Source organism: Loxodonta africana, chromosome 1, assembly GCF_030014295.1.
Source record: "Loxodonta africana isolate mLoxAfr1 chromosome 1, mLoxAfr1.hap2, whole genome shotgun sequence".
NCBI classification, from domain to species: Eukaryota; Metazoa; Chordata; class Mammalia; order Proboscidea; family Elephantidae; genus Loxodonta; species Loxodonta africana.
The window spans coordinates 178,447,305-178,519,393 of record NC_087342.1 but is presented as its reverse complement, the minus strand read 5'-3'; the positions used below and the strand labels follow the sequence as shown (position 1 = coordinate 178,519,393).

Genomic DNA, 72,089 nt, shown 5'->3' with positions numbered 1-72,089 from the left:
ACATCACACACAGCTAGATGGGTGGGAGATAAGAAAGAAAGGAAAGGGGAGAGAGATAAGAAACTAGATTTAAAAAAAAAAGGAGAGAGAAAGGCACACACACCTAGGTGGTTGAAGAAAAGGAATGTAGAGAGAGACGAGAAAGCCCCCATAGGTTTTCAATGACACGTTGGTGAATTCAAACTGCCGACATTTTGGTTAGCAACCAAAGTCTTAAACACTGATGGGAAGTTCTGTGTGCACAGGGCATGTCAGTGACCACCTCCCCATCATTAGAGTTTCAGAAATTCATCAAGACCACCCCCGGTATAAAGTTTTAGGGAAGCAAATTAGCAATTACTCTGGTTATTGTTATATTATTATTTTATTATGTTATTATTTTTAGAGTTTATTTTCTTGCCACACATACAAAAAAACCCAAAAGTTTTGTGCTTTTAAAGAAAATATTCTGAAGAATAAGAAATTAGTAGGTTGAGACTAAGATCGTGAGATTGACCAATGGCTTCTCTCTATTCAGTGGTCACAAATTATACCCTTTGCCCAAGCAATAATGAATGTGTTCTTATTCACAAGAAATATTGGGATATAATAGAGGAAGTAATTAAAATATTTGAAAATAATATAAAAGATGCAGACCACTCTCACACTTCTTAGCTGTAGGATGTTTGGACAGTTTAAGTTAACTTCTCTGAGTCTTTGATTCCACATTTCAAATTGGGGGTGCTAATAATACCTAATAAATTTGCTTTGAGAATTTTATGGATGATGTATGTGTGAGAAGTCCTTTGTAAAGTATCAAGCAGTAAGTAAATGATGAAAGGGATTAGACAAGAAAGAAAGGGAGAATGAAAACCTGTCACATACCTCTGCTATACAGGAGGGGGTCATCTGAGCAGGAGGAAAAGATGTAATTCACTACTGTAAATCCACATATGCCTAGATGCCACTGCCAGAAAAACAGTAAGTGGCTGACTAATAAGAATTTTTTAAATAGAGTTCCAAATTGCATCCCAGCTTTTCTTTTCCACTCTATATGGCAGAGTGAAAATCTCACTATTCTGCAAATCAGGAGGTGTGTAGTCTAGTTCCAGTTGGCTAGGTGTGCTGACTTTGCATTGTTCTTTATTCATTTGAGCAATGTTTACTGGCCTCCTGAGGGTCAGGCCCAGTATGGAACACAAGAGGCACAGCAGTATGCCTCTCACATCACTCACCATCTAGCAGGGATCACTAATTCCTCCAGCCTCAGCTTCTTCATCTGTCAGAAGAGGAGGATGATTATGATTGACTCTACAATCTCTTGCAGCTCTCATGTTCTCAGTCTTTTTTTCTCTCTGCAGATTTTCATTCTTTATTCTTCTGCATAGACTGTTCATACTGATCTCTCCCTCTTCATTAAATTATGAATTAATATTTGTGTATATACATATGTGTTGTGTGTGTATGTATTTACAATACAGATGTATATGTACATTTATATATAACCTTTAACCTATTTCCTAAATTGAATTTAGTGAAGAGACAGTTAGGTTTTGAGGTGGAGACTGGCTCAGTAAGAGCAATTTTTAGGCAGCTGAATGAGGCTTTTGTATGTAGAGGTGTATCAGATTGTAGGGACGGTATAGACACAAGGAAGGCAGATGATCCTGTTGAAATAATCTGGGTCTGAGGTGACTGGGGATGGACCGTGGTGGACTGATTAATGGATTGTAGGAATTTGGGAAAAAGTGTCAGGTCTACACAATCAAGTTGAAGGAGAAAGTAATAAACAATGTGCCAGTTTACATACTTAAAGAAAAAGTAGAGCACTTTTTTTTTTTCATATAGTTATCTTGTTTATCTCTCTGGCCTAAGCCTCACTAGGTTCCCTCAGTTCTACAAATACGGATCAAATATCTACTAATGAACTGTGCCAGGCTTTGGTAGTCAACTTACAAATGAACATTTCTTCTTAACATCAGTAACTTAATGTTGTGGAGAAAGCAGGCATTTATGCAACAGAGGGGAACACTGTTTTTAAATGCTTTATGAACAGGAAAAAGGAAGTATCCAATTCTGCCTGGCAGAATCTAGAGAGGATTTTTGCAGGAAGTGATATCTGAGCTGAATCTCGAAGGATAAGTACAATTTCTACAGAAATAGAAAAGCATTATAAGTGGAAGGAAAAGCATGGGGGAAATTAGGAAAGCATCCAATATGTCAGGAAAACAATGAATATTTGCCAAATTTAGGGCCTTTGTCGATGAATTAGGAGATGTGGTGGTACAGTGGTTAAAGCACTCAGCCACTAACTAGAAAGTTAGCAGCTTGAACCTACCAGCCACTCCACAGGAGAAAGAGGTGGCAGTCTGCTTCTGTAAAGATTTACAGCCTTGGAAACCCTATGGGGCAGTCCTACTCTGTCCTATAGGGTTGCTGTGAGTTGGAATCAACTTGATGGCAAGGGGGTTTTGGTGCACATAAGAAATGAAGCTGGAAAGACGATAAGGACAACTTTGCGGGGTAGGGAAGGGGCTTCAACACCTAGCTAAATGCATACCTCTCTTTGCCGCAGAGACCAGGAGTAAAACCACGTTCAGAGCCCACAGGTGGTCCTTGGGGAGCATGGCTTTGTCATGAGGAAACAGAGACAGAGGGGTCAGCTTCTGTGAGAGTAATATAAAGACAGTGGATTACACATTAAGTACTGACTTGGTGTCAGATATAATGATCTGCCTTTTCACTGAAAAGTATTCAACATTTCACTAAATTGACCTTTTCTTGCCAAGAGCAAACTCGATTACTTTATCTTTTCTGTTCAAGGTTCGAGCATAGGAGCTAGTATTGTTATGGGTACAATGTATCTCTTGAAGGTTAGCTTTTGCTGTTTAGCATTCAGTATTCTGAGAGAAGAAAAACTTCAGGAGGAAATCATTACTTTTTTTTTTTTCTTAAAGCTACAGATGATGGATAAATACATGCAGAAATATACTAGTATTACATTTCCACTGCTGAATAACAAATTACTACAAATTTAGCAACTTAAAACAACACTCATTTATTAGCTCACTGTTCTGTAGGTTAGAAGGCTGGATGGTCTTGACTGGATTCTCTGTTTAGAGCTCAAGAAGCTGAAATCAAGTATCAACTGAACTGGACTCTTATCTAGAGACTCTGGGGAGAATCCACTTCCAAGTTTATTCTTGTGGTTGGCAGAATCCAGTTCCTTGTGGTTGTAGGGAAAGAGGTTCCCATTTTCTTGCTGGGTGTCAGCCAGGGGTCACTCTCAACTCCTGGAGTCTGCTTTCCAGTCCTGGCATTTGGCCTTATTGCCGGGTGTGTAACCCAGGTTCTGCTTGGCACAACTCATTACAGCCACTAAACAAGAGTCCAAGGCGGGGGATCAGAAAGGGACCTTTATTTCATTGGTCAAGGAAAGGAAACAGTCAGGCTGCTGCCTCCAAGACTGCTCAAAGGCAGTTTACGGAGGCAGGCTTTTACAGAGAGCAAACAAGGAAATGTAAATTCATCATTTACAAAAATTTAAGATTGACCTTCACACAGGGGCTCAGTGCTTGGGGATGACTGTGCGTTTTCTCTAGACAAGGGTTCAGTCCCCCAGGTTACAGGAAGAGGTCAATTTTCCTTCATTAGCATGTTAAGGCTCCACCTAGAGGCAGGGGTGCTTGTATGTAATTTGCACTTAATGAGCTAATACGTCATTTGAAGTGTTAAAACAGTGTATGAAACCTGCTAAAACCGGTTGAGGCCCGCTATGGTTATTCTGTGGTTACCTTGTCAAGGACAATTTCTGGCCCATTGTACAGTTGTGTTGTCAAGGATAATTTCAGAGGAATGTGCAGCCTGTTCTACTCAGTGTAGAAGGATAAGCCAGAGCACGTGTCTCTTAGAAGTCCTGAGCTCTGAGGCTGCCTGTCTCAGCCTCTTCCATCTTCAGACTAGCAGTGGCACTTGGGATCCTCTTCAAACTTCAAATCCTTCTGGTCACTCCTTCTGCTACCTACCAAGCCAGAGAAAACTCCCTGCTCTTAAAGGGCTCACATGACTAGGTTAGGCCTACCTGGATAATCTCCCTATCAAAAGGCCAACTGACTAGTAACCTTAATTACAATCTGCAAAATCCTTTGCCTTGTAATTTTAACATAATGGTCTAATTCCTAAGGAGCCCTGGTGGAGGAGTGATTAAAGCGGTGGGCAGCTAACCAAGAAAGGTTGGTGACTCGAAATTAGCTGCCACTCTGCAGGAGAAGGATGTAACAGTCTGTTTCTGTAAAGATTCACAGCCTTGGAAAACCTATGGAGCAGTTTTACTCTGTCCTATAGGGTTTCTGTGAATCAGGATTGACTCGAGAGCAGTGAGTTTTTTTGGTGTTGTTCTAATTCTTCGCTTAAAATGTTTACGCTTAAAATCAGAATGAATCCTCAGTCATTATGAAAGAAATATATGTCTTAGTGTAATGGAGACTAAAAGGGAGAAAAAGTCACTGCAGAGAAAAGATAATGAGAACTATAATCAAAGCATGATGATAAAAATACCACAATAATTTTAATCTATTTATGACACCAAAATGCATTTTTATATATGTTATCACTTTGATCATTACTAAAAAACAAACAAATTTGTGAGATAGGAAATAAGGTTTTAAAAAGTTAACTTTCTGGTAGTGAATACTACACTTGATTTTAAAGTAAATACTGCACATTTAACTCTTACTGAGTGTGACAAGTACAACTAGTATTACTGTACAACCAAGTTTAGCTATACAAGGCAGAGGGAGGAATTTGACCGCTTACCTATATGAGCCAAATTCATTTGAATGATCTGTTTTGACTATGTATATTAACTTAATTACCTCTCCAACTCACACTTTTCTATGTAAACGTAAGATTAGGGAAGGAAAGATTTTACTTCTGAGGTCACCAGCATGATAAGTATACTAATCTTCAGAAACTATTTAACGAAGTAAAAAGAATTTTTTTTGGCGGGGACGGGGGGAACAGCCTTCTTATATAAACATTAGTTACATATAGCAATGAGATACTAAGATTAAGAGTAATTGGGATTCCAGGCTAAAACGAAATTCAGTTCCCATCTCTTTCCTTAAGACATCGTTCTGCTAAATGAGCTCCCTGAACAGAAGCACAATTAACTGACTCCTTTTAAGTTTGGTAATTACAAATGCAAAATGAGTATCCTCCTGCAGACAGAGAGCCAGAGGACGACTCAAGCTAATGCAATAACGCTAGCTAGATAAATAATGTATGCACAATATCAAAAGCTGAATGGAGGAAAGACATAGAGCACCCATTAGAAAATTTGGAATTTGCTCAAAGCTGGCCCTGCAGTAACTCCCAAAAGGAGAAGCATAAAGCAGTAATAAACTCTGCAGTTCTCTGTAATTTATTGAATTTCTTTCTTTCATTTCTAATGTTGACCCTTCATGGTTAGCTGAAGAAACAAAAGAGCTAAATAGCTTCCTTAGCCATTTGATAGAGCAATTATGAGCATACTGACTAATACATTTTCTGCTTAATCTACTAAAAAATGGTATTCATTTTCCTCTTAATCTATACCCCCACCTCCACATTCCTCTTGACACATGCAGAACATGGCTTTCCATGCCCTTGTTCTTGTTGCCCTCTTCATTTGTTTCTTTCTCACTATAGCTCTTACATGATCATTGTAATAGGGGAAAAAGTGAATTTTTTATGACAATTTTCCTCAGCTGCCCTTGGTTAATTTTTTTTTTTTCCAAAATCAAAATCCTTTGGGCTCCCAGGCAGCAGGGCAAATTGAAAACTAATAAGTAGCATCTTTCTCAAGTGTCAGTATCTTTCCAAAGAAATTTCATGTCTTAAAACAAGAGGATTCTTTTTCATAGTAATGTGGTACAGCCATCTTTAAAGAGGCTAGGACTGTTTAAAACTGGGGTATAATAAGAAACTAAAATTTGGAGGCAGGGCCAAGATGATGGAGTAGTGAGATGCTTCCTGTGGTCTCTCTTACAACAAATACTTGAAAAAAACAAGTGAACCAATTATACATGACAATCTAGGAACCCTAAACATCAAAGACAAAGTTGATGAGTCAGACTGAGTGGCAGGGGGAGGGAGAGACAGTTCAGAAGTAGCGAGGATTTGCCAGACCTGACCTGGCTGGCACCCTGCAGGCTGGATTGGCCAGTGCATGCAGGCTAAAGCAAGCACTAGCGCTCAGGATGCATTTACACACCAGGAGAAACCGAACTGCAGAGAGTCTGCTCAAGCCTCTGGAACCAGAGAGAAGCAGTGCTGAATCTGCAAAAGTTAAGCGTAAGCCTCTAACCTACCTTGCGGAATCAAAAAACCCTTCCCCCCTCTGGGAAGTACCAGTGTCCCATTTACCTACCTCTTTCTCACTCTATTCCAGTCCCAGTCCACCTTCAGCAACTGCCGTGCTCCCTGGGCCAGAAGCGGGACCCGTTGCATGTCCCATTCTCACAGCTTTGGAGAGGGAACAAATTATCAAATAGGAAAGAACAACCTGCCAGCTCCCCTAAGCCAGGAACTCAGGGCAGGCAGAGCCCCTTTGCCTAGGCACAGGCACAAGGGGTCCACAAACTCTGAATGCCTTTCACCCCTACCTAGACCTCTGTGGGCCCATTTCAACAACATAGGCCCTCGTTAGCACAGTACAACAGGGTATATACCTGTAGCCTATTTTTAACCTCAACAGCTAAGGGGGAGTAGCAGATTCATGATATTAAGCACTGCCCTGCCCATTAAGCAGGGTCTTCACCTACCCACATCACGGGCCTGGGAACTGGTGACTACTCCACCCACTCCACCTAGCCACCCACGACAAGGATCTGAGAATAAGTGGTGCCTCCCAGTCCTTATAGCCAACAGTATTGGGTGCCCAAAGTCTGGCTGCAAAACCCACGCACCTATGCACTCTAGGGAACAGGGATATGCCTTCTACCCAGGCACTCAGAGGCAGCCTTCAGCCCCCTACATTGCTCAGCACGTAACCCCCTATGGCAGGCAGATACCTGTGCCTACTCCAATCATCCCTGCATAGCCCCACCCATCTAGGACTGTAGGTGAGAGCCTGCACCACACACTTGGTGACCAAAGACCTGGACACCTGAGCTGAATCCACACAAGAGAAGTAAGTGGACTTCTGGGCTCACATACCTAGTAACAGTTTTTACTACCTGGGGACAGGATGTGAGAATTTGAAAGATCCCAATAATCAAAATAGCTCACAACCAACCTATTTGGGCATATCAAAACAAAACAAAACAAGAAGCTAGGAAACAGTAAGCAAACATAAAATAAATATAATAACTTATTGATGGCTTGGAGGTAATAGTATCAAACCATATAATGAGGAAGACCATGATGTCTTCAGCAAGCAACCAAAACAAAGAACCAAGAAACCTTCCGGAGGAAGATAAAGTCTTGGAGTTACCAGAGGTAGAATTCAAAAAGATTAAAATATAGAGCTCTTCAGGAGATCAGGCAAACTGCAGACCAAGTCAAGGAACATACAGACAAAGCAACAGAGTAACTTAAGAAGTTTATGTAAGACATAATGACAAATTTAACAGGTTGCAAGAATCCGTAGAGAGACAAAAAACAGAAATCCAAAAGATTAACAATAAAATTTCAGAATTAGATGACTTAATAGGAAGTCATAGTAGCAGGATCGAGGCAATGAAAGTCAGAGTTAAATTGAAAATAAAGAACTTGACACCAATTTATTTGAGGAAAAATCAGATAAAGGAATTAAAGAAAGAAACCCTAAGAATTATGTGGGACTCTATCAAGAGGAATAACCTACAAGTGATTGGAGTGCCAGAATTGGGGGGGGGGGGGTTAACAGAAAATACAGAGAGAATTGTTGAAGATTTGCTGGCAGAAAACTTCCCTGATATCATGAAAGATGAGAAGATATTTATCCAAGAAGTTCATCGAACCCCACAAAGAGTAGATGCCAAAAGAAAGTCACCAAGATATGATCAAACTTGCCAAAACCAAAGATAAAAAGAGAATTTTAAGAGCAGCTAGGGATAAACAAAAAATCATCTACAAAGGAGAATCAATAAGACTAAGCTCTGACTACTCAGCAGAAACCAGGCGGGCAAGAAGGTAATAAGATGCCATATATAAAGCCTTGAAGGGAAAAAATTGCCAGCCAAGAATTACATATCCAGCAAAACTGTCTCTCAAACATGATGCAAAATTAGGGCATTTCTAGATAAACAGAAGTTAAAGGAATTTATAAAAGCCAAACCAAAATTGCAAGAAATACTAAAGGGAGTCCTCCAGTAAGAAAATCAATAACCACGTCAAATAACAACCCAAACTAGAACACAGGACAGAACAACCAAATATCAACACAGATAGGGAAGTCACAAAAATAAATCAAAGCTAACACACTGAAATAGGGAGACAGAGACATCAATATGTAAAAGATGACATTAAAACAAAAAAGGACTAAATAATGTAGTCACAGAACTTTCATATGGAGAGGAAGTCAAGGTGCTATCAAGAAATAAAAGATTGGTTTAAACTTAGAGAAATAGATGTAAATATTAAGGTAACCACAAAGGAAGCTAACAATCCTACACATCAAAAGAAAAAAAAATAAAGACTCAGCAAACACAAAATCAACAACAATGAAAAAGATAAAAAAAATACATAAAGGAAAACAACTCAGCACAGAAAATTAAGTGGCACAAAGAAACTGTCAGCAACACACACAAAAAAAAAACAAATGCATCAAAATGACAGCAAAAACTCATACCTATCAATAATTACACTGAATGTAAATGGACTAAATACACGAATAAAGAGACAGAGGGTGGCAGAATAGATTTTAAAAAACATGTTCCGTCTATATGCTGCCTACAAGAGACACAACTTAGACTACAAGACACAAACAAGTGGAAACTCAAAGGATGGAAAAAATATATATCAAGCAAACAACAATCAAAAGACATTGAAGATGTAATTTAAAAACTCCCAACAAAAAAAAAGTCGTGACCCTAAGGGCTTCACTGGAGAATTCTACCAAACTTTCAGAGAAGAGTTAACACCACTGCTACTAAAGATATTTCGTCACGTAGAAAAGGATGGAATACTCCTAAACTCATTCTATGAAGCCAGCATAACCCTGATAGCTAAACCAGGTAAAGATGAAAAAAAACAGAAAATTGCAGACCAATATCCCTCATGACCATAGAAGCAAATGCCCTTAACAAAATTCTAGCCAACAGACTTCAACAACAGATCAAAAAAAATAATTCACCATGAACAAGTGGGATTCATACCAGGTATCAGGGATGGTTCAGCATTAGAAAAAGAAAAATTTTTTTTTCCCAGCCTGTAGGTTCTCTTTTTACTCTTTTGGTGAAGTCTTTTGATGAGCATAAGTATTTAATTTTTAGAATATCTCAGTTATTCTGTATTGTTAGTTATGGTTTATACGCTATTTATACTGTGTATTAGGGCCTCTAGTGTTGACCCTATTTTTTCTTTTATGATCTTTATAGGTTTTGGTTTTATGTTTAGGTCTCTGATCCATTTTCAATTAGTTTTTATGTATGGTGTGAGGTATGAGTCCTGTTTCATTTTTTTTACAGATGGACATCCAGTTTTGCCAGCACCATTTATTAAAAAGACTATTTTTTTCCCCAAAGAATAAGAGAATTTTAGACCTTGTAGGGATCACAGAATGTATCCCTTCTAAGCCCTTTGTTTCTTAGATGAAGAAACAGAAGATCGGGAGGTTAAGCGATTTATCCAAGGTCATATAGCACCCTGGGTAAGATGGTTAGTAATATAGTTTGAACTTCCTCTTTTGTTTTACCTGGAAGGGAGGATAGAGTGAGGAGATAGTTTTCTGCCCTACAGCAGGAGCTGGGTGTTTATCGTTCTTGGGTTTCTGCATTTTCTCATCTGCATGATAGGAATGATGATACTGCCCTCTTCATCTCACAGGATCTTTCCCCACTAACTTGTTGCAAAATGCCCTATGTTGTTGTTGTGTGTAAGGGCCTCAGAATGTTAACCTTGTTACATACTCTACTGTGGCTATTGTGCATAGGACTGTAAAGTCTTGTGGATCACTACCATGTTCCTGAAGGTAGATATCATTCCCGGTGCTGGTTAACCAAGGGAGAGATCCGCCTCAGGGAAGACCACAGAACTAAGAGGGAAAAATAAAGGAGAGACTCCCAGCTCTGTAAGATGGTAGATGTGAATGGTTGTATTCCTACATGATGAGGTTAAGACAGTGTCTGCCTGTAAAGTCAAGTATCTGGAAAAGTAAGGACATTGTGAGGATCCACAGCGTAAGCTGAGGAATCTGTGCTATGAAAATCAGAATGTCTGGCTACAGGAATGTATTGTTAATTTTGGGGGCCCAGTGCAAAATGAAAATACAGGCCCTTTGTTCAAAAATTAACAGTTTCAAGATGGTGATAGCAGAACATTAAACAAAGCACGGGACCCATCTGAGCACAGAGCCCTGTGCAGCTACGCAAGTTGCAAACCCATGAGGCTAACCCTGTCTGACTTCATGTAGTTACTTTGGCAAAGTCTGGATGAAACATGCCCAGTGAAGTCTCCACTTTATAGAGGGTTTTTAAGAGAAGAGCCTTGTTTAAGGGAGAGTAGGGCCTTTCTGGTGGTACAAACATTTATGTGCTTACCTGCTAACCAAAAGGCTGGAAGTTCAAGTCTACTAGAGGTACCGCAGAAGAAAGGCCTGGTGACTGCCTCCAAGAAGTCAACCACTGAAAACCCTATGGAGCACAGTTCTACTCTGATACACATGGGGTAACCATGAGTCAGAACCAACTCAATGGCAACTGGTGCTGTGTGGTGGAGGGCCTTTCAGAGAGTGGTCTGATTGTAGCTGCTTAGGTAGGAGGAAAGGACCTCCGTGAGGGACGTGGATCTTAGGACCAGAAGGTAAGACTGTGAAGTTCAACAGACCCTGCCATTCCGGAGGTTCTTTCTTCACGGCCAGCCTAAGAGGATCTGGGCTCTTTATTTAAGGAAAGACACAGTTTCCATACACTTAATAACAAGAGCTGACCTTGAACACTAGAAGAGTATAAGACTAATGGAGCAAGTCTGTGTCTCTTGTTTTCCACATTATTCCTGGCATGTGCAATGACTGGCATGTGGTAGGTACTCAGTAAGTATTTGTTCATGACTAGTTGGCACTGGGTGGGTTGGGTAGTAACATAAGGAGCCCTGGCAGTGCAATGGTTAAAGCGCTCGGCTGCTAACCAAAAGATTGGCAGTTCAAATCCACCAGCTACTCCATTGGAGAAAGATTCGGCAGTCAGCTTCCATAAAGATGACAGCCTAAGAAACCCCATGGGGCAGTTCTACACTGCCCTATAGGATTGCTATAAGTTGGAACCAACTCGACAGCACACAACAACAACAGCAGTAACATAGTGTTGGAATTTGGTGGTGCCCTTCTGGCCCTGAAAGGGAGACCTGAGATTGAGAAAAGTTTCTTTAGTAATATAAAGCAGGAGGTTTTGAAGTATGCTAATATTACTGCTAATTAAGAAAATGTTAGCCTACTCAAGAATGGAGGCTTTTAACATCAGTTTTTGCATACAAACTAGTTATAAATTATTTGATAGCTTTATTACTTACAAGGTTTTCTAAGACATTTCACTGTACATTTCTCTTCCTATCAGTGTTACTTAAAAATGATAGCACTGCATCCTTTTCTTTTTAAATTTTGTTAGAGAACATAGTGGCAGGGTGCAGGGAGAACTGGAATAAGGCAGAGAAAACTGAGAAGGGCAGACACTTCATAAAGTAAAAATAGATGGAGGAAAAGATCACAGGGGTTTCAGAAATGAAAATGGGATTGTGTAGAAAAGCAAGAGGATGGATGAGGAGGCTGAAAGGGGAAGAGACAGTGAGAGGCCAGCCCACCCTCCTGTCTTTCTCTGAGTAACCCCAACAGCTTTTCCCCAACACACCATATATTGATGTGTACTCAAGAAATATTTGATTAATGAATGTACAAAAGAGAAAGTAATGGGGCATCATCAGTGGTGTGCTGATATATGTAACAACCAGCTCTTGAGAAAAGGGGGCCGTTTGTACTCTTTGTCCATTTCTGTTACTTACAGACTCCCTCCATGACTGATTTCAAGCTACCAATTCACTGAATCTGGAATTTGGGAGAGAGGTGCAGTGGTATCTCTATCATACAGATACAATAGACTCAAATAATCTCAAGAATATAAAAAATAACCTCAAGAACATAGGTAATAGTAATATGTAGTAAACAAGAAGAAATGAATTTTTAACATTTATTGACAGTTTTAATTATTTTAAGTATAAGATTATATAATTTTTTAATAATGGCTTTAATAACTGGCTTGCAAAGTACAAGCCAGCTCCAGCACGCAAATGGATGGGCATTACCACATGCCTCCATTATTCATGCTAAGACATAGAAAAAAAACTTCAAAAAAATCTTTTTTCTTTAAAGGTAATGAGAAAGGGAAAGTAAAATAAGACATAAGAAATCTCCTAAGAATATTTTCTCTTTCGCCATCTTGCCAAAGGTTGATTTTGTTGATACCCAACTCATCAGAATTTACAAGTTAAAAGTTTAAGTGATGTTTCTGTTTCTACCAATAAATCAGTAACATTTTCAGCTTTACACTAACTTAATAAAAGAGCAGAGTGATGCAAGGTAAAAAGCCCAAAACTAGAAGTAAAAACTCCAAATTTAATAGCTTAAAGACTTTAAGCAGGCCATTTCACTTCCTTGGGCATTTGGGACAAGAATGACCGCTATGCCCCTCTTATTTCACAGGTTTTTGTTTTTTTTGGTTTTTTTGGTTTATGCAGGGACCAGAGCCCTGATGGCACAGTGGTTAAGAGCATGGCTGCCAACTAAAAGGTCATAGTTCAAATCTACCAGCTGTTCCTTGGGAACTCTACGGGGGCAGTTCTACTCTGTCCTGTAGAGTTGCTATGAGTCAGAATTGACTCAGTGGCAATGAGTTTGGTTTGTTTTGGTTTTCGTGCAGGGATTAGTCGGGAACCTCTAACATGCCGAAGTATTGATACCAGCCATTTATTCCCTGTTGGTTCAGTAAAAATGATGTGTGTTTATATAAAGACATTTAGAAAAAAATAAAGCAAATGTGGCAAAACATTAACAATTGATGAATGTAAGCTAAGGATATATGAGTATCAGATTTTTCAAAATAAAATAGGTGGTAAAATGAGGCCATTTTTACACATACAGTACTCTATAAACTTGTAACGTACTATACAAAGATAAAGTACCTATTAAAAAGATATGATATCCAGATGCCGTAACTATTAGGAATTTCAAAGTTTATTCCATCTAACTGATTCAATTATTCAGCAGTTATTTTCTGATCGTCTGTTATTCCCTAAATGCTGGTAATACAATAATGAACAAGACATAGTCCCTAAAATCACAGGACTTACAGTGTAGTTGAAGGCGCACACAAGTAAACAGGAAATTTGGTGGGATAAACTTTGAAAGAATTAAATAGAGGATTCTGTGGTAACACGTGGGAGGAACATTGAAGCCAGATCTAGGTGTTCAAGAAACACCTTCCCGAGGAACCTAAGATGAGAAGCTAAGATCTAAAAGATAGGAATAGACCAAGACCGGGAGAGAGGGGAGAAAGAGGCATTAATAGAAGTAGATAACATTTACTGAGTATTACAAGGTTCCAAATAGTGTTCTAATTATTTTACACGCTCATTTCACCTTCACAGTAATTCTCTGGGACAGGCTATTGGTATCCTGTTTTACAGACCTGATAAATGAAGCACACAGTGTTTCAGGCCATGGGAACCTTGCGTGGAAAGATCTGAAGCAAAACTGACCATGGCCTACTCAGAAGAACTGCAAGCTGTTTTGTGTGCTTAAGTTTATATGTGTGTGTGTTGCGGGTGGGGTAGAATTGCAATAGACAGGAGTAAAGGATCTTTGTAAGCCACATGGATGATAGGAATCATTAAGGGTTTTAAGCCCAAAGGTGACATGATCAAATTTCATTTGGAGAAACCACTCTGGCAGCAGTATGGAGAGTAAGTGGAGGCAAGGAACAAGACTAATAGTAGAGAAAACCGTTAGGAGCCTACTACAGTTAATCTAGGAGAAAGAAGCTGAGATGGTAACCTGAACCAAGGCAGTCACAAGTGACAGTCAAGTGATATGGGTGAATTCTAACTGTACTTTGGAGGCAGAATCTGGGGAACTTATGGCTAATTGTCTTTGGAGGGGGAAGAGGGGAGCTGAGAATGATGGACATCAAGGTTTCTGGCTTGGATGACTGAGCAGATGGGAAGCCGTTCACTGAGATACTGAGCGGGGGGGAGGGGGAGGAACAGGGGTAGTGTGATAATGAGAAGGTGATAAACAGGTTTAGCCAAGATCATATAGTGATCAATACATAAGAATCTGAGTCAGTGACAAGTGACAGTCAAAACCAATGCCACTTTGACCATCTACTAAAAAACCTTTCAAAAAGGAAAGTCATTTCTTGAGTTACTGGGCAAACAAATGGGATTTCCTTGATTCTGATTGGTTTAAATTATAAATAGTGTGGTGAATATGAAAAACACTTTGTAAACTATAAAAGCATTACCTTTTGTTATTATTATTTTATTATCATTATTAATATTTTCCCTCCTCTTATCAGGTACAAACCACCCAAATGGCCCCTTTTCTTCCCTCTCCAAGGAAACATTTTTTTCTTCTTTCTTCCCCTCCCCATCCTCTCCCTCAGGGTTCAATGGCAGATAATTTGATTGAAGTTAAGTGGTTTTTGTCTGCTCTCATCAATCAGTGAAAAAGTATTTATTAAGAGTCTCGGTGTGCAGCCAAATCTCTATTAGTGGCATTGGAATCAGGGGACTGCATTCTTTGGGGTCAGCTGATTCTGAATTTAAATTCTTTCTGCATTTACTGGAGTTCCTGGGTGGCACAAGTAGTTAAGCACTTGACAACTAACCAAAAAGTTGGCAGTTTGAATCCACCCAGAGGCACCTTGGAAAAAAGGCCTGGTGATCTGTTTCTAAAAAGTCACAACCTTGGGAACCCTTTGGAGTACAGTTCTACTCTGCAACACATGAAGTCACCATGAGTTGGGATTGACTCAACAGTAACAGGTTTGGGTGTTTGTTTCTGTTTTCTGCATTTACCAGCTACATATCATTGAGCAAATAGTCTGATCTTCTCTGTGCTCTTCAATTTTCATCAGGAAAATAAAATTAGTAATACTTCACAGGTCTGTTGTATTACATTAGATAATAAAAGTGAAAGAAAGTACAGAGAGCCTAGTGCTCAATAAATGTATTTCCTGACTATCTCATAAGGCTGTTACCGAAGACAAATGAGCTAATACTCAAAGAGCATTATGATTTCCTCAGAATAATTCTGCTATATAAGCTCAGTCATTTTTAATGAACTTTGCTGCTATTGTTCCTATTATTGTTTTTACTGGTACCAGGGGCTGGCGGTAGCCATGTCTACAAGCCTTTGAGTAGCACTTGAACATATCTTTATTATTATTATTTTTGAATCCCCTAATTTCCTTGTTTCAACTTGGGAATCATTTCTTTCTTTGCTTAGAGCTGCTTTGGAAAACCAGCCAGATGTCTCTTAATTTGTTGTTTCTGGCCACGTAGTTTGTTATTTAGATACTTTGCTTTGTTCAGCTAAGATACTGTGTCTGCTAAAGCTTTAATAGTCTGGAGAAACCATAATAGTGCTGTTCTTGGCATCCAAAATGAAAGACACTGAAAGATTAAAAACTGGAGATGAGAGTTTAAATATCACTGTAGGTCTTTAGCCTTTTTTTTTATATATATAAAAAGAAATAAACTTTAAAAAAAAAACTTTAATTTTATATAAATTGCCTATTACCAGTATGAGTGCTCTGTTGAAGCATTATTAAAAGATCTATTAAAGCTGGAATAACTCAAAGTAAAGGACCTCAGTGGGGTTGGAGTAGTAGTTAAATTCCTACCTAGTTTAACAGCATTACCCATAAGGATCAAGAGATGTATGACTTCTCTTTTGGCTTGTATTCCTGGACCAAGAACAACTTCCAGTTTTTAAGACTCCATCCTGGCAGACTCTTGAGCACCTCAGGACAACCAAAGAGGCATCTTGAATGTTAGATTAACTGTCTTTGGTTTTCCCAAAACAAAGTTTATTCAGGGACTGCCATGACACTGGCTTTTAGTACATAGTCTGGTTCTAGTTACAAAACGGCATGACTTTTTTGTCTTCTAGTGGGCCTCACTAGAAATTGCTGGCTTGATCTTCTCTCTTCCCAAAAATTCCAGAAGAGATTTCAGCCCAACAAAATTGACTTTTTTTGGTAATTTTTCTATCTTTCTCTAAGCAGAAAATACCTTTAGCATTTTAACATTTAATAGGAGTGTCCATTAAGTTACTGATATTTAAAAATGGGCTTATATATTTTTTTACAATCCAATTATACTATTAATGAGAACCATGTTTATTTTAATCTTTTCTCCTTTAAAGTGTGTACAAGAACTAATCTACCAGCCTCCTGAAGGTATTAGTAATAGCTTGTTTTTGTAAAGTGCCCAAATATTCACAAAATTCTGTCCTATAGTGTTTTACTCAGTGCTCGTAACAGTCCTGTGAGATACACATTATCATCTCCGTTTTACAGATGAGGAAAGCAAAATTCAGAAAGCTTCAATCATAAAACTGAACCAAAATGTGAATCAAGATCTTTTTACTTCCAATTTTTTGGTCTTTGCACTTCCCCGTGGATGTCTCACTCATATTAGTTGAGTTCTCAAATCAAATTTCTTGCTCTCCTCAGTGTGACAGTAGACACGCAGATGTTTTGGAGGCAGTGTAAGGAGGTAGGCCAGCCCCACTGCTCTAAGCAAGGGGCACAGGCAAGTCCCACCTTCATTGCTAACTGCGTGGTAAGAATCAGCAAGAATCCAATCCCAAAAATGTGGAAATAGATCCAGTCCTCACGTTCCTATTTCTTCATCCTTGTCACCAGCCACTCACACAGCACACTCTCAGCCCCAGCCACCCAGAGCTAGGTCAGAGTTCATACATTAGAAAGACACCTTCTTTCAGACTGCCTTATAGACATCTGCCAGCCCCTGCTTGCTCTCACTGCCCCTGTGGGTTCACTGAGTGCCTGGAATAACTCACAGAATTCGGAGAGAACATATGAGACTTATTAAAGGTTTATTACAACCAAAAAGGATACAAACAAAGAGATGCACAGGATGAGATCTGATGGGTGCCACAGTGTGGAGCTTCCATGTCCCAAGGAGGGATGCACTACCTTCTCCCATGCATGGTTACCAACCAGTAAGCTCCTCAACACTCCATCTTCCAAGGCCTTTATTAGTCTTACTAGGTGGTTGTGATAGGCTTAATCAGCTTTGGGCCCCTAGATGGTCTCCCTTAGTTTAGTCAGCCCTCATGCATTAGCTTTAAGTGCTGGTGTGGATAGAAAGAACTGAAAACAATGGCCAAATGGCTGTCTCTAAGGTGGTTCCACACCTCACACCTGCAAACAAAAAACTGGAGAAATTTGGTTTCTCAAAGAGAGAAAATCCCTGGTGGACATATTTAAGGCATCTCAGGCATAGAGAAGCTGGGCTGACAGTAGCAGCTTATCCCACAGAGCAAAACCTCTGTGGTAATAACTGAGCCTATTATAAAGAAAGACTCCATAGGTGGACTACTGGTCTTCTAAGACTGGAAGAAGTCTTAATGGCCATAGAAAAAATAATGACCTCATATTCAGTAAGGTTTAATACCCTAATGTATACCAGATTAAACCTTCATTGCAGTAAAAGACACAATCTAATCTTATAGATTGAGTACAGACTAATTAACATAATTGCCACTAATCCCACCTCATTAACATCATAGAGATAGGATTTACAACACTTAGGAAAATCACATCAGATGACAGAAAGGTGGACAATCACACAATACTGGGAATCATGGCCTATTCAAGTTGACAGATACTTTGGGGGGACACAGTTCAATCTATGACATGGCATGGTCTTGACCCTATTTTTGCCCCACCAGTAGGGTCATTATGAGTTGGGATTGACTCAAGGGCAATGGGTTTACAGGTAATGGGAAGTGTATTAGAGTTACTTGGTATTTTTTTCCCCAAAATTCCACATCCACCAGCACTCACCCTCCCCAGAGAGATATCAGTATGATCTAGGAGTCTTGAAAAAGAAGTAGAAAAGACATGAGCCAATAAAGAAGATGACTAAAGCATAGAGGTGAGAGTGAAGAAGTGTGGGGAGAGGTAAAGACTCTGACCTGAAAGGTGTGGAGCTCTAGTTTTGGTGAATAGTAAGAGATAAAGAAACTGACTACCCCAGCTGCGACCTCAGAAGGAAGGGCCTGGGCTTCCCAGAGGAAGAGATGGACTTGATCCAGTTAACAACCAAAAGCAGGTGAAGGAGAAAATAACTTAAATTAGAAATATTAACCAAACAGTATGGAGCCATTAGAAATGAACAGGTAGAATGTATCAGAATGATTTAAAACAAAGGGAGGCCGCTAAGTGCCTGCACAGGACAAAGCAAGACAAAATTAAGGAGAAATAGTTTACTGACCTTGGTGACCAAACAGAAAAAGGGAAAAAAAAGAGAACATAACTTTAAATTTTGTGACTTTCTTTTGGTATTATTCACCTCACTATAAAAAAATAATGCATGACTAATGCAGACCCATTTAATTGGAATCTGAGGATGGTGGTATATGTGTGTTTTCTAAAGGCTCTACAAGCTTTTAGAGAGAACCACTAGCTTATCCAGCAAAGCAGATTCTTGGGTTTCAGTTGGCTTTCTAGTACTTCTCAGTAGTCAGTGGGGTTAGTCTGTTACTAGGAGATGGTGGTGATAGACACAAAAGAAGGCAGCAGACAACAAAACTTAAACACTTCTGGAACAATGACATTCCTAAGTGTGGTTCTGACTCCGAGAGTAGGTGAAATTCAATAGAAGTGGGGGGATGATTAGGGTCATCAGCTGGAGAAAGCTTCATAGAGGAGCCAGGACATAGGCTAGACCCTAGAATGGATGGACTGTAGCTAAACAAAGATGGCTGAGCAAAAGAACAAGTGAAAGAGAAACCAAAAATTGTGCAGTATAGTTATGTGTGAGAAAGCATGGCGTCTACATTTGAACAGCAGTAGAGACCTAATAACTTCCCCAGTCTCCCTCTGAGTTGCTTCTCTGTACCATGGACGGTGCCCCTAATGAAGGATTAGCACATGTTACCTTTTATTTTCCCATTTCACCCGTTTGGGGATAGCTCTCTTCAACCATTCTCTTTATTCTTTCATACTACTCTTCTGTGAATACACGTTAAATTCATTCACACTAGAATACAAATGACATATCCTTCACACTAGTCTGGCAAGTTAATAAACCTTTATGCAGTGATTTAGCATGTAGAAACCTTATTTTATTCTCACTACAGAACTATGGAGTCAGATATTATCCCCATTTTAGAGGTAAGCAAAGAAAAGTCCAGAGAAACTTAAGTGGCCACCTCATGATCACATAACTTCCAAGGAGAGAACTTGATTGGAGAACTTGAACACAGTTTTCTTCCCCTTCCTCCATTCTGCATCTTGCTGCACTGTTTGCATTGCAACAGGGGATGAGCGCCATGTGCTAAAGGCACACATGACTCTAACTGAGGAGTTCAGACATCAACCTGGGGCTAGGAGATTGACTCAGACAGTGAAGTCCTGAATCATACGCTAGGTTACTGCCTTTGCCAACACATTACCTGCCAGATGAATGATGTCAAGTTAGAGAAAATTCTCACTGCTTCAGTTTACCCATTTGTACAATGGAAGTAACTACATCTACTTCATATGGTTTTTCTCACTATTTCCTGAAATACCACTTGGCACCATATCTTTGCCAGACAGAATCTGCTGGTAAAGCTCATTTTCTCTTCCCCTTTTCACCTACATACAAGACAAGCCATTCTGTTTCTAAATCAGAAACACTAGGCTGACCCTAAAACCAACAAACCAAAAAAAAAAAAAAAAACCACCGCTATTGAGTTAATTCCAACTCATAGTGACCCTGTGGGACAGGGTAGAACTGCCCCAAGGCTATAACATCTATAGAAGCAGACTACCACATCTTTCTCCCATGGAACTGCTGGTGGGTTCGAACTACCAATCTTTCAGTTAGCAGCCAAGTGCTTTAACCACTGCACCACCAAGGCGCTTAATCCCCTACAAGTACCATTCTTGTTCCTCATTTTTGCTTTTGCTCTTTTTTTTTTTCTTAGCTTTTTCTGTCTCCCCCACAGTCCCTGTGCCTAGCTACCGCAGCCTTCTTTCACTCCTCAAACTGGCCCTACTCCTGCCCTCCCTGCACTTAATGCTCAAGGTGTCAGCCAAAGTTTCACGTACTCAGAAAAGACTGACGTACGGTCCCTGTTATGCATTCTCCCTGCATCCTGTAGTTTTCTGTTATAATATTCATTACAGTTTGTAGGCATATATTAACCATACACTTACTGGTTTAATGTCTGCTTTTTCCAATAGACTATAGATTCCCATAGTGCAGGAACCGTGTCTGTTTATTTTGCTATTATCTCTGTAGCACTCGGCGCAGAGTCTAGAACATAAGGGATGTTCCGTAAATATTTGTCAGGTATGCACTGGATAAACGCTGCTACTATCTCCTTCCCTTAGGCTGTCTTTCTGCAGCATCTTCACCAAGCCAGGTACTATGTGCTACAAGAAAGCATTCCCATGGAACCCACGTTCTCCGGCCTTTTCCTTAACGGCCCTTCCCCAGCACTTAATCGTACATTATCATGAATTCGGCTGTGTTCTCTGGTGGTTTCATGACTCCTTAATCACATTGTCAGTTTTCCAATAGCTAAAACTCTTGAAGGATCTTTTTTGGAACCTGCTATAAACCTGTTGCAATAAATGGAAAGGCTACTGGTGTTCAGTAAATTCTTGATGAGCAAATGAATAGACCAATCAGTCAATCCTAGTACACCTCTTTCTGCGCAGAGAAAAATCTTCACATACAAAATATGGAGTTACCATTGCAGCAAAACAATTTCTAACCGTAATTGATTTCTGTAGTTTCCCTCTTCCTGGGTTACTGTCTAGAGTTTCAATAAAGAGCTAAATATCTTATCTTGAAAGAGGTGTTAGGATTTATTTTTAATGAGAAAGGCTGAATTAGGTGCTTGCATTTTTCTCTCAAATTTAATAACAGCATTAGGAAAGCTCTGCACTCCTCAGCTGGCCTTATTTCAGGTATAAAAGAATAAAGCTTCAAGGTATGGCTTTTTTCATGGTATAAGAGAAAGACCGGATATCACCAAACGTATTTAAATTCATTGAGAAAGGGGCCGCCGCGTAGGGAGGGCATCTGGTTTGAGCGTGTTTTCAGAATCCCAGACTGGGCAAAGGAAGTGAAGGGAAACATCAAGTTCCTTTAAAACCACTCTCCTCAAACATATGGGGTCCTGCTAGCTTCCACTGATAACCTCAGTAAAGAAATAGTTTTGTTCTTGCCCCCTTTCTCCCTTTACAATTAAGACAAAACATAACAAAAAACTACATAAGTAAATTATGTCGTTGTTATGCCCAAAATGAAAATTTACTCAACTGAGATTTCAATTTATACCTTCACTCTGTTGTTCTGAAACAGAGCTTTCAGTTCACAGGTTACACAGCAGGTAAACATCAAATCCAAACCTGCTGCCGTCGAGTCGATTCTGACTCATAGGTAAGCCTCCTCAAGTTGTTCATTTTACCAGTATTCTTTACCTCTGAATGATTTACTGACTTTGTGTGTGTGTGTGTGTGTGTGTGTGTGGTGTGTGTGTGCATAAAATATGTTATTAGGTGCTTTCGAGTCAGTTCTGACTCATAGCAACACTATGTACAACAAAATAAAACACTGCCCGGTCTTGTGCCATCTTCACAACCATTGTTATGCTTCAGCCCATTGTTGCAGCCACTGTGTCAGTCCATCTCATTGAGGGTCTTCCTCTTTTTCACTGACCCTCTACTTTACCAAGCATGATGTCCTTCTCCAGAAACTGATCCCTCCTGATAACATGTCCAAAGTATGTGAGACATGGTCTTACCATCCTTGCTTCTAAGGAGCATTCGGCTGTACTTCTTCCAAGACAGATTTGTTCGTTCTTTTGACAGTCCACGGTATAATCAACATTCTTTGCCAACACCACAATTCAGAGGCATCAATTCTTCCTCAGTCTTCCTTACTCATCGTCCAGATTTCACGTGCATAGGAGGCAATTGAAAACATGGCTTAGGTCAGGCACACCTTAGTCTTCAAGGTGACATCTTTGCTCCTGAACACTTTAAAGGAGTCTTTTGCAGCTGATTTGCCCTGTGCAATATGTTGTTTGATTTCTTGACTGCTGCTTCTATGGGCATTGATTGTGGACCCAAGTAAAATGAAATCCTTGATAACTTCAATCTTTTCTCTGTTTATTATGATATTGCTTATCGGTCTAGTTCTGAGGATTTTGGGGTTTTTTTTGAGGTGCAATCCATACTGAAGGCTGTGGTCTTTGATCTTCATCAGCAAGTGCTTCAAGTCCTCTTCACTTTCAGCAAGCAAGGTTGTGTCATCTGCATATTGCAGGTTGTTGGAGTCTTCCTCCAATCCTGATGCCTTTTTCTTCTTCATATAGTCCAGTTTCTTGGATTATTTGCTCAGCATACAGATTGAATGAGTACAGTGAAAGGATACAACCCTGATGTACACCTTTCCTGACTTCAGACCATGCAATATCTGCTTGTTCTGTTCAAACAACTGCCTCTTGGTCTTTGTACAGGTTCTGCATGAGCACAATTAGGTGTTCTGGAATTCCCATTTTTTGAAATGTCCATAATTTGTTATGATCCACACATTCAAATGCCTTTGTATAGTCAGTAAAACACAGGTAAACACCTTCCTGGTATTCTCTGCTTGCAGCCAAGATCTGTCTGACATCAGCAATGATATCCCTTGTTCCACGTCCTCTTCTGAATCTCTGTTGAATTTCTGGCAGTTCCCTATCAATGCACTGCTGCAACTACTTCTGAATGATTTTCAGCATAATTTTCCTTGAGTGTGATATGAATGATACTGTTTGACAATTTCCACATCCTCTTGGATCACTATTCTTTGGAATGGGCACAAGTATGGATCTCTTCCAGTGAGTTGGTCAAGCAGCTGTCCTCCAAATTTCTTGACATGGACGAATGAACACCTCTAGCGCTGCATCTGTTTGTTGAAACATCTCAATTGGTATTCCATCAATTCCTGGAGCCTTGTTTTTCACCAGTGCCTTCAGTGCAGCTTGGACTTGTTCCTTCAGTACCTTTGGTTCTTGATTATATGCTACCTCTGAAATGGTTGAACATCGACCTCTTTTTTTCTTTTTTTGGTACAGTGACTCCATGTATTCCTTCCATCTTCTTTTGATGCTTCCTGCTTTGTTCAATATTTTCCTTGCAGAAATTTTTCTTCAGTTCTTTCAGCTTGAGAGATGTTGATCATGCTCTCTTCTTTTGGTTTTCTAACTCTAGGTCTTTGCACATTTCATTATAACACTTTACTTTGTCTTCTCAAGCCAGTCTTTGAAATCTTCTGTTCAGGTCTTTTATGTCATCATTTCTTCCATTCACCTTAGGTACTCTACATTCAAGAGCAGGTTTCAGTCTCTTCGGACATCATTTTGGTCTTTGCCTTCTTTCCTATCCTTTTAATGACCTCTTGCTTTTTTCATGTATGATGTCATTCCACAACTCATCTGCTCTTCCTTCATTAGTGTTTAGTGCATCAAATCTATCCTGAGATGGTCTCTAAATTCAGGTGTTATATACTCAAGGCGATACTTTGGCTCCCATGGACTTGCTGTAATTTTCTCCAGCTTCAACTTGAACTTGCATAAGAGCAATTGATAGTCTGTTCCATAGTCAGCCCCTGGCCGTGTTCTGACTGATGATTTGGAGTGTCTCCATTGTCTCTTTCCACAGATGTGGTCGATTTCATTCCTGTGTATTCCATCTGGTGAGGTTCACATGTATAGTCACTATTTATGTTGTTGAAAAAAGTACTTGCAATGAAGAAGTCCTTGGTATAGCAAAATTCTGTCATGCGATCTCCAGCATTGTTTCTACCCCAAGGCTGTGTTTTTCAACTACTGATCCTTCTTTGTTTCCAAGTTTCACATTCCGATCACCAGTAATTATCAATGCATCTTGATTGCATGTTTGATCAATTTCAGATTACAGAAGTTGGTAAAAATCTTCAACTTCTTCATCTTTCGTCTTAGTGGTTGGTGCATAAATTTTAATAATAGTCGTATTAATTGGTCATCCTTGTAGGCATATGGATATTATCCTATCACTGTCAGTGTTGTACTTCAGGATAGATCTTGAAATGTTCTTTTTGATAATGAATATGACTCCATTCCTCTTCAAGTTGTCATTCCCACCATAGTGGACATGATTGTCTGATTGGAAATAGCCAATACCAGTCCATTTCGGCTCACTAATGCCTAGGATATCAATCTTTATTCACTCCGTTTCATTTCCAACAACTTCCTATTTTCCTAGATTCATACTTCATGCATTTCTCGTTTCAATTATTAATGGATGTTTGCAGCTATTTCTGTTCATTTTGAGTCATAAGGTCCCGAAAGTTTGACTCCATCCACATCATTAAGGTCGACTCTACTTTGAGGAGGCAGCTCTTCCCAGTAGTATTTTGAGTGCCTTCCAACCCGAGGGGTTCATCTTCTGGCACTACCTCAGACAATGTTCCTCTGCTATTCATAAGGTTTTCACTGTCTGTCTTGGTCTAGAAGCTCCACTGAAATCTGTCCACCAAGGATGACTGTGCTGGTATTTGAAATACTGGCGGCAAAGCTTCCAGTTTCACAGAAACACACAGGCCCCCACAACACAACAAATCGATAGATGTGTGTTTATATATATACATATATATATATATATATAAAACATATATTGTACATTACGTCCATTATAATATATATGCATTTTATTTACTTTTAAGATTGCACAATAGGTTATCTATTAGTAACTTCCCCTTAGATTTAGTATTTGATCTTATAATATGGACCAGGAAGAAGGAGGTAAGTTTTGCTAAGTAGCTGTTAGACCATGAAAATTGCATTAATGATTGATATGGGATATGTCTTTAGGGTGGTGCCACTTAATTTCCTGTATTCAACCTACAACTGGCTGGTTTTGTGAGAATCAACAAAGCCTGTAAGAGACAATTGCTGATCAGCTACCTTTTGTGTCTGTTTCTCAGGTTGCAGAAGTCCTGAAGGTTGATGGAGGGCCATGCTATTCAAACAGCAGGCGTGGCTGAGACAGAAGCTCCTTGTGCTGGGAAGCCTTGCTGTTGGGAGTCTCCTGTATCTAGTCGCCAGAGTTGGGAGCTTGGATAGGTAGGTGATTAAACATGCTTATGCCCACGTGACTTTATGTGTTGCGTGATTCAGACCTCCTTGGGATATAATTTTAGATTTATCCATTTGTTTTCCTCCCTCAAAAGTTCCAAGAAACATGCTTTTCTGCAGTATTGATTTTTATTTGTTGAACCTTTAAAAAGAAAGAGATCCACGTTGCTCAAACCAAGGCATTTGCCAAGATCCATTTGTATTCTCTGTGCACTGACACTTGTCTTCAGAAAAGGGATAAAGCTGTGTACAGTAAAAATGCCATTTACTAGACCTGAATGTGGTCTGCATGTGTCTGATGTTGACCTCTGCCATACCGAAACAGTAGCAAAGTATTTATGTGTCTTCATTTTGAAATTTATGAGTGGACGATTAATGTGCTAACAGGAGAGTTAAAATTATGCATGAGCCTGTAAAGGAGCTTATCAATTTTGACCTCATTGCCCTGGAAAGATGGCTGCAGGCTTGGGGAGTTTTAACTGTGTTAATTAGCTCCAGTTTTCAGGAGCTGAATGTACCAGACAAGGAGGCTGTTGGTCAGAGCAATTGCCCAGAAAGCAATGGAAAAATCCATGGAGAGGATATTACAGAACTAGGGTTTAGCTCTAAATAGGCAAACACGTGAGAGGTACTGGAGCTACAGAAGTCCAGCAATTATCAGCTGTCTTCACATTGAATGCCTTTCAGACAGCCCTGCACCCAGTGTGATTGGAAAGAACAGAGAAGTTAAATTCTGAAATGTGAAACTTCTTTCTTTGCCCTTTAAAATTAATTTCTTGCCCTGGGAAGACTGAAGTATGTTCTCCATGAATTTAGTTCTCATTGTCCCTGAAAATGTAGCCACACTTTAAAATGAAAATATCATCCTTCCAATTTTCCTTTTCTTTTCAAACCTTAGGCTAGTCTGTACATTTTATCACTTGGATGTCTAACAAAGAATACAGAAGAGGTCCTTGTTTTTCAGTTTTTAACTGGCAAAGTAGATCCCTTTGATACTTTTTAATTCAAAATTCCTGAGTGAAAATAGACAATAGATAAGTGGTAACTTTGGTGAAGGGTAAGACCGTACACAATACTAGGGAAGCCAGCACAAATTGTACAAATTAAGGTCATGAAAGCTCCCTAGACACATGTAAACTCCCTGAAGGGCCGAATTGCTGGAATGGAGGCTATAGGGACCATGGTTTGGGGGAGCATCTAGCTCAATTGGCATAACATAGTTTATAAAGAAAATGGTCTACATTCTACTTTGGTGAGTAGCATCTGGGGTCTTAAAAGCCTGTGGATGGCCATCTAAGATACTCCACTGGTCTCATCCCTTCAGGAGCAAGGGAGAATGAAGAAAACTAAAGACACAAGGGAAAGATTAGACCAAAGGACTAATGGACCACAACTACCATGCCCCCAACAGACTGAGTCCAGTACAACTAAATGGTGCCCGGCTACCACCACTGACTGCTCTGACAGGGATCGCAAAAGAAGGTCCTAGACAGAGCTGGAGAAAAATGTAGAACAAAATTCTAACCCACAAATAAAAGACCAGATTTACTGGCCTGACAGAGACTGAAGAAGCCCTGAGAGTATGGCTCCTAGACGCCCTTTTAGATCAGTAATGAAGTCACTCCTGAGGTTCACCCTTCAGCCAAAGATTAGACAGGCCATAAAACAAAACAAGACTGAAGTGGCACACAAGCCCAGGGGCAAGGAGGGAACAGGAGGCAGGAGGGAACAGGAAAGCTGGTAATAGGGAACCCAAGGTCAAGAAGGGAGAATGTTGACATGTCGTGGGGTTGTTAACCAATATCATAAAACAATATGTATACTGATTGTTTAATGAGAAGCTAGTTTGTTCTGTAAACCTTCATCTAAAGTACAATAAAAAATGAAAAGAAAGAAATATCATCCAGGAGTTTGAGAAGAAAAAAAAAAAATTCCTGAGTGAATTTACTTCTTCTTAGTTGTCACCATGGAAAATGTAAAATTCAGAGCCTATGACTGACCTAATACTTAGGTATTAGTGAGAAGCCTTGAGGCTGTACCACTTCTGTGTACATAATGGACCTTTTATATGAAGTTCTTCTTCCCACTATCTTTAATTATCATCTAATCACTTACTTTTTATTGAGTTATTGATCTAATGATCAGTAGTGCAGTAACTATTTAGTTGGTGATTCTTCTCATTTTTAACCTTGTCTCTAGGCTCTAATTTGAAGTTTTTGTAGAAATTGGATTGCCTAGTACTCAAAAAAAACTCATTGTCATTAGGTAGATCCTGACTGATAGTGGCCCTATAGACAGTAGAACTGCCCCATAGGGTTTCCAAGGCTGTAATCTTTATGGAAGCCGACTGCCACATCTTATTCCCACAGAGGGGCTGGTAGATTCGAATCTCAGACCTTCCAGTTAGCAGCCAAGAGCTTAACCACCATGCCACCAGGACTCTTTGGATTTCCTGGTAGCCTTTCTTAAAACCTCTCACTTGAGAGTTCAAGCAAATCATGTTCGAAATTGACACATGCTCACTTAGGCACATCCTTAAGTAACTGAAGAGACCCCACTGGCTCAGTTACTTCCAAGGCTATGTTGTTTTTCTGGCCTGTGCCCAGAATCCAGTAAGTGGGAAATAATGTGATATTTTCTCATAGCCTGAGTTAAGGAGCCTCAATTGCAATTATTCTACAGGGTATGAGCTCCCAGAGGAGAAGGTAGAAAGAGGAAGACAATTAAAGAAGGAAAATGACCCCTCCTAGAGATAGGGAAATTCCATTCCAGCTCGAACAGGGCAGCCTCTCTCAACCAGTGTTCTGCGAGAGAATTAAGTCATATAGGAAAGGATCTGAGTGACTCTGTCCTCAATTCTCCCAAGAATGGTACTGCTCCATAGGAGAGAAATCCATTCAATGAATGCCTGAGGAAACTAGGGCTTAACTCTCAACCAGAACCCCAGCAGAGTTGAAAGAAAAAAAATTTGATATCCCGAACAATGTCACAATTAAATATATCTTTGATTATGAATAAGTGTTGATAATAAGTGTTGATAATTTTTTATCCTCCATTTAAAGTTCTAACATATTAGTCCTATGAAATTTATAGAAAGAAAATTCACATTTCCCTGAAGTTCTAATTGTAGTAAACTCTGTTATTTAGTATAGTCTTTTACTTCACATTTTCCACAATGATTATGACTTCTTTTTAAAATTATAAAAAGCAAACACCACAAAAAAGGAAATACCTGTTTATATCTTACCTTAAGCATTATGATTAATGGCTTCTTAAAAAGAGCACAGTCCAAGCTCTTTCTCTTTAGTTCCACAAAATGGCCTTGGTGTGACCTTGAGGTTGTTTCATCTACCTTTAATCAAAAACATTACAGAAGACAAGAAAGGTACAAAAGGGTCTCTTGGGAAAATCAAGCAACAGCCTCATTACCACAAAGAGGGAAACAGACTTCAAATTATTAGGATGGGGGGCGGGGCCAAGATGGCGGACTAGGTGGACACTACCGCGGATCCCTCTTGCAACAAAGACTCGGAAAAACAAGGGAATCAATCACATACATAACAATCTACGAACTCTGGACAACAAGCACAGACTTAGAGATGGAAAACGAACAAATACGGGCAGACAGCAACCGTTTTCAGAACTAGGAGCCAGCATACCAAGCAGGTGACCTTCGGAGCCCGATCTGGGGCAGAGCCCGGGGGGCAGACGGCACAGAAGGGGGGCCCAGCCCTTCCCCCCCAAGCCCATCCCGGGAGGAAGTCTAGCTGGTTGGCACGGGCGGCGTAGCGGCGCAGCCGGAGGGAGAAGCACCCAGGAGGTAGTGACTGATCTGGCAGTGGGGAGAACAGCATCCCAGCCGGGGAGCCGTCCCGCCCGGAGTTTGGCGGGAAGCGGGCAGGGCGCGAGCAGGGGGGGCGGTCAGCTATATTTCCCTAAAGCGACCCCGGGGCGGGGCCCACACGTTCCTGTGGGGGGACGCACACCCAGTCCATGCGTGTGGCACGGCGCACCGGACGGAGAAATCCCCGGGAGGAAGTGGCTGGTCTCGGAGCGGGAAAAGCAGCGTCCCAACCAGGGTGCCGTCCCGCTGGGATTTGGGCGCGCGCACGGGCGGGGCGTGTGCGCAGGGTCCAATTTTATTACCCTGAATTGACCCAGGGGACGGGCCCACCTGGTCGTGCGGGTGACGCCCACCCAGTTCGCGCAAGAGGTGTGGCGCACCGGAAGGAGAAGTCCCCGGGAGGAAGTGACTGGTCTCGGAGCGCGGAAAGCAGCACCCCAGCCGGGGAGCCGTCCCACTGGGATTTGGGCGCGCGCGCGGACGGGGCGTGACCGTGGGGTCCAATTATATTCGCCTGAATAGACCCTGGGGGCGGGCCCACCCGTTCGTGCGGGAAACGCCCACCCAGTTCACGCGAGCAGTGCCGCGCACTGGAGGGAGAAGTCCCTGGGAGGAAGTGACTGGTCTCGCAGCGGGGAAAGCAGCGTCCCAGCCGGGGACCCGTCCCGCCGGAATTTTGGCGGACAGGAGCGGAGCGTGAACGCGGTGTTCAGCTCTATATTCTGTGGTGCTACACTCCTAGCTCTCTGATCCCTCCCCCACCCTCCCCAGGCGGCTCCATTAACATCTGAATACCCTGAGCCAGAGGGAGAATTCAGATAGGGATCTGACGGCATTTTTTTTAGCTGATTACCTGGAAAATCTAGTTTCCCAGTGATGGCTCGGAGACAGCAGTCCATATCAAACCACATAAAGAAACAGACCATGACAGCTTCTCCAACCCCCCAGACAAAAGAATCAAAATCTTTCCCAAATGAAGATACAATCCTGGAATTATCAGATACAGAATATAAAAAACTAATTTACAGAATGCTTAAAGATATATCACAAATGAAATTAGGATAAATGCAGAAAAAGCCAAGGAACACACTGATAAAACTGTTCGAGAACTCAAAAAGATTATTCAAGAACATAGTGGAAAAATTAATAAGTTGCAAGAATCCATAGAGAGACAGCATGTAGAAATCCAAAAGATTAACAATAAAATTACAGAATTTGACAACGCAATAGAAAGTCAGAGGAGCAGACTCGAACAATTAGAATGTAGACTGGGACTTCTGGAGGACCAGGGAAACAACACCAACATAGCTGAAAAAAAATCAGATAAAAGAATTAAAAAAAATGAAGAAACCCTAAGAATCATGTGGGACTCTATCAAGAAGGATAACTTGAGAGTGATTGGAGTCCCAGAACAGGGAGGAGGGACAGAAAACACAAAGAAAATAGTTGAAGAACTCCTGACAGAAAACTTCCCTGACATCATGAAAGACGAAAGGATATCTATCCAAGATGCTCATCGAACCCCATTTAAGATTGATCCAAAAAGAAAAACACCAAGATATATTATCATCAAACTTGCCAAAACCAAAGACAAACAGAAAATTTTAAAAGCAGCCAGGGAGAAAAGAAAGGTTTCCTTCAAGGGAGAATCAATAAGAATAAGTTCAGACTACTCAGCAGAAACTATGCAGGCAAGAAGAGAATGGGACGATGTATACAGAGCACTGAACGAGAAAAACTGCCAACCAAGGATCATATATCCAGCAAAACTCTCTCTGAAATATGCAGGCGAAATTAAGATATTTACAGATAAACACAAGTTTAGAGAATTTGCAAAAACTAAACCAAGACTGCAAGAAATGCTAAAGGAGATTGTTTGGCCTGATGACCAATAATATCAGGTACCAGCACAATACAAGGTCACAAAACAGAACGTCCTGATATCAACGCAACTCAAATAGGGAAAGCACAAAAACAAACAAATTAAGACTAATTCTAAAAAATAAATAAGTAAACAAAATAATACACATAACAGGAAATCATGGAAATCAATAGATAAACGATCACAATAATCAAAAAGAGGGACTAAATATAGGAGGCATTGAACTGCCAGATGGAGAGTGATACAAGGCGATATAGAAGGATACAAGTTAGGTTTTTACTTAGAAAAATAGGGGTAAAAAATCAGGTAACCACAAAAAAGGAATATCAATTCCATAACTCAAGAAAAAAGCCAAGAAAAACATGACGACTCAACAAACACAAAGTTAAACATTATGAAAATGAGGATCTCACAATCTACTAAGAAAAACATCTCAGCACAAAAAAGCATGTGGAAAAATGAAATGGCCAACAACACACATGAAAAGGCATCAAAATGACAGCACTAAAAACTTATTTATCTATAATTACACTGAACGTAAATGGACTAAATGCACCAATAAAGAGACAGACAGTCACGGACTGGATAAAGAAACACGATCCATCTATATGCTGCCTGCAAGAGACACACCTTAGACTTAGAGACACAAACAAACTAAAACTCAAAGGATGGAAAAAATATATATCAAGCAAACAATAAGAAAAAAGAAGAGGAGTAGCAATATCAATTTCTGACAAAATAGACTTTAGACTTAAATCCGCCACAAAGGATAAAGAAGGACACTATATAATGATAAAAGGGACAATTGATCAGGAAGACATAACCATAGTAAATATTTACGCACCTAATGACAGGGCTGCAAGATACATAAATCAAATTTTAACAGAATTGAAAAGTGAGATAGACACCTCCACATTTATAGTAGGAGACTTCAACACACCACTTTCGGAGAAGGACAGGACATCCAGTAAGAAATTCAATAGAAACACGGAAGACCTACTTACAACAATCAACCAACTTGACCTCATTGACTGATACAGAACTCTCCACCCAACTGCTGCAAAATATACTTTTTTTTCTAGTGCACATGGAACATTCTCTAGAATAGACCACATATTAGGTCATAAAACAAATCTTTGCAGAATCCAAAACATCAAAATATTACAAAGCATCTTCTCAGACCACAAGGCAATGAAACTAGAAATCAATAACAGAAAAACTAGGGAAAAGAAATCAAATGCTTGGAAAATGAACAATACCCTCCTGAAAAAAGACTGGGTTATAGAAGACATCAAGGAGGGAATAAGGAAATTCTTAGAAAGCAACGAGAATGAAAATACTTCCTATCAAAACCTCTGGGACACAGCAAAAGCAGTGCTCAGAGGCCAATTTATATCGATAAATGCACACTTACAAAAAGAAGAAAGAGCCAAAAGCAGAGAACTGTCCCGACAACTTGAACAAATAGAAAGTGAGCAACAAAAGAACCCATCAGGCACCAGAAGAAAACAAATAATAAAAATTAGAGCTGAACTAAATGAATTAGAGAACAGAAAAACAATTGAAAGAATTAACAAAGCCAAAAACTGGTTCTTTGAAAAAATTAACAAAATTGATAAACCATTGGCTAGACTGACTAAAGAAAAACAGGAAAGGAAACAAATAACCCCAATAAGAAACGAGAAGGACCACATCACAACAGAACCAAATGAAATTAAAAGAATCATTTCAGATTACTACGTAAAATTGTACTCTAACAAATTTGAAAACCTAGAAGAAATGGATAAATTCTTGGAACAATACTACCTACCTAAACTAACACATTCAGAAGTAGAACAACTAAATAGACCCATAACAAAAAAAGAGATTGAAACGGTAATCAAAAAACTTCCAACAAAAAAAAGTCCTGGCCCAGATGGCTTCACTGCAGAGTTCTACCAAACCTTCGGAGAAGACTTAACACCATTACTATTGAAGGTATTTCAAAGCATAGAAAAAGACGGAATACTACCCAACTCATTCTATGAAGCTACCATCTCCCTGATACCAAAACCAGGTAAAGACATTACAAAAAAAGAAAATTTTAGACCTATATCCCTCATGAACATTGATGCAAAAATCCTCAACAAAATTCTAGCCAATAGAATCCAACAACACATCAAAAAAATAATTCACCCTGATCAAGTGGGATTTATACCAGGTATGCAAGGCTGGTTTAATATCAGAAAAACCATTAATGTAATCCATCACATAAATAAAACAAAAGATAAAAACCACATGATCTTATCAATAGATGCAGAAAAGGCATTTGACAAAGTCCAACACCCATTTATGATAAAAACTCTTACCAAAATAGGAATTGAAGGAAAATTCCTCAACATAATAAAGGGCATCTATGCAAAGCCAACAGCCAATATCACTCTAAATGGAGAGAACCTGAAAGCATTTCCCTTGAGAACGGAAACCAGACAAGGATGCCCTTTATCACCGCTCTTATTCAACATCGTACTTGAAGTCCTAGCCAGGGCAATTAGGCTAGACAAAGAAATAAAGGGCATCCAGATTGGTAAGGAGGAAGTAAAGCTATCACTGTTTGCAGATGACATGATCATATACATGGAAAACCCTAAGGAATCCTCCAGAAAACTACTGAAACTAATAGAAGAGTTTGGCAGAGTCTCAGGTTATAAAATAAACATACAAAAATCACTTGGATTCCTCTACATCAACAAAAAGAACATCGAAGAGGAAATAACCAAATCAATACCATTCACAGTAGCCCCCAAGAAGATAAAATACTTAGGAATAAATCTTACCAAGGATGTAAAAGACCTATACAAAGAAAACTATAAAACTCTGCTACAAGAAATTCAAAAGGACATACTTAAGTGGAAAAACATACCCTGCTCATGGGTAGGAAGACTTAACATAGTAAAAATGTCTATTCTACCAAAAGCCATTTATACATATAACGCACTTCCAATGCAAATACCAATGTCATACTTTAAGGGGATAGAGAAACAAATTACTAATTTCATATGGAAGGGAAAGAACCCCCGGATAAGCAAAACATTACTGAAAAAGAAGAAGAAAGTGGGAGGCCTCACCCTACCTGATTTCAGAACCTATTATATAGCTACAGTAGTCAAAACAGCCTGGTACTGGTACAACAACAGGCACATAGACCAATGGAACAGAATTGAGAACCCAGATATAAATCCATCCACGTATGAGCAGCTGATATTTGACAAAGGACCAGTGTCAGTCAATTGGGGAAATAATAGTCTTTTTAACAAATGGTGCTGGCATACCTGGATATCCATTTGCAAAAGAATAAAACAGGACCCATACCTCACACCATGCACAAAAACTAACTCCAAGTGGATCAAAGACCTAAACATAAAGACTAAAACGATAAAGATCATGGAAGAAAAAATAGGATCAACCCTAGGAGCCCTAATACAGGGCATAAACAGAATACAAAACATTACCAAAAATGACAAAGAGAAACCAGATAACTGGGAGCTCCTAAAAATCAAACACCTATGCTCATCTAAAGACTTCACCGAAAGAGTAAAAAGACCACCTACAGACTGGGAACGAATATTCAGCTATGACATCTCAAAGCAGCGCCTGATCTCTAAAATCTACATGATTCTGTCAAAACTCAACCACAAAAAGACAAACAACCCAATCAAGAAGTGGGCAAAGGATATGAACACACATTTCACTAAAGAAGATATTCACATGAGAAAATGCTCCCGATCATTAGCCATTAGAGAAATGCAAATTAAATCACGATGAGATTCCATCTCACACCAACTAGACTGGCATTAATCCAAAAAACACAAAATAATAAATGTTGGAGAGGCTGCGGAGAGATTGGAACTCTCATACACTGCTGGTGGGATTGTAAAATGGTACAACCACTTTGGAAATCCATCTGGCGTTATCTTAAACAGTTAGAAATAGAACTACCATACAATCCAGAAATCCCACTCCTCGGAATATACCCTAGAGATACATGAGCCTTCACACAAACAGATATATGCACACCCATGTTTATTGCAGCTCTGTTTACAATAGCAAAAAGCTGGAAGCAACCAAGGTGTCCGTCAACGGATGAATGGGTAAATAAATTGTGGTATATTCACACAATGGAATACTACGCATCGATAAAGAACAGTGACGAATCTCTGAAACATTTCATAACATGGAGGAATCTGGAAGGCATTATGCTGAGCGAAATGAGTCAGTTGCAAAAGGACAAATATTGTATACAACCACTATTATAAGATCTTGAAAAATGGAAAAAATGGAGAAGAACACATACTTATGTGGTTACAAAGGGGGGAGGGAGGGAGGGAGGGAGAGGGCTTTTTATTGATCAATCTGTAGATAAGAACTGCTTTGGGTGAAGGGAAAGACAACACTCAATACAAGGAAGGTCAGCCTAATTGGACTGGATTAAAAGCAAAGAGGTTTCCGGGATAAAATGAAAGCTTCAAAGGTCAGCGGAGCAGGGGCTGGGGTCTGGGGAACTTGGTTTGAGGGGACTTCTAAGTCAATGGGCAAAATAATTCTATTATGAAAACACTCTCCATCCCACTTTGAATTGTGGCGCCTGGGGTCCTAAATGCCAACAAGCGGCCATCTAAGATACATCAATTGGTCTCAACCCACCTGGAGCAAAGGCAAAGGAAGAACACCAAGGTCACACGACAACTAAGAACCCAAGAGACAGAAAGGGCCACATGAACCAGAGACCTACATTATCCTGAGACCAGAAGAACTAGTTGGTGCCCGGCCACAATCGATGTCTGCCCTGTCAGGGAGCACAACAGACAACTCCTGAGGGAGCAGGAGACCAATGGGATACAGACCCCAAATTCTCATGAAAAGACCATACCTAATGGTATGATTGCGACTAGAGGAATCCCAGAGACAATGCTCCCCAGAACTGCTGATGGCACAGGACAGGAACCATCCCCAAAGACAAATCATCAGGCATGAAAAGGACTGGTCAGTGGGGGGGAGAGAGATGCTGATGAAGAGTGAGCTAATTAAATCAGGTGGACACTGGAGAGTGTGTTGGCAACTCTTGACTGGAGGGGGGATGGGAAGATAGAGAGAGAGGGAAGATGGCAAAATTGGCACGAAACGAGAGACTGTAAGGGCTGACTCAATAGGGGGAGAGCTAGTGGGAGAAGGGAGTAAGATGTATGTAAGCCTACATGTGACAGACTGATTGGAATGGTAAATGTTCACTTGAAGCTTAATAAAAATTAAAAAAAAAAAAAAAAATTATTAGGATAATTGGAACCTGCAGTTGGAGGAATTGGTTTAACGGCCACTTTTCGCTGATGTTGTCCCTTTACCAAGTAGGCTAAAATGCCTTCCAAGATCAACTTAAGGAGATTATAATGAATCTCGGTTCAGTTTTAGGCCATACCTAAAAGGGAACTCAGTTTTCTAACCATATTGAATGACCATGCCAGATGACACATTCACTTCAATCTAATATCACTTTGACCGTTATCACATCAGAGTGCCTGGCTGGTACAGACAATTAATACACTTGGCTGCTATCTGAAAGGTTGAAGGTTCGAGTCTACCCAGAGATGCCTCGGAAAAAAGACCTGGCAGTCTACTTCTGAAAAATCAGCCATCGAAAACCTGTAAGGGGCAATTCTACCCTGGCACATACAGGGTTTGCCATGAATTGGAATCAATGCAAAAGCAACTGGTTTGGTTCATTTTCTCTGTCTCTCTTAGAGAAAAGCAGAGGTGGTTATTCATTATCTAGTGTAGTGTTGAAGTGAAAATCCTCCTTTCTGGCTCCATTCATTGGATTCCTTCCTTCCTGCGTGAGCTCAAGTCCCTGATTTAAATAGGCTTGACAGCATGGATCTTAGGTTTTTGGCTCCCCATTAAGTTCTTGTTGATTTCTGGTCTCAGGTGTGGTAGGTGATGCACAGGTGATGTCAACTGGGTTTGTTCCTACATTCAGCAAAGTGAAAACATAATCCTGACCTCTTGAGGTAGAAAGAGGAAGTGAGTCTGAGGAAACATCCTTCTGAGTCTCTCTAAGGCCAAAGACTAGTAATTCTCATAGAATGAAAAGCTCTGCAAATGCCAAAATCGGAACATTGTAGGTTGATGGTGCAAATAGCTAAGGGCAGAGACTGAGGCCTCTATTCAGATTATATCTCAAAGATTTTTAAGAGCCATATGAATGCTGCTGAACTGGAAGAAAATAATAGCACACGAAACCCAAAAGACATGGCTCCCTAGCTGCCCTTCAGTCTCCCAGCTGAAGATTATAATCTTCAGCTTTTCATGTTTTCTAAACGATGTTAACTGTTGAGCTGTTAAAAAGCTATTAGTATGGCCGGTGTCACTTGTCTATCCTGCACTGTGAACGTAAGTACACACTGTAGTCAGTTAAGTGCTTGGTGAGTAAAAAATTTAAGGGGCAGTAATAAAAAAAATCCCATCAATTATGTGTGCTCCATTTAATACAGGGTTGCTTAAAATGAAATCTCCCAAACATATGTTCATTATGGATTGTACCAGGCTGGGAATCACTGGTTTTATTTATGCATTGGAAGCCTTACTCAGGCTGACTGGGGAACCAGAAAAATGAGAAGTCAGTTGCAATGAGCTTCTTCAAGTGTCTTTCTGTTGCTTGCAGGCTACAGCCCATTTGCCCCATCGAGGGTCGATTTGGAGCCCGCAATCAGGCTGATTTCCCGCTGCGTGCCCTGCAGTTCAAGCGTGGCCTGCTGCACGAGTTCCGGAAAGGCAACGCTTCCAAAGAGCAGATTCGCCTTCATGACCTGGTCCAGCAGCTCCCCAAGGCCATTATCATTGGGGTCAGGAAAGGAGGCACAAGGGCCCTGCTTGAGATGCTGAACCTCCACCCAGCAGTGGTCAAAGCCTCCCAAGAAATCCACTTTTTTGACAATGATGAGAATTATGCCAAGGGCATTGAGTGGTATAGGAAAAAGATGCCTTTTTCCTACCCGCAGCAAATCACCATTGAAAAGAGCCCAGCATATTTTATCACAGAGGAGGTTCCTGAAAGGATTTACAAAATGAACTCATCCATCAAGTTGTTGATCATTGTCAGGGAGCCAACCACAAGAGCTATTTCTGATTATACTCAGGTGCTAGAGGGGAAGGAGAGGAAGAACAAAACTTATTACAAGTTTGAGAAGCTGGCAATAGACCCCAATACCTGTGAAGTGAACACAAAGTATAAGGCCGTAAGAACCAGCATCTATACCAAACATCTGGAAAGGTGGTTGAAGTATTTTCCAATTGAGCAATTTCACATTGTCGATGGAGATCGCCTCATCACAGAACCTTTGCCAGAACTTCAGCTCGTGGAGAAGTTCTTAAATCTTCCTCCAAGGATAAGTCAATACAACTTGTATTTCAATGCTACCAGAGGATTTTACTGCTTGCGATTTAACATTATCTTTAATAAGTGCCTGGCGGGCAGCAAGGGGCGCATTCATCCAGAGGTGGACCCCTCTGTCATTACCAAATTGCGTAAATTCTTTCACCCTTTTAATCAAAAATTTTACCAGATCACTGGGAGAACATTGAACTGGCCCTGAAATAATAATGCCATACAACACCATGTGTTGTGCCTGGAGACACACAATGTCTTCTCTAGTTTAAAATATGCACTTTTCTTAGACACAGCTATCCAAGTCATTTTTCCATGTATACTTGTACATACACAGTGTGTGCCCAAATATAAGATCAGTTCTTTTTCTATTGAAAATTTACAAAACGAAATTGCTCTGTGTATAGTTGCATCTTTTTAAGCTATTTACAAAAAGAAGAGGTGGTGGTACTGGGGAAAAGTGACTTCAGCTGTTCTCAATGAGTTAGTCTTCCTTTAACTCAGAAGTTGTCGCTTGCCATTCTCACAGATTTAAGCCAAAAGATTGATGTGTGAAAATGCACCAATGGCTGTGACGCTGCGGGAAGTAGAGAATTCAGTTATTCATTTTTTCTAAGGGAAAGCTGGCTTTTCAATTCAAATGCTGAATTGGTACCATGAAAACAGAAAATACTATTTTCTTATTATTTAAAGAATGTCTTATCTTATAAAATTGACATTGTTCCAAAGTTCCTGTGATAATTTTGCACTATTGTTTTCTTGTATGGACCATGGTGTCGCTTGTAGCATGTCAGTCACACATTGGAAAGTCAAGTCCTTTTACTTCCATGTTGTATGTCAATGAAGAGAAATGTCATGTACATAGTGTATATGGTTGTAAATACTGGTTTCACACTAAGTAATTCTATTTTGTAAACTGAATATGGCTATTTAATTTATTGTGAAAATTAAATTTATTGTGGTATTTAAAAATGGAATGGATTAAAATTACTCTATGTGCAACCTTTTTTTTTTTTTTTTTTAACTCAGATTGTTTTACATACCCACTCCTGGTTCCCAAAATCAAAGCTATCTATGTGCATGTGAGAACACTTGGATATATGTGCTTCTCCACTGGATTTCCATACTCTTGTGAAATGTATTTATGAAGCAAGGTTGAATATATTTTTAAAAAATCTCAACCATCTGGAAATCTAGTATAATAGCCACCTCAAAGGACACTAGTGCTGATCGGCTACAACTCTCTAACAGTTAATTTACTAGCCCTCGCCGCCATGCCGGGAGAGAGACGAGGAATATTTTAACAGAATCATGGCATAGAAGAATCACAATTTTATTTGAACCTCTAATCAGAATCAGACCAGTAGAGAGATTAAATAAAATAAGATGAGAAAACTTGTGTGGTCTCAGTACTCAAAGCTGCTGAAGCTTCAAAAATAAATACAAGCTTTCAGAGATCCCTCTTTTAGATGAAAATATCAGTCTACTTAGAAATGATCAAATTGCATAGTGTTGTTATTACTGACATAAACATATGGCTGATATTTCCATCCAGAGAAATTAATTCTAAATTGAGTTCCTTGCTAATATCAGACACACTTTACTATGCTTAAATACAATTTAGAAAAACATGGAAAGAGGTAGAAACAAAAAACAGGATGGATTTTTCACAATCACAGTTCCTTATCCAGTGGAAGATATTTGAGGGAGTTCTCTTCAATATCACATTGCAAGTTCCCAGAGAAATCAGTAAATGACAATGGATTCCCCTTTGATTGTAATGAGTGTTGGTTTTCTCCATGTGTTGTTTATCCTGTCCAGTGATTTGATGGTGAACTTCTTGAAATAAATAGCCCTTTCCCCTCTGGTGTCAGTATATACTGCTTCTCAAGCCATGGCCTTTGTAATCATCTAGACTGTTTCAATTAGCAGCAATGCTGTTCTCTCAGCGTGAAACAGCCATGACACTAGCGCGTACTGGCAAGCGGGCTTCTCTCTCACTGTGACATGACTACAGAGTGAGCATCGCAGATCTAAATGTTGGTTACTTCTCCCCTAAGCCATAAATAACACCAGTTTTAAAAAAATCTAGCGTCAGATTTCCCTGTATCCCCACTCTCAGCTAACCATCAGAGTAAACTCTTTGAATACTGTGTTCAAGGACATAATCACCATGTTATCATTAATATTACTATAATTATCCCTAGAGTGCTATACAGCCAATTCAGTTTTATACCAGTGGCTACCAATCTGTGCCCCACTAGAACACTGATATTTCAAAAACCTGGTCTAGGTATTCCACAGGTAAATGTGAAAAATGGTGGCAATCTTTTCCCAGACTAAGAAAGGAATTAAAAAAAAAAAAAAAGTTGACAAAAATTTCTCAGTAACAGTCTTTTTAAATTTTTGCTTAAATGTTTGCTATTGCTACCAATTGTGTCTATCAGAGTTTATGGTAAGATTCTATTTGACTTAGCCTGGCTTTTATAACTTGTTATTTTTATATCGGTATGTATTTCTTCATCATATTCAGAAAAAAAGCACTGTGATTTCCAGTTGTCCCACTTCCTAAACAAGTTGGAGAATTGTTTTAAACCTTGGAGCCTTCCCTCAGAGACCTAAAGCAGGAGGTCTGACCTGGAAGGATGCTACTGGGTGGCAATTTTCTTTTCAATGAGAAAACAGCCGCAGCCACTGCTGATTGAGCTAGGTAGAAGAAAATAAAAATACTATGACTTAATAGCATACCCCCACTGGAGATTTTAAGCTTCCTTGTTTAGAAAAATGTTTCTTGTTGTTATCAAACAGGCAAGGGACCCCTAGGGAAATTTTCAGCTCATTACAATAGTTCCACTAGGACTCTTTTTAATAACTTACTCCTTTACATCATGAAAACGTTGCATTCCCTCCAGAGGCTTGGTGGCACCATATGGCTTTGTGAAACAGTTCTAGTTGGAAAGAGAAACAGTTTAAGCAATGGTGAAGTTTCTGCTGGACCGTAAAGCTGAAACTACACCATTTTGGATTTCATCACTTCTGAGTTTTAGAGGCTAGGAAATTCCAATTATAATTATACAAAAAGGAACTAGAGTCCCAGGTGAGGGACAGAGACTAGGGAATAGAGAGAAAGAAAGAGACAAAATCATAGACATCTCCAGGTTCCAAGTCCATCAGCTACCTACCTGAAACCACCTCACACAAGCACTCATTTTATTAAGGTACCAACTTTTCCTACCAATTGCGGATTAGGATAGGAAAAGACATTTTGGTCCTTAACTAATGTATGATAAGGCAAAGGCTTGTAAATTCCTCCTAATAGCATCTGATCTTAGATTTGGTAACTTTTATGTTGATAGGTCAGGAGTTCCTAGGTGGTGCAAACAGTTAATGTGCTCAGCTGCTAACTGAAAGGTTAGGGGTTGGAGTCCGCCCAGCAGTTCCTCAGAAGACAAGCCTGGTGATCTACTTCCAAAAATAAGCTATTGAAAACCCAGTGGAGCACAGCTCTACTCTGACACATGAGTCAGAATTGACTCGCCGGCAACGAGTATGTTGATGGTCCAGAGAGCAGAGTCATTAATTGCCTGTCCAGTTCCCACTCGTCAGGCTGTTGGAGCCTGTGTAGGCACAACTGGGGGTGCTGCCCCTCATGAGAGGGTCCTTCTGGAGAACAAGCTCAAGGACCTGTGGGGAGCATTACCTGGGGACACTCTGAAGATGTGTTGCTACTAAAAGAAGATGAAAATTAAGGAAAATTGTAGTCCAGATTTTGGCCTGCAAAATGTTTGCCTTGTCCAATTAGTAGTTTGCTAAATCAGATTGCCGTCATAAGCCTAATTTGAGAATTTTCCAGAGAAGGCAAATTTCAAATGATCATAAGTAGTGTCTTCCTGCTGCAGTTCTTTGTATTCTTTCTGCACACTCAGCAGCCATTTTCTACTTAGAAAAAAAGTCTAGAGTTGAAGCAAAAAAAAACTTTGCTAAAACCTTCCTCCTAAAAATGACTAAATACAGCAAAATCTTTTCAATTTTGCCTAGCATGGTAAAAATATAGACTGTTTTAACACAAATTCTTTGCAATTATTGCCAAGTAGATAAATTACCAAGCTATACTAACAATATGTTGAAAAATAAATATCCAATTGCACCTGCCTTACTAAATAAATACTTTTAATTGGCACATTGTTTTTTCCAAATTGGTATTACTCAAGTCGTTCAAAACAGTCTGTCCTATTAAGTAGGTTACTTAGACCCCCATGCATCTGTTTATCAATTTTTATAGCAAATGCTTCTTTTATAGCTGATGCAAGGATAAAATTCAGGCAAAAATATGATAATTTGGTAAGGTTCTAATAAACGATGCCTTACTATACATGTCATAAAAACAATTCCCTTACATTTGAGCTTTTTAAGATTTCTTTCCAACTACATTTTATTGTACTTTTTAGGAATAAAAGTGCTATTTCATAGTAATTAGAAATGGATTGGGGATTTGAAAAGGCAGAACTAAACTGATAGCAAGATGTGTTTCCCATAAAAAGCACCTGACTGGTATTCCAAAAACAAGTGTCTGTTACTTAAAGGCAGTTCAGTTGACAAGCAATACCCTTTCAGTCACATCAAGTAGGCAGCAGCATGCTTGGAACCTTATCAGGCTAGTTCCATCACTTCTGAACCTGTGAGCCTTATCAGTCTACCAGGTCTTGGGGAGCTGTCGGCGAAAGAGTTTTATTTTTTCTAAAATATGTGTCATCCCCCCTTCTAAAACAGTCCACCGTGGACGTGAGTCACGCCAAGTAAACTGTAACATCATTTCAAAGAGCTATCTCACCTCACACATTTCTTAAATGCTCACACCTCTGATTTGCACCAGAGAACAATCTTTAAGGCCATCTGCAAAACTGCTTATTCTTTGGTAAAGCCACACTGAAACTCACCTAACTGTTTGGACATAGAGTATAAAAGAACTTTGAATTGCCGCATGTCAAATAATCTAACACTAGGTCCTGGAAGCAAATTTAATGCAAACTCTTTAAAGGTGAGGCTTGCTGGCAACACCAGATGACAGTGTCACCACACCAAGAAGAAATAGTATAAGTTAAAAGTTGAGAAGCCAGAGGAGAGAACAACTATCTCAGCCCGGAGGACTCAAAGTCTTCAATGAGATGATGCTTGAACTAAGCATAAGATGGTCATTGCATCCCACCAGGTAGACAAGCAGGAAATGTGTGCTCAAGAGAAGCATGAGAACAAAAGCATGAGCAGTGAAAGAAACTAGCAAATACAGTGAAGCTGGAGAGTAGGTCATGTGTAAGAGAAGGTGGAAGATAAGAATGGAAACTCTACCAGAGTTTCTTGGGCTCTGAGCAATTCCTACCTGGTTGGCATAACCCACCCCCAAGGATGAGAAGCCCTTGCTAGAAACTCAGGCCAGTTTTGCCTCCTTGGGTCTGCAACCAGCTGATTGATCCTCAGAGGCCAAAGGTTTAAGAATAGAAGAGATATTATGAAATCAATACCCCAAAAATTTTCTTTCAAGGAGAAAAAAAGGCAAACAATAGAATTATCATTTTCTTTGCCACACTTCTTTCCTCTTCTCCTTGGTTCTCTCACTTCTACTTCTCTTAATGGCCAGTGGCTTTACCACAACTGATGGGATCCTCTATATCTAGCTCATTTTTTCCCCCAGAACTGAGGCAAAGATATCCTTCCAAAGTCAGTTCTTTGGGTATGCTGACCAAGTAAGTGTCATATTGTCTCCTTGCCACCAAGGTTCTCACTATGGCTCCACCCATCCTGAGACTCTATCAGGAGACATGAGAATAAAAAGGAAACCAAATGTAATGTTCACTTGCAAGTAAGGCATAATGGAGTTTTCCAAAATACCTAGGGAATATATTTGTTTCATTGAAAAGGAGGCAAATATTAGCTAAATTTTATGGGTGAAATAGGGCAAGTCCATTTGTCTCTTTAGGCTCACATTCCCTGTTAAATAAATTAGAATGGGGATGTTTAAGATCTTTCAATCTGACATATCATTCCATATAAGTGATTATTGGGACATTCCTTGTGACATTGGACATCCACAGACTCAGGGGTGTGAAGGTGGAGGAGAAACGACGGGGTCATACTCAGTTTTCCCTATTCTTGTGCATAAGATCTGTCCATATAATTTTGTGTCTATAACTTTATCCTCTCAGGGGTATTCTTTGTCACCCTCCCCTTGCAACTGAACTTTCCTTCAATTCAATCTTATTCTCAGTGTTGTCTTCCATTTTACCTGTTCATTCCTGTATCAATTAACTTTTGCTGCATAACAAACCACCCAAGAACATTTCTTTTAACTCATGATGATTCTGATGATAGCTGGGCAGTCCTTCTGGTCTGGCCCAGCCTGACCCTTCTCATGCTTCTATGGTCTCTGGTGAGTCAGCTGGTGATTGGATAACCTAAGGTGGCTTCACTTACATAAGTAATGGTTGGCGCCGCTTGTTGGTGCCGGCTGTTGGCAGGAGTGACAAAGGTGACTAGGCCACGTGTGTTTCATCACACAGTAAACTCACCAGGGCATGGTAGTGGGGGGCGGGGGAAGTATAAAGACAGAAAGAGAGGGAAACCCCCAGTGCACACGCATTTTTCAAGGCTCTGCTTGCACCATGCTTCTTATTGTCTCATTGGCCAAAGCATGTCACATGGCCAAGCCCAGAGTCAGTGTGGAGAAGAGCGGCCCAAGGTGTGGATCCAGGAATGTAAATTATTGTGACCATTTTTTGCAAATAATCTACCACACTTTTCAAACAATTTTATTGTGATGAAAATTATAAAAATTACAGTAATAATTCAGTAAACAACTTTGTTTCCCTTAATTCCTGAAGAAACAAATGATAAGAAGATAACTGCCCCCAGAAATGTCTAATTCCTGAAACCTATGAGTGTTATCTTACTTGGCAAAATGGACTTTGCAGATTTGATTAAATTAAGGACCTTTAGTAGGCAGATTAGCCCAGATTACCCAGGTATGCCCGATGTAATCATACGGTTCAATAAAGATGGGAGGGGGAGGCAGAGGGGGAGGGTTAGGGGGAGAGTGATTACAGAAGACGAGTCAAGGCTTTATAGGCCCTCTGAGATGTGTACTATTGCTGGTTTGGAAAACGGAGGAAAAGGGGGCCAAGAAGCAAGAAATGTGGGTGGCCTTGAGAAGCTGGATAAGGCAGGAAAACCTCCAGAAAGGAACATAGCCATGACAACACCTTGATCTTACCCCAGTGAGATCTGTGCAGGACATCTAACCTATAAACTGTAAGATAATACATTTATGTTGTTTTAAGCTACTCAGTTTGTGCTAAAATTATACTACAACCATAGAAGACAAATATGAGAAGAGGAAGTGGAATGCGCACATAATGCTGTTCTGTTTAACAGCCTATGCTCCTTCACATAAGCCGATGCTCCTTCACAGGAAACCCTGGTGGCGTAGTGGCTAAGTGCTACGACTGCTAACCAAGAGGTCGGCAGTTCAAATCCGACAGGTGCTCCTTGGAAACTCTATGGGGCAGTTCTACTCTGTCCTATAGGTTCGCTATGAGTCGGAGTCGACTCGAGGGCAGTGGGTTTGGTCTTTTGGTTTGGCTCCTTCACAGGGAAATGGAGGGGAAAAGGGCAACAGCCATCGATCACAAAAGACATTTCCAACCAAAACAAGCAGAAATCATGAAGGGTAGTGGCATCCCTGCAAATTCCCAAAGGCTGAACAGGCCTAGAGAATATAGGCAGAGTGACCACCAAGGAGACAATCCTCTGGTGACAGAAACACAGAGGAAGCCTCATTTCTTCTGGGACACCTCCACTGAGCTCAAAGGGTAGCAAATTGTTTTAATGATAAAGTGCAGATAAGTTTATGGCAGGGTGTAGATCACATGACATTTTATATATATATATACACACACACATACATACATATAGCTTATATAATAGAAGTATAGCTTATATAAATATACACTTCACATATATATATAGCTTTAATATTATGATTTTTATGCTGAAAGGAGAAAGTATATCCTGTCTCCTTACAAGTCCGTTGAATCTAGCCTTAATCCAGAAAATATGAAGTCCCCAAAGATTAGAGCCAAAAGCTTCACCTCACTCTTGTCCTAGGTTGGTCTCGGGATCTCTTCCATATGGCCTTGAAAATTGTCCTGCGTGGAAAACAAAGACCTGAGACTTTTTCTCCTGGGCTTAACGAAATTCAAAGGTATTTATTGATCACCTAATTTGTTCCTAGCTCCAGAAGGATTTTTCAAACAATTACTAAAGGTCACAAAGTAAACCAAAGTTAGAAGTGTGACCGGAATGCAGCCTTCTGGAATTCCAGTCCAGGGTTTCTTGTCAAGAAAAGTCTCTAAATGGTTCTGTTTATTATTTATGACTGCCTACTCCCTTAAAGGATTTGAGGTGGCAATTTTCTAATTAAAATTTGTTTCTAATCTTTTTCTAATCTTGTTATACTGGCTGCATTTCAACCACTCATATTTAATCAGCCCTGAATAATAACACATATTGAGTTATAAAAATATAAATTAGCATTAAAATTAAAATGTGCACATGTGTGATATGTGTGGATGTATTTTTATTTGTAAGCCTATTGAAAGAAGCAAGTGACAATGGTTCATTATATGACTAATCAAAACCATTTTTTGGTAGCGATAACCTGTCACATTTGCACAGCTGCCTTTTTAAAAATACATTCTAAAGGTATTGCGATCCAGCCAAACAACATGGGTATACCTAAGGAAAAGAAAAATTCAATATATCAGTATTTCAAAAGCACATCAACCAATCTGGAAGCAAATACTTCAGTAAAAGAACACAGCTTGCTTAATTGGAGCGTCACTACATGTATATAAGAAGTTTCAGTGATGAAAAGACACCTATAGGTCTTACTCATTCAGGGATATTTAAGGTGTTCACATAGAAGTATTATACATGCTACTTATTGTCTGCACGTACATGCAGATGCATGTGTGTGCATGTGTGCGCGTGATTCTCAACAATTTTGTAACAGTGTCTCATCCCTGTGTGATCAGCATATTGCCTTTCCTCTTAGCCATCACTGCACGTCTTCTACCTTGAAATTGTATCCAGTTTCTCTAAAAGCATAATTAAATTGGAAGATAAATTTAGGAACAAAACATTTACTTTGCATTATCATCTGTGTCTATCATGTTTGAGGCCTGCTTCATCAATGTAAAACTAGTGTGAAACTAATAAGTACACAAACCCAGGTCTAAGACTCTGAGAACATAGAATTGATAACTGCATCTGGGATCCTAAAATGTCCTTGGGAACTCTATGCTAAAGATCCAAACATTACTGAAAACAAAAGTGCTCGAGGTGAGGAGTACCTGAGTGGTGCAATGGTTAAGCACACAACTACTACCCAAAAGGCTAGCAGTTCAAACCCATCCAGCAGTACCTCAGAAGAAAGGCCTGGCCATCTGCTTCTGAAAAGTCACAACTTTGAAAACCCTATGGAGCACAGTTCTGCTCTGACATACACGGGGTTACTGTGAGTCAGAATCGACTGAAAGGCAACTGGTCTTTTGGTTTTGAGGTGAGGGTTCAATATCAAACAGAATCCCAATACTTGTTTTTACACATGTAGCTGCGTAATAGGAACGACTACAAAGGGAGCAAACACCAGCTAAGCATTATCCATTGCATACCCACAGACTAACTAGCTGAATTCAGCCACACAAACCCTTATTTTGAATGGAGTTGGCTAAAATTGGTCAAATTATTAATTACTATGTGATCATCGTGAAAAAAGTTACTTCAATTTTTCCGATTTCTCCTTCAAACAATATCTTTGAGATATTTAGAGAAAGGACTTAGAAATTATTTATGCAAAACTATTTTTCAATCTCTTTTTCTCACTTGTGCCCCGCATGGGCCCAAACCCCTGCAACGTGCCCCTCTAACTATTTCTAGGAACCCTTCAAAGCTTGTGAGCACTGCTGACCCACAAGCCAGTCAGCAACCACAAGTCACCTGTCAGGTACAGTTGACTCTCCTGAGGAGTGTCTCCCTGTCTGCTTGGCACCACAGCTCTGGTACTGAGCTCCCAAGTGCTCCCTCTGTCAGGCAGTGTGGCTGCCACAGTAAGCCACTGCCACAGCCATCAATGAGACATTAAATCTCCAAAGACCTATAACAATGTGTGTGTGTTTTGGGGGAATCAGTCTTTTCTCTCCTTTTTATGTTATGTATTGTTGTTATTAGTTACAACTGAGTCAGCACTGACTCATGGCGACCCCACTGACAACAAAACAAAACATTGTCCCGTCCTGTGCCATCTTCATAATTGCTGGTAAGGTCAAGCCCATCATTGCAGCCACTGTGTATTTTGAGTACCTTCCAACTTATAGGGGGCTCATCTTCCAGCACTATATCAGACAACATTCTGTAGTGATCCATTGGGTTTGCATTTGCTAATTTTTGGAAGTAGATTGCCAGGCCTTTCTTCCTTGTCTGTCTTGGTCTGGATGCACCACTGAAACCTGTCCACCATGGTGACCCTGCTAGTATTTGAAATACTGATGGCATAGCTTCCAGCATCATAGCAACACACAAGCCACCATCCATCTGTTTTTTGTTATACTTCCTTTAAAAAGTACCAAAACCACCTATCAACAGAGCAGCTCTTTCAATTTCTGTGTTTAGAATCCACCACCCCCTCCATAGGGCTGGACTGGAGTGGAAGACAAATCTGGGTAAGAGACACCATGTTAAACTCGAACCTCATAAGCCTTCAATAAACACTGAGAATTGAATGAAGGAATCAGACCCTCCCTATGATGATGAAGACTTTACTGCCACATTGTTTGTTTGCCTGTCTCTTCCTTCAGCATGAGTTCTTTGCCAGGAGATTCTATAGTCCTTTATGCAAATAGACCTCTGGTGGCCAACCCACCAGGCAGCCAGACACACCCCCTTTCAGTAGACACTTGCTGGGCTCCCAAATGCCCCATTACACTTTAGTAAGACACATGCTAAGAACCAAGAGCTAACTTCGAACTCTGCTCTTCAAAGACCTTCTCATGCCAGGTGTCAGAGTGGACGGTCCTGTGTGCCTTGTAATAAACAATTGAGAGACAGCCGGTGTCAAGTTTTATTTATTTAAGAAGTCTTTGCCCATTAAAACATGGATCCGTAAATCTGGTCTATTAAGCTATTAAACTTTGCACTTAATTAAGCATGAAGTCAAATTGTGAATTTCTAAAACAATGACCAAAACAATAAACTAATTGCCACTTTCATCATATTAAACCAATGCTCTGGTTATTAGTTGTTTAGGGTTTTATGACATTCACAGTGAATAGCTTATTAAGTTACTAATGATGTTGAGGCTGGAAGTTCATTTTCTGTTTGAATTTTTTTTAATTACTCTTAAATTCTACCTCTTTCGTATTTAGTGCATCTTAGGTGGGAAAGTGCCAGGCACAATAAGGTAGGTTCAAACAGAAGTAGGCAGTTCATAGGGCACAAGGGCTTGAGGGAATCACATATATACAATAACTCCCCAGGTGTTGATTCACTCACTTTCATTCACTTTGACACATTTAGGAAATTATTATATTAATTAAAGAATGATTAAAGCTAATTATTGGAATAAACCTGTGTATGTACAAATGAAATAACTAGACCATGGATGATCCACTTATTCCTACCCTGTAATGGTGGAAATATCTGAAAATTGAAATTGTCATTCTATGAATCTAATTGATTATTGAGTCTCAGTTGATTTAGCTACATCATGTAGACATTGGCAAATCTTTTAGGAACATATTTGATGCGTGAATAATCTTGGAAAGTTCACCACAGAAAGAGGCAGTATCTATAAATAGATGAAAAATGTGGCCTGCATATCTACATAAGTCAATATAGCTACATCCGTCAGGGTGTGATGGTAATAAGGTTAATGTCTACCCACTGAGCTTCTTACTTCAGTAGCTCAGAAGTAATTATGGCAGAGACTCAAAAGGTGTTTATGTCAGGTCTTACCCCTCAATTTACAGAGCAGAAAACTGAGATGTAGAAAGGTTCAGCATCCTGCCCAAGCTCACGAAGTGAGCAATGGCAAAGCTGAAACCAGATCCCAGGATCCCTATCCCTACCACACCGTGGATCCCAACTATTCTTACTATGTTTGGTACCCTGTTGTGATTACACCCAGGAAGAACTGTTATTTTTGTGACAGTTTATGGTAAAGAAAAATAAAAAGCAGAAAAAGGTAATATCCATTTCCTGAAAATACCAGGTAGAACCTGTCAAAATCTGGTTAACAGCACAAGAGCAGAGAGCGGGCTACCTATGCTTTTTCATGTCACAGAACACATAAAACACGGCAGTGTCTGTTTGGCAACCTGGGGTCAACGTCAAAGCTGTTATTACTGGCCCTGGGGGCTCTATGGCCACCCAGACCTTGCCCAGCTGCTCTGAGGGCCTCAATTTATCCTCTGAGGGTTCCCAATTTATCTTGGCACATCCCTAGCCTGTTCATAGCTCACCCAGGCACCTTAGCAGGCAATTGGGACACTCTGCCATTTTGTCTACATTTTTTTTAGTTAGTAGAATTAAATGTGAAAACTGAAAGCACTGTGGTTTCTTGGCTTTCATTTTTCTTCACTGAAGGAGGTGTCAAATGAAGAGAAAAAGTTTAAAGATGCTGAAAATACAAGGGTGTACCTGGTTTACAAAGAATCTGGAAATGGGACATTTAAGTTACCTGATTAAGGGTGAATCCTTTTTATTTCAACTCTTACTAGTTAAAACATTTCTAAAATAGTGGTTCTTAACTCTAGCTACATAATAGGGTCACTCATGGAGTATTGAAACACACTGACGCTCAGTCACAACTCCAGATATCCTAATTTAATTGGTCTGGGATGCAGCCTGGGCAATGTGATTTTTATTATTTAAAACTCCCAAGGTGATTCTGATGTGTGCATCCAGGGTTGAGAGCCACTACTCTAAATCGTAGGTGTTTATTTTTTGCCTTACCAAATACAAAATAATTAAAACAATGGATGCAAGCTTACCAATGACCATGAAGATGCCACAGGACTGGGCAACATTTTTTTCAGGTACACATAATGTTGCCATGAGTAGAGATAACTCAATGACAACTAACAACAACAAAATAATGATGTCTTTCTTAGACAATTCTTCTGTAGTTGCCTTCATTGGAAGTAAGTAGCAAGTATTACGTCATCCACATCTCCATATCCCCTGCAGGGCCTAGACATAAACCAAAAAAAAACCATTGCTGACGAGTCGATTCCAACTCACAGCAACCCCATAAGACAGAGTAGGACTCCCTATAGGTTTTCCAAGAAGCAGTTGGTGGATTTGAACTACCGAGCTTCCGGTTAGCAGCCAAGTTCTTAACCACTGAGCCACCAGGGCTCCATTTATACCGAAGTAATGTTAACAATTTGTTCTGTTATACATAAAGTTGCCATGAGTTGGAGCCGACTCAATGACAACTAACAACAAGAGGTGATAAAAAGATTTTTTTAATTAAAAAAATCTAACTCATTTGTTTACTTAAATAATATGAAGAATCTCAAGGGTTCAGTATATGCTGAAGAATAGCTTTTAATACACTGTACCACTCGGAGACCACCAAATACGGATGAGCTCAGGTCTGTGCATTTAATGCAGAGCCCATCACAGGGGCTCCGAGGAGAGCCTCTTGCTCCAAGTTTCACATTGACAAAGAAACCAAACCTAGACTAGTGATGTTACCACACCAAATGAGATTAGGTACCAGTCCCTGAAAAATTCTGACACATACCACATCTTTTGACATATTTCACTTTTTAATACAGCTGGAAACTCATAGAATAATGCCGGGCCTCTTGACCCCTGAAAGGCAACAATCTCATACATATGGGCCTGACCTTGATACAACAGGATTGCCAGGGTGGAGGGGGTGCCTCTTTAACATATTCACTTTGTTCCTCCTTGTCAATTCATGGGATCCAAGGTCTGTGGAAGAATGTGCTTTTGAACAGAGGAAATGCTAAAAGGAGAAAAGGTACAGTAACACTAATCCATATTCCCATGGAAATGCTCTGGTTTCAATATTCCTTTTGAAAAATGTAGCCTCTCTAGTAAGTTGGTCACACTCCAAGAGGAATTAAGCTTGAAAGATAACAGAACTTCAAAAGCCAAAATGAAAAGACCAGTCCTGAGGCTGTGAAGGGCACTCAGAAGAGAGAAGGATTTTAACTCAGCTTTCAAAGCATGTTCTCCCTCCTCTTTGAAAGTTTCTGACACTTTTGGAGTTGCTGAAGATTTTCCCACCCGTGACATCTTTCATCAGAAAACCATGAAATAACAAAAATTCCATAGGGGGAAAAATGTGAAAGTAAATTAAAGTAAGTTGCTTCTTGTTCTGCTTACTCTTGAGCCTAACAAGTCATCTCCAAGAAAGTCGTTTGAGCCTTATCTCAGTGCAGATTAGAAGGATACACGTTCTACTTTGTGAACCAACTGGAATCAAGGCCTTGACTTGAACATGTGCCTTCCGAAAGGAAGCAGGAACCTCGATAGATTGCCAGCAATGTGCTTCCATGACCCATTTGTCAAGGATGGCCAAAAAAAAGAGAAGGGAAAAATTCAGAGGTAAGAATGAAAGTGTAAATATAAATTTCAACAATTACCTTTCAATAATTAGCCTTTTTCAGGCTTCTTCTTTTACCCATAATTCCCTGTTGTCCTGCATTTACCAGGGTAACCCCTGCTGGCCCTTCAAGGTTTAATTGAGAGTCGTTCCAAATCCCATTCAAAAGTAGGCACTGAGGATCCACTGTGTGCCAGGATCAGTGCTGGACACAGGAATATGAACGTGCATAATGAACCTATTTGCCATCTCACAACTGAGCACAATGAATGCTAGAATGTATACGGAAAGTGACTATCCTAAGTTCCAGGCTCATTGCAAGGCACAAGGAATGCAACAGTGCACATTACAAGATGCCCAGTTCGGCAGAGTTGCTCAATAATGTGCACAAGGAGTGCAGTGGTGCAAAATGCAAGATTCCTACCCAGCAGGACTGGAGTACCAGCTCAGTGCGGGGCTCTGAGAAAGCAATAGTGCACAATGCAAGTTACCCACCCTTGAGAGTCTTGTGCAAGGATCATGCTGAGCACATGACGCAACAGTGTCCAACGTGTAGTGCCTACTCTCCAGGAGCTGCATGTCAGGCACGGTAGAGGACACAAGAATGCAACAATGCACAACACCAGGTTCCTACTTGCCAGTAGCTATGCACCAGCCTAGAGCTAGGCACAAGGAGCACAACAATGCATAAAGCAAGAGAACAAACCACTAGAACTGTGTGCTAGGCTCACTGGAGGGCAAATGTAACTTGACAATGGTATATTCTTCGGCTGTGAGAAGAAATGAAGTCCTGATACAGGCTACAGCATAGATGAATCTTGAAAACATTATGCTAAGTGAAAAAAGCCAGTCACAAAAGGCCACATATTATATGATTTCATTCATATGAAAGTCCAGAATAGGCAAACCTGTAGAGACAAAGTAAATTAGTGGTTTCTTAGGGCTAGGGATGTGGGAGTGGGAAAACAGGGAGGGAGTTGATAGCTAAAGAGTATTTTTTTTTTTCTTAAGATGATAAAAATGTTCTAAAATTGACTGTGGTGATGGTTGCACATATTTGTGAGTATACTAAAAACTATTGACTTGTACATTTTAAATGGGTGAATTGTATAGTATGTGAATTATATCTCCAAAAAAAAACCTTTTTAAAAATAACAGGATATGAACACACATTTCACTAAAGAAGATATTCAGGCAGCCAACAGATACGTGAGAAAATGCTCTCGATCATTAGCCATTAGAGAAATGCAAATTAAAACTACGATGAGATTCAATCTCACACCAGCAAGGCTGGCATTAATCCAAAAAACACAAAATAATAAATGTTGGAGAGGCTGCGGAGAGATTGGAACTCTCATACACTGCTGGTGGGAATGTAATTTGGAAATCTATCTGGCGTTATCTTAAACAGTTAGAAATAGAACTACCATACAACTCAGAAATCCCACTCCTGGGAATATACCCTAGAGATACAAGAGCCTTCATACAAACAGATATGTGCACACCCATGTTTATTGCAGCTCTGTATACAATAGCAAAAAGTTGGAAGCAACCAAGGTGTCCATCAACGGATGAATGGGTAAATAAATTGTGGTATATTCACACAATGGAATACTACGCATCGGTAAAGAACAGTGACGAATCTCTGAAACATTTCATAACATGGAGGAACCTGGAAGGCATTATGCTGAGCGAAATTAGTCGGAGGCAAAAAGGACAAATATTGTATAAGACCACTATTATAAGATCTTGAGAAATAGTAAACCTGAGAAGAACACATACTTTTGTGGTTACGAGGGGGGGAGGGAGGGAGGGTGGGAGAAGGTTTTTTATTGATTAATCAGTAGATAAGAACTGCTTTAGGTGAAGGGAAAGACAACACTCAATACATGGAAGGTCAGCTCAATTGGACTGGACCAAAAGCAAAGAAGTTTCCGGGATAAAATGAATGCTTCAAAGCTCAGTGGAGCAAGTGCGGGGGTCTGGGGAACATGGTTTGCGGGGACTTCTAAGTCAATTGGCAAAATAATTCTATTATGAAAACATTCTGCATCCCACTTTGAAATGTGGCATCTGGGGTCTTAAATGCTAACAAGCGGCCATCTAAGATGCATCAGTTGGTCTCAACCCACCTGGAGCAAAGGAGAATGAAGAACACCAAGGTCACATGACAACTAAGAGCCCAAGAGACAGAAAGGGCCACATGAACCAGAGACCTACATCATCCTGAGACCAGAAGAACTAGTTGGTGCCCAGCCACAATCGATGACTGCCCTGACAGGGAGCACAGCAGAGGACCCCTGAGGGAGCAGGAGATCAGTGGGATACAGACTCCAAATTCTCATAAAAAGACCAAACTTAATGGTCTGACTGAGACTAGAGGAATCCCGGCGGCCATGGTCCCCAGACCTTCTGTTGGCACAGGACAGGAACCATCCCCGAAGACAACTCATCAGACATGAAAGGGACTGGTCAGCGGGAGGGAGAGAGATGCTGATGAAGAGTGAACTAATTATATCAGGTGGACACTTGAGAGTGTGTTGGCAACTCTTGTCTGGAGGGGGGATGGGAGGATAGAGAGAGAGGGAAGCCGGCAAAATTGTCAAGGAAGGAGAGACTGAAAGGGCTGACTCAAGAGGGGGAGAGCAAGCGGGAGTAGGGAGTGAGATGTATGTAAACTTATATGTGACAGACTGATTGGATTTGTAAACGTTCACTTGAAGCTTAATAAAAGTTATAAAAAAAAAAAAATCAACAACAACAAAAAAAAAAAACATACTCAGAAGGAAAAAAAAAAAAAATAACATGATAGTACTCAATGCAAAGTGCCTACCCTCAGGAAGAAGACCCCATCACACAAAGGCACAAGGAACATGACAGTGCACAACGCAAGGCTCTTACTCATAAGTAAATACGTGCCATGTTCAGTGATCAGTGCAAGGGACTCGCCAGTGCACAATGAACATGCCTACCCCCAAAGAGCTGCCTTCCCTAAAACTCCAGGCCTGATAATTGCTTCCAGAATCGCCATTATAACCCTTACAAACACCAGCACTTTTTTGTGGTAAAATATATATAACACAAAGTTTTCCATTTTAACCATTTTTAAATGTACAATTCAGTGACATTAATTACATCTATAATTGGTGTAATCATCACTATTTCTAAAATGGTTTCATTATCCTAAACAGAAGCTCCGTAACCATGAAGTAATAACTCCCCATTTCCCCTGCCCCAAATCCTTGGTAACTCCTAATCTACTTTGTGTCTCTACACACTTGCCTGTTGTAGATATTTCATATAATTGGGTTCATACAATATTTGTCTTTTTTGTGTCGGGCTTATTTCACTTAGCCTAATGTTTTCAAGAGCCACTCATGTTGGAACATATAACAGAACTTCATTCTTTTTTAGGGCTGAATACTATTCCGTTGTATGTGTATACCACATTTTGTTTTTCATTGATCTGTTGATAAACACTTGGGTTGTTTCCCTTTTTTGGCTACTGTGAATAATACTGCTCTGAACGTTGGCATACAAGTATCCATTTGAGTCCCTGATTTCAATTTCTTTGGAATCCCACTACTTTTGAGTGAAATATTTTCAGTGTCTATTTCCCTCATCAACTATAAGCATATTAAAGGCATCAATTATAATTTGCTTGTATTTGTATCCCTGGTGCCAACCACAGAAAAAACCACAGTGACCTCAAAAAACCAAAACCATCACCACCAATTAGAACACAGCTGTGTGTGGCAGTGTGCCGGATTACTAAATCTCTGCTCAAAAAATGTCAGTGAGGTTTTAGGAAACATTTTCTTTGTTAATATTCTAGTTAGAATTTTTGCATCAATATTCATGAGTAATACTGGTCTGCAGTTTTCTTTCTTTGTACTGTTTTTATCTGGTTTACATATCAATGTCACACTTGTTCCATAGAAGGGTCAGGAAGTTTTCCTTCCATTTCAGTGCTCAAAAACAGGTGCCAGCACACTTGTTCTGCAATGAGCCAGATAGTAACCATTTTAGAATCTGCAGTCCATATAATCTATGTCGAAACTGCTCAACTCTGCCTTCATGCGGCCTGAGACAAAACCTGAAAAAGTGGGCATAGCTGTATGCATAAAAATAGGTGGTGGTGAGCCGGATGTGATCTGTGGGACTTGGTTTGCTGGCACTTGCTCTGAAATAATTTATAAAGCATGTTTTCTATGAGGTCTTTTAAGTTTGGTAGAATGCATCTATGCCTGATCTTAGTGGAGAAGTCTCTGGTGTTTCTCCACTAAAGAAGATGATAAGATGTTCCAGGTTCATCTTGTATTTTCCCTCCCCCAGCTCTGAATCAACCACTTCTCCAAGGAGCCAATGGTTCCCTGTTTCAGTTATAGAGGCTTTATAGTGTTTTAGCGTCTGGTAGAGCTAGTACCCCTCGTAGTTTTACTTTTTTTTTTTGGCATAGGATTTTCCTTGGCTCGTTGAAGCACAGAAGCACGAGAAGACTAGGAGGGTATGTGACCCTGAGTCAGACTTGCTCACAGGGACAGCTTTGAGGATGGGAGGAGAAAGCCCAGTCCAGTAGGACAAATGTGGAAGCTAGTAGGCACAGTGTGGCAACATTTTGACCCTGAGTCTTGGCATGTCCTCAGTTTGGTTGGGAAGGCTGAGAGTTTAACACCAATAATGTAAGGCTCTAGCAGCAGTGAATCCAGGTGCAAGGGATAACCTGAGACCCACTCATTCTGGGTGGCACCAGGAAACAAGGATCATTCCCCAGGCAGCTTTGCTGTCCCTGCCAAGGAAGCTTGGACTGGAAAGGACAAGAGCAGGCCCTAACTATAGAGGCTCAGGGTACCAAGAAAGGGGCCTCAGCAGAGAGAAAAAGGAAGGTCCTTTTAGCAGAGCTTCCAGGCATTCAAGGAAGAGACAGAGACCCCAAAATAAGGTCCAGGATTACTTATCACAACTCGAGCACAAGGACCATACACAGGAAGCTGGACAAAGACCAAGTGGGATTTATACTTAACTCCAGCCTCCTGCTAAAAAACCAGCTAGAGCTCCTAAATCCCTCTGGACTAATGTCCCAGTTAGTTCCAGAGCCTCCAGGTGGAGTTAATTACTCCAGCTTTGAAGAAAAAAAAAGGAAGGGGAAAATCATGGAAATCATCAAGGATGGACACTGGGCTGTGAGTCTCAGGGTTTGTTCCTAATTAGCCAAATGACTTTGGACAGGGCGCTTCACCTTTCTTAGTCATGAATGAAACTGAATAAGATTATGTCTAAGGCTTCTTCCACTTCTAAAAGTCTAGTCAATTAATCCACATAGGAGGAAAGGGAACTAATATTTCACCAGCACGTTCTGTGTGCTGTGCACACTGCCAGACACTTTATACATATTAGAGGGAAGGGAAGTAACATGTGTTATTACCAGTAATGTGCTGGTAAATGTTTTTAACAACCAGCTCCCTTGGAGGGGGATACCCTGATTTGTGTCATTTGCCAATATCTGTGATGTAAGTACTCTCACCATAGCTTCAAGCTACCATCATGATAGCACTGAATGCAGAACTGGAAAGAAATGTGAAATGGAATACCATTATATAGTCTTAACATCATTCAGATATGAAAGATGTAAAGAATCTCAGAGCATAGATAATAGTAAAATGTAATGAAATGATTAGGAAGTGACCAATTTTGAGTATTTGTTACTTTTGTTTTTAATATAACTTATTTAACTGTAAGTAATATAATTTACTACCACCCGTCTGTCAGTTTGTCATACTGTAGTGGCTTACAGGTTATAATAATTCTGGAAGCTATGCCACTGATACTTCAAATACCAGCCGGGTCACTCATGGTGGACAGGTTTCAGCAGAGCTTCCAGACTAAGAAAGATTAGAAAAAAAGGCCTGGAGATCTAATTCTGAAAATTAGTCAGTGTAAACCCTATGGATCGTAAGAGTATATTATCCAATACACTGCTGGAAGATTAGGCCCCAGGTTGAAAGTCACTCAAAATACACAGCAGCCACAACAATGGACTGGAACATACCAATGATTGTGAAGATGGCACAGAACCAAGCAATGTTTTGTTCTGTTGTATATAGGGTCACCATGAGTTGGAACCAACTCAATGGCAACTAACAGCACATGTGCTATAACTTAATTTTTAATTTTGTATGTGTTTAACAACGAGCATTAGAAGTGGTGAAAGCTGTTAGTAGGTACCAGGCCAGGGCAGACACAATTGTGTCTTCAGATTTTCTGCTAGGCCTCCGCCCTTCCTGAAGTTCTGTAGACATCCGCCGCTACAGTTTGCTTTGCCTGTGCTGGGCTCAGTCTCACTATCTTTTCCTCTTTTCCCCCAGAGTTCCTCTGCTGAACCTCTTCTCCAGCTTTCTGCCACAATCACACACTAACCTAACTGCAGCTGGCCCTCTGGCAACTGGCAGGCAGTGGTGACAGGGGAAAATGAGCAACTCTAGGACAAGTCAACTCAAAGCCATCACAAACCTGGAAAATCATTCTCAGAACTTTTCAGTGGTGGATTAAACAGGAGATTTTAATGCTCAAAGAATTTATGATTATCAAACGAGTGAAAGGTTTGCTTAGCTAAGGGTAATTAATTTTTTAATTAATTTATTTATTTTTATTGTGTTTTAGGTGAAAGTTTATAGCTCAAGTTAGTTTCTCACACAAAAATTTATACACATTATTATGTGGCCTTAGCTGCTATCTCTATAATGTGACCACACGTTCCTCCTTTCCACCCTAGGTTGCTGGTGTCCATTCAACCAGCTCCTAACCCCTTCTGTAAAGGTAGGTTTTGGGTTCCTGGATTGTATTTTCCATGAGCTCCATCAGTGGTTCTGTTCATCCTTGCTTGCTTTCATGATAGTACTGCTTCACCAAGCACTCTTCTTCATGTGCGATCTCCCTCCTGGGTTATGTTTCTGCTATGTCCAGCATGTACCATTAGCACTTCCTCACTCCACCATGTCCAGAGAGCATCCTTTTTGAATTTAAATGCTTTTTATTTTTTCTGATTTCTCCAATATCCACCTGCCAGTCTGTCATTTGTTTAGATCTCCATGACACAAATGGTATTTTCTTTTTTAAAATGGTTCATAAAGAAGTATTTACCAATTTGAAGGTGAAGTTCTGGAATGGTTACCCAAGGAACTTTTCCTGTACACTGCTGAGGGGATTGGTTGCCTTTAAGCAACTTCATAATGTTCCTTCCTGCTCAGTAATAATAAAAAGCCTAATAAAAAATAATAATTGTCCTAGTTATCTAGTGCTGCTATAATTGAAACACCACAAGTGGATGGCTTCAACAAACAGAAGTTTATTCTGTCATACTGTATGAGGCTAGTCCAAATTCAGGGTGTCAACTTCAGGGAAAGGCTTTCTCTCTCTGTCGGCTCTGGAGGAAGGTCCTCGTCATCAGTCTTCCCCTGGACTAGGAGCTTCTCTGCACAAGGACCCTGGGTCAAAAGGACGTGCTCTGCTCCTGGTGCTTCTTCCTCGGTGGTATGTGGTCCCCATGTCTCTCTGCTTGCTACTCTTCCATCTCAAAAGAGATTGGCTTAAAGCACAATCTAATCTTTTAGATTGAGTCCTGCCTCATTAATGTAACTGCCATTAATCCCATCTTATTAACATCATAGAGGTAACATTTACAATACACAGGAAAATCACATCAGATGACAAAATGGTGGACAATCACACAATACAGGAGATCATGGCCTAGCCAAATTGATACACATATTTTTGGGAGAAAACAATTCAGCTCATGACAATAAAAAATAACCATTAATGCTGATTGAGTGCTTATTATGTTCCAAGAACTATTATATATACATTATATGCATTAATTCAATTATTTTTCAAAACAACCTTACAAAATAGGAACTATTATTATCCTAACTTTGCAGTAAACTAAACTACAAAGAGGTTAACAATTTATCCAAAAAACCTATTGCTGTCCGGTCAATTCAGACTCATAGCAATGCTATAGGACAGAGTAGAACTGCTCCATAGGGTTTCCAAGGAGCAGCTGGTAGATTTGAACTGCTGATCTTTGGAATAGCAGCCAAAAGCTTAACCACTGCACCGCCAAGTCTCAAATTTATCCAATAGGTCTTTGCTATTCTATACTTAAACTACAGACTCCTTCAGCTTCTGATCAAGGCCCTCCATGATCTGGCTCCAAATGCCTTTTCAAAAATTAGCTCCCATTCCTAACTGACAATGACAGTACTCATTAGAATCTAAACACATCTCTGCTTTCTTGACAATAAGCCTCACTTCTAACATTCATCCCACCCAAGATGCCCTCTTTCCCTGCATTTTGCCTACTTGGATCCTACCCATCATCCAAAACTCTGCTCTGGTCTCAACTCATTCACTGAGCCATTTCTGACCATTCTCACCCAAAGACCTGAACTTCCTCTGAACTCACAACCCACCCTTGCCAATATCACCTTGTAACATCTCTCAACTTACTGTGTTATATTTTCATTCAAATTTTCACATCTAAGTCTTGTTCCTCCAACTTGAACACCAACTGTTTATAAGTCATATCTCCACAATGTTTCCATAATGCCTCACACAGTTCTGAGTACACAGTTATACTTATCACTACCTTTTTGTTAAATTAACGTGTTCAATGCAGGTATGCAGATGCTGAAAGTGAAGAGGACTTGAAGCACTTACTGTTGAAGATCAAGGCCTACAGCCTTCAGTATGGATTACACCTCAACATAAAGAAAACAGAAATCCTCACAACTAAACCAATAAGCGACATCATGGTAAATGGAGAAAAGACTGAAGTTGTAAGGAATTTCATCTTTAAATTGAATTTGAAGGATTGAGCCACAATCGACGCCCACGGAAGCAGCAGTCAGGAAATCAAAGGATGCATTGCGTTGAGCAAATATGCTGCAAAAGAGCTCTTTAAAGCGTTAACAAGCAAAGATGTCACTTTAAGGACTAAGGTGTGCCTGACCCAAGACAGGCATTTTCAATCACCTCATATGCATGTGAAATTTGGACAATGAATAATGAAGGTGGAAGAAGAGTTGATGTCTTTGAATTATGATGTTGGCAAATATTGAATATACCATGGACTGCCAGAAGAACAAATCTGTCTTGAAGAAGTACAGCCAGAATACTCCTTAGAAGCAAGGATAGCGAGACTTCATCTCACATACTTTGGACATGTTATTAGGAGGCACTAGCCCCTGGAGAAGGACATCATGCTTGGTAAAGTGGAGGGTCAGCAAAAAAGAGAAAGACCCTCAACGAGATGGATTGACACTGTGGTTGCAACAATGAGCCCAAGCATAACAACGATTTTGAGGATGGTGCAGGACTGGGCACTGTTTCGTTCTGCTGTACATGGGGTCCCTATAAGTCAGAACCCACTTGAAAGCACCTAACAACAAAGAAAAAAAAATCACACTTTAAGCAAACTGGTTAAAATACATTGGGAAAACTCATAGTATAGGTAAGAGATAAGAAATTCAGTGATTTTCCTTTAATACTGTGCAAGACCGAAGGTAAGACAAGTATAAAAGAAGTAGAATACCACAAATATTAATAACTTCAAAGATCCTTGAAAAAAGGGGAAGGTGCAAAAGGTAAAATGAAGAAAAAAGACATTTTTAAATGGCAAAGGTGAATGTAGAAGTTTTGAAGACTTATAGGACAGTATTTCATAGCTTTTTTAATGTATTTAAATAAGATGGAAATTGACAAAACTGAATTGTTTTGGAAAACTTACTCAAAAAAGACAAGGAGCAGACAGAGGGAGTATGCCAGTGGATACATTACAAGCTACTTAACTCCAGTATGGGGATGGGCCATCAGGCTAAAGATGAAGAAGAAAGAGAAACAAAAAACATTTAACTCAAAATAAAATAAACAAGCCCACTACTTTCAATGTACTCTGCTGGATTTTATTTCAAACTGTGCTTTAGGGGGTCAGAAGTATATCAGCTTCTACAAGTGAGCAATGAAACGGCTTTGTGTCCCTCACAAGGCTCATTCACACATAAAACAAGAGAGTGAACAAGACTATACAGCATCAGCATTCACTGGTCACATTGTCAAGGTGAGTGTTAAGTCATTTCAAAAGTCCTAATTGGCCAAATTCTGAACACAAAATTTAAACACCAAGGTGATTTAATTGAAGTAACATCAGACAAGAATTCAGGAGAAATTCTTGAGGAACTGATAATTAGGTAATATTAAAAAGGTCCAGGGATGCCTCAGATTCAAAAAACTGGACAATGGTTGGTTTAACTTCTGTCCTAAAGAAAGTATCAGTCCCTATTTTTAGAAATAAATTGGGGATACTAATGGACAAAGCTTTCCTTCATTGAAGGGAATAAGTCTGGTTGCAAAAAATATAGTTCCTCTCACTAACACAGATAATAAAAGATGTTATTTGAAGATATTAAGGCTGAGGTAAACCAAAGGAAAAAGCCAACATCATAATTAGATTGCCACAAAGAGTGTGAGAGCATTTCACAGAGTAAAATGTGTAAAGGGCAAAATCAGGGAAATACTAGTAATGGCACTTCAAGTACTCAATGTATCACACAGGTGCAAGAGCAAAAAAGGCTGTAACCCTTGGATTCATAGAAGTGGCAGTACTAAAAGTGTGAAATTGTACCATTCTGAGGAGTAGTTTGAGTTCAACGTAAGTAATAGATTACAACTTGCCTAAATACATGTTTCAATTTGATAGACAATATGATATTAAGAACCATGACTGAGTAAAAAATTCAATCTAACACAAAAATTTCGTAAGCCAGGGCAATTTCTCATCTATACTGTCTTCTGCAGAAGGTGGAAGCAGACAAAGGAACATACCTAGAAGCTTCTGTGAAAAATAAATGTCCTGTATTTCTTGTCCCAAATCTTCACTCTAAAAATATACATTTGGGTTTGAACAGAACAGCTGGCCAATTCAGTCCAAAGTTCCATCAATCGTTGGAATGCTCCAAGGCAGCTGGATTAATGACCTTTTTTATGTATTGACTCTCCATTTTGGTGTCATAAGACTCTTGAAGGACATAAATGAGTTGTTAAGAAAGTAGCTTCTTTGATGGGCATGTTAACTCTTTCATTTCCTAGACTTTGATGAAGCAGCATACATTATTTTAGATTTTTCACCACCACCAAACATTTATTGAGGAGACAAAACACACCTAAGAACATATGTTAAATAACAAGGTGGCTTAAACTACATACAAAATAAACTCTAGGTAAACACCAGAAAATCCAAAGAAAAATATCCAACAGGCCATTGTAGCACCTAACTGGAGCTTGAAAAAGATTAAGTGTGGAGATTTAGATTTTCTAGTCATTCACACAAAAGTAGTCTTTGAAGTTATTAGGAAAAAAAAAAAAGCCTTGGAAAGCATGAGGATTAGCAGGCTGGAGGACATGGCGTCAATGAAAGAGAGAGAGAAGAAAGTAAAGCAACACTATATTTTAGGATTTGGAGGCCAGGGGAATATTCAGTTTTAAGTTAAGCCCAATTCTGAGTCCAAATCAGCTAAGCTCTCTAATGATATACATTCCAAGTCCATTTAACCCACACAAGAACCCTTCAAGATGGTTCATTATACCCATTTCATAGAGGGTCCAAGCCCACCCAGCAGCATGCAGAAGAAATCCCAGGTGACCTGCTTCCCTAACGATTAGAGTCAAGAAAACCCTATGGAGCAGTTTATAATACATGGAGTCTCCATGAGTTGGGATCAACTTGAGGATGACGGTTTTGGTTTTTTTATCTTTTAATACCAAAATACTAAGAGATTTACTGATTTGCCCAATGTCACACAGCTAGAAAGCAACGGACCTTAGTTCTCAACTAATAATAGTTCTTAACTGGGAGTGATTTTGCCACCGCAGGGTATTTTCGGTTGTCACTACTGGGTGGAAGAGTGGATCGCTACTAGCAGCTAGTGGGTAGAGGCCAGGGATGCTAATAAACAACCTAGAATGCACACGACAGTCCCCACAACAAATAATTATCTGGCCCCAAATGTCAATCTTGCTGCTGTTGAGAAACCCTATTCCAGCATACAGTATTTCAAATGTAATGCAGCCTTTCTAGGACACCCCTTTATCCACACCTCAACAAGTCTTCTCACTACTGCCAGTGTTAGACTGAGGGAATCTTGGCAAAGGTTTCTGGAATATGTTTTTTAGGTATTAAATAAGACTAATTTAGAAACCCTGGGAGTAGGACCCAGAAACCGGTGTTTTAAAAAGGCCCCCAGAGGATTCTGATGCACCAGTGTATTTTTTTTTTTTAAGCTTAATGAATCTGATTATTAGAAAGCTATCGCCGCCTAATGAGAATGTACTTTTTGAGGAGGTGCTGGAGAAAGAAGTAAGAAGACTAAGGGGAAAGATATGAGTGGGTGATAAGGAAATATGAGCAACTCTAACTGGCTGGGCTCTAGTGGATAGAATCCTGTCTTGTGTTTCCAAAATAGTGATCCCTGTGATTCCTCATATGGCCTGATTCCCCAAAACTAGGAGCCATGTCTTCCTCATTTATGGTATCTCTTGTTGCTAAACCATCCTACAGTAAGCATTTAAAATCTGTAATAAATGAAAATAACTTTAACAAGTTCTGCTTTGCATTTTGGGAAGCCAATGTTTGCCTTCACTTTTACAATTCAAGGTCTTTCAAGGAACTTAGAAAGTATTCATTATCCTACTCTGATTCTCTAACATACTGATCAGAATTAAAGCAATCAAGGACATCCTTGGGTAGGTTTATTAGGATGGGAGAATTAGTAGATAACAGGGAGGGATTTTTTTTTTTTCTGTGCTTCCATTGAGTCAACTGTTAGTCCATAAAGAGCTGTGCAAAGTAATCAGTTATTTCAGTATCATAGATCGTTCATTCATTTATTCTGAAAGTATTCCAGGTTTACCTTGTTTCAAGCACTGTACTAAGCTCCAGCAATACAAATACCAATATTTCAGAACCTTGATCTCAAACAACTCATAGTCAATTAGAGAGAACAAACATGAAAACCCGTTGTTATTAAGTGTGTACAGATATTGGAAGATGTCTAGAACAGGTTCATTGGGGCATCAAGAATACAAGGATGTTTGAGAAGGAGTTGGGAGTTGGTAGTTTGGGATGAGAGTAGTAAAAATCCAGTGTAGCTAGTTTTAGGAAAAATGTTAGGAATTTGGAGATGTCTAATGAATTCCAAGTTTAGTAATGCTGTTTAACTTCAAAGGCAGGAGCAAGAAACTGGGGCAGGAGTTGGGGGCAGAGTCTTGTTGCACAAAATGGTGGCTGAAATCCTACTGCTGCAAGAAAAATCTCCATAGAAAGATGATTCTTAAAATGAGTCACAAAAATGTGAAAGCATTTGACCTGCAGATAAGTTGCAAAAGGGTTTCCTAGGCAAGGAAGCCAAATGAGCAAAAGTTTAAGAAGGCCTGTATCAGCATGGCCCATATTAAGATAACTACATGCCGTTTAGCAAGACTAGAGGATGGCCAGGGTAGCGTTGTCAGGGCAGGGTCAATTTGAGGGGCAGGAATGAAGAGTTTGGTGATGTAAGGAGGAAGTAGATCATAGCACTAACGAAATAAATGGAGCAGTGATTAAGAATTTCAAGCATGAAAATATCTTAATTAGATGTGGGTTTTTAAAAGACAGCCCCACCAGACTTTCTGGAGCCATAGAGGCTGGATGAATCCCCTAAACTATTGCCCTGAGATAATCTTTAAACCTTAAACCAAAAATATCTCCTGAAGTTTTCTTTAATCCAAACAATAGTTTAGCTTAATTAGTAAAGAATGTCTGCCTTGAGGATTGTGCTCTTTTTAAGAACTTTCTGTGTGGGATCAGTTTGACAACAGCATCTCAGAAAGGTTAGAGAAGAAATTTAGGAGTCAGTGAGTTTATATTAACGGTGGAGGAATAATTCAGAAAAAGAGGGTGACAATGGCTATACAACTTGAAAAATGTAATCAATGTCACTGAATTGTACCTGTAGAAATTGTTGAATTGGTATATGTTTTGCTGTGTACATTGTCAACAACAACAACAAAAATAAAAAAAAATTTTAAAAAGATGACCCTGGAATCTTTTGGAGTGTAGACTCAAGTAAAACAAGAGGCATAGATTAGGAGGCTGCCATCACACTGATTTCACCACTTTAAGAGGGGTGCAATCTATTCCATTAGTGGGTAGAAAAAATGTCAGAACTTCTGTTAGGAATATTTACTATATTTATTTTCATCTGAAAAATTAAGTTCGTTGTTGCTAGTTGCCGTAGAGTCAGCTCCAGCTCATGATGGCCCTATGCCATCTTCATGACCATTTGTATGTTTGAGTCCATTGTTGTGGCTATGGGGGCAATCCATCTCAACGTGGGTTTCCCTCATTTTTGCTGACCCTCTGCCCTACCAAACATGATGGGCTTTTTATAACAATAGGTCTTTTCTGATAATATGTCCAACGTAAGAGAGACAAACTATCGCCATCCTCACCTCTAAGGAACACTCTGGTTGTATCTGTTCTAAGACTAATTTGTTCCTTCTTCTGGTAGTCTACAGTATATTCAATATTCTTTGCCAACAGCACAATTCAAGTGCATTAATTCTTCTTCTGTCTTCCTTTTTTCTCGTCCAGCTTTCACATGCATATGAGGAGACTGAAAAGACCATGGCTTGGGTCAGGTGCACCTTAGTTATGAAAGTGACATCTTTGCATTTTAAAACATTAAAGAGTAATATGCTCACTTTGAGCGCAAGAGGGTTACATGCTACTTATCCTGATGGAAAAGCGGAGCGAATTCTAAAATACAGAGGGCTGGCAGCAGCACTTCTCATTTCATGCACTTTCAGAGTGTATATTTCAGCAAATATGTGCCCAGTGACGTGAATTTATGGATTTTACCACAATTGACAAATGATTTTTTTTTAATTTCTGCAGTGAAACATTTGATTGCAGGTAATATTAATATTAAGAAGAAAATGGCAGAACAGATGCTTTCTCTTCTCCTAACCAAAACTCTTTCTCAGCCATATTATAAATCATATCTGGCAAGAAATTGGCCAAAACATTCTTAATCATTGATAAATCCATTTGAAATATAGTTTTACATCTATAAAGAGAAGTGTTATCCAAATTTCATATTGTACCATGAGATGTTAGCTATTAGAAGTATGAGCCATCAAAATAATTAAGATGTTTCAGCAATGATAATTTTAAAAATATATTACTATGCACAACAATATGAATGAATCTGAGAAATGTTGTATTGACTAAAAGCAGCCAGACACAAGAAGGACGTTTATGCTATTTGGTTGCATTTATATAAAGTAAAAAACAGGCAAAAATTATCTAGAGTCAGAGGTCAGATTAATAGCTACCCTTAGCAGTAGGGGGTAGGGAGACAGAATGTAGTTACTGGGATGGGGCACAAAAGGAGCTTTGGGGCTACTGGTAATGTTCTATTTCCTGATCCATGTGCTGGTTACACAGCTATGATAACTTTGTGAAAATTCATCATGCTGGACATTTAATATTTGCTCTCATTTCTATATGTATATTATCTTTGAATAAAAAGTTTATTTGAAAACTATTTTATAAAGCAAGATATTGAACAATGAAGTATCAAGTACATTGACAAATTTCTATAATTTGTGAGCAAATTAACTTTTGTACTGTTCAAATACAGTATCTTTTTTATTTTTTTATTGTGCTTTTAAGTGAAAGTTTACAAATCAAGTCAGTCTCTCATAAAAAAATTATATATACTTTACTATATACTCCTAATTGCTCTCCCCCTAATGAGACTCCTTCTCTCCACTCTCTATTTTTGTGTCCATTCGGCCAGCTTCTGACCCCCTCTGCCCTTTCATCTCCCCTCCAGACAGGAGATGCCAACATAGTCGCATGTGTCTGCTTCATCCAAGAAGCTCATTCTTCACCATTATCATTTTCTATCCAATTGTCCAATTCAATCCCTGTCTGAACAGTTGGCTTTGGGAATGGTTCCTGTCTTGGGCTAACAGAAGATTTGGGGACCATGACCACCGGGGTGCTTCTAGTCTCAGTCAGACCATTAAGTCTGGTCTTTTTATGAGAATTTGGGGTCTACATCCTACTGCTCTCCTACTCCCTCAGGGGTTCTCTGTTGTGTTCACTGTCAGGGCAGTCATCGGTTGTAGCTGGGCACAGTCTAGTTCTTATGGTCTCAGGTTGATGTAATCTCTGGTTTATGTGACCCTTTCTGTCTCTTGGGCTCATAATTACCTTGTGTCTTTGGTGTTCTTCATTCTCCTTTGCTCCAGGTGGGTTGAGACCAATTGATGCATCTTAGATGGCTGCTTGCTAGCATTTAAGACCCCAGGCGCCACTCTCCAAAGTGGGATGCAGAATGTTTTCTTAATAAATTTTATTATGCCTATTGACTTAGGCGTCCCCAAAAACGATGGTCCCCAAACCCCTGCCCCTGCTACACTGGACTTCGAAGCATTCAGTTTATTCAGGAATCTTCTTTGCTTCTGGTTTAGCCCAATTGTGCTGACCTCTCCTGTACTGTGTGTTGTCATTCCCTTCACCAAAAATGGTTCTTCTCTACTAATTAGTGGATAGCCCTCTCCCTCTCCCTTCCCTCCCCCCTCTTGTAACCATCAAAGAATATTTTCTTCTCTGTTTAAACTTTTTCTTGAGTTCTTATAATAGTGGTCTTTTATATTTGTCCTTTTGCAACTGACTCATTTCACTCATCATAATGCCTCCCAGATTCCTCCATGTTATGAAATGTTTCACAGATTCATCACTGTTCTTTATCAATGCATAGTATTTCATTGTGTGAATATACCATAATTTATTTATCCATTCATCCATTGATGGGCACCTTGGTTGCTTCCAAATTTTTGCTATTGTAAACAGTGCTGCAACGAACATGAGTGTGCATATATCTGTTCGTGTAAAGGCTCTTAATTTTCTAGGATATATTCCAAGAAGTGGGATTGCTGGATCCTACGGTAGTTCTCTTTCTAGCTTTCTAAGGAAGCGCCAAATCGATTTCCAAAGTGGTTGTACCATTTTACATTCCCACCAGCAGGGTATAAGGGTTCCAGTCTCTGCACAACCTCTCCAACATTTACTATTTTGTGTTTTCTGGATTTTTTTTTTTTTTTTTTGGAGTGAGATGGAATCTCATTATAGTTTTGATCTGCATTTCTCTAATGGCTAATGATTGAGAGCATTTCCTCATGTATCTGTTAGCTACCTTAACGTCTTCTTTAGTGAAGTGCCTGTTCATATCCTTTGCCCATTTTTTAATTGGGTTATTTGTCTTTTTGTAGTTGAGTTTTTGCAGTATCATGTAGATTTTAGAGATCAGGCACTGATCGGAAATGTTATAGCTGAAAACTTTGTCCCAATCTGTGGGTAATCTTTTTATTCTTTTGGTAAAGTCTTTGGATGAGCACAGGTGTTTGATTTTTAGGAGCTCCCAGTTATCTAGTCTCTTCTGCATGGTTAATAATGTTTTGTATACTGTTTATGCCATGTATTAGGACTCATAACGTTGTCCCTATTTTTTCTTCCATCATCTTTACTGTTTTAGATTTTATATTTAGGTCTTTGATCCGTTTTGAGTTAGTTTTTGTGCATGGTCTGAGGTATGGGTCTAGTTTCATTTTTTTGCAGATGGATATCCATTTACGCCAGCACCATTTCTTAAAAAGGCTGTCTTTTCCCCATTTAACTGACTTTTGGGCCTTTGTCAGATATCAGCTGCTCATATGTGGATGGATTTATGTCTGGATTCTCAATTCCGTTCCATTGATCTATGTATCTGTTGTTGTACAAGTACCAGGCTGTTTTGTCTACTGTGGTGGTATAATAGCTTCTAAAATCAAGTAGAGTAAGGCTTCCCACTTTGATCTTCTTTGTCAGTAATGCTTTACTTCTCCAGAGCCTCTATCCCTTCCATATGAAGTTGGTAATTTGTTTCTCCATCTCATTAAAAAATGTCATGGAAATTTGGATCAGAATTGCAGTGTATCTATGAATGGCTTTTGGTAGAATAGACATTATTACAATGCTCAGTCTTCCTATCCATGAGCAAGGTATGTTTTTCCACTTATGTAGGTCTCTTCTGGTTTCTTGCAGAAGTGTTTTGTAGTTTTCTTTGTATAAGTCTTTTACATCTCTGATACGATTTATTCCTAAGTATTTTATCTTCTTGGAGGCTACTGTAAATGATATTGCTTTGGTAATTTACTCTTCCATGTTCCTTTTGTTGGTGTTGAGGAATCCAACTGATTTTTGTATGTTTATCTTATATCCTGCTAGTCTGCTGAACTCTTCTATTAGTTTCAGTAGTTTTCCTGAAGATTCTTTAGGGTTTTCTGTGCATAACATCATGCCTTCTGCAAATAGAGATAGTTTTACTTTTTCTTTGCAAATCTGGATACACTTTATTTCTTATCTAGCCTAATACCTCTGGCTAGAACCTCCAGCACAATGTTGAATGAGAGTGGTGATAAAGGGCATCCTTGTCTGGTTCCTGATCTCAGTGGGAATGCTTTCAGGCTCTCACCATTTAGGGAGATGTTGGCTGTTAGCTTTGTACACGTGTCCTTTATTATATTGACGAATTTCCCTTCTATTCCTATTTTGCT

General features: G+C 39.7%; 1 protein-coding gene across 1 annotated transcript; it reads left to right on the top strand.

Moving 5' to 3' along the window:
* Nucleotides 1-24,690: 24,690 nt before the first annotated feature.
* HS3ST5 (heparan sulfate-glucosamine 3-sulfotransferase 5) lies at nucleotides 24,691-39,045 on the top strand. Its single transcript, XM_003404278.4, has 2 exons — nucleotides 24,691-25,549; nucleotides 37,982-39,045. The coding sequence occupies exons 1-2, from the start codon at nucleotides 25,443-25,445 to the stop codon at nucleotides 38,910-38,912; spliced, it is 1,038 nt and encodes a 345-aa protein (XP_003404326.1). The 5' UTR covers nucleotides 24,691-25,442; the 3' UTR covers nucleotides 38,913-39,045.
* Nucleotides 39,046-72,089: the final 33,044 nt, after the last annotated feature.

What these genes read in the sequence shown, in the direction of transcription:
- HS3ST5 (XM_003404278.4), top strand. Translation starts at nt 25,443, where the DNA reads ATGCTATTCAAACAGCAGGCGTGGCTGAGACAGAAGCTCCTTGTGCTG. An exon ending in AGAGTTGGGAGCTTGGATAG is followed by an intron (nt 25,550 to 37,981) that starts GTAGGTGATTAA and finishes TGTTGCTTGCAG; the next exon opens with GCTACAGCCCATTTGCCCCA.